The sequence below is a fragment of the Gymnoscopelus braueri genome, assembly GCF_963280865.1.
Source record: "Gymnoscopelus braueri genome assembly, chromosome: 20".
NCBI classification, from domain to species: domain Eukaryota; kingdom Metazoa; phylum Chordata; class Actinopteri; order Myctophiformes; family Myctophidae; genus Gymnoscopelus; species Gymnoscopelus braueri.
Genome location: NC_137622.1, coordinates 10,024,949 through 10,097,037, shown reverse-complemented (window position 1 = coordinate 10,097,037; position 72,089 = coordinate 10,024,949). Strand labels below are relative to the sequence as shown.

The following is a 72,089-nucleotide window of genomic DNA, read 5'->3' as shown; positions in this document are numbered from 1 at the left end:
GATTGTCCTGTGACAATAAGCTCCAGGTCCGTGAATCTTCCGAGTGCAGAAAATGATATTGTGATCACTTAAGCTACACTCTATCACCCCACTCTTGGAAATTCTGGATTTGTCCGTTGTCAACACTAGGTCTATGATTGATTGAGAAGCAATGCCTACCCTTGTAAAATGCTTTATCAGCTGGGTAAAGCTGTGCAGGTCACAGAACTTTCTGAGGGACTTAAAGGTAGCTGAGTCTTTCTTCAGAACACAGGTGTTAAAGTCACCAATTAGTACCGTCTCAGAGTTTCCTAAACCTGCCACATGATCCTCAATCAAGTCATAAAAAGCATTTTGATCTGGGGGTCTGTAGATGGCGCCAATTATCAGTGGTTTTGCATGTGGGTATAAAATTTTGACCCAGACCGATTCAGTGGGGTTGTTATCCATATCTGGGATCACATCGTAAATAATGTCTGATCTCACATAGATGCAAACCCCACCCCTAGAGAGATTTCTGTCTTTTCTGATGACATTGTAGCCCTTTATTTCAATCTCAAAGTCTTTGATGGAATTATCCAACTTAGTTTCTGAGAATGAAATAATGTCTACCTTGCCACTTCCAAACATGGATCTCAGCTCAGACATTTTTTCAGAGTTTTTAAGACTGTTAACATTCAAGTGAACAATGTGAGTACCTTTAGATGAAAAGAGGGCATCCATGTCTTCAGTTGAGTAGTAACCATTGTCCCTTACAGGCTCTGGGGGGTCGGTGGGGGGGGTCGGAGGTGTGGGTGGGGGAGGGGGGGACTTTGTGATGTCCGCGGGGGGGGGGTGTGGAGGTGATTTGAGGCCGCATATCCTTCCTTAGACCTGCCGTGGGGGAGGGGGGGGTGGGGGTGGTGGATGTGGGGGAGGGGTGATGTGGGGAAACCCTTGTGTCGACCTCGGCCAAATTCCCCCAGGCAAAGGACTGTTTGGGAAAATGGGAAACTCTCTGTTTCCACGCCGATCCCACAGGGGAAAACCATGTAGATGTCCAGTGACCGCTTGGAAAACAGGGAAAGGAAATCCGTTTCCCAGCATTCCTCTCGGTGGGATACTATGCGGTTGTCCTGGTATCGACTGGTGGTGGTGGTGGAGGAGGAGGAGGGGGGCTGTGGGAGGGGTGAAGTTGTTGTCCCGCGTCGACGCCAAGCGGTGGTGCCAGGAGATGGTAGAAACAGGGGAAAAAACACAGTTTTCTTGAGCTTCTCTCTGGGAGATACCCTGCGGTTGTCTTGGGCCCGTGTGGCGCATGAGGAAATCCTCTTGATGACGCTGCTGTTGGGGAAGCCCTTGTCTCGTCACCGGCCACATTTCTTCAGACGGTGGTCTGCTTGAGAATGTAGGTCTTGGAGCCAGCACTGACGTTAACCGGGACAAATAATCCATCCTTGTTTCTCCAGCTCTTTGCTGGGGTTCGTTCTTATCAGGTGAGGTGGGCCGTTGCCAAACAAAGTTATTTGTCTGCATGTTGTGGACCGGACCTTGTCGGGCGCTTCCGTCGCGTTTGAAATCAGCTGTGATGTTGCTTAGGCCATTGTAGTTGTGATCATAGCGAGTCTCCGTGCTCTTCACGGTCGGTGGGCCGGGATTAGGATGTATATTTCCCGACAACAATAGACTCAACCAAATAATCTTTCTTACTGTAAGGCCGTCTAGCTGGTTTGGTGTCCTTCTCCGTGTTTGTACCGATTTACTCGCGTCGAACACTTTAAAAAGTAACGTCGCCGCGTCTTGCGGTAAATCTCCGTTTTCACTCGCTCTCCGTTGAAGCTGCACATTGTGGGATTCAATGAAGATTAATCCTTGCAATATAGCAGCGTAGAACAATACCAGATTGTTGCTGGCAGTGATAATCCTTTTGAGGCAAAGGTGTTGTTTTCGCCGTTGAAGAATAGAGCGCGGGGTAGAATCCAGGAGCGGATAAAAGGTGCGACCGTCCTCGTCCTCGGTGAAAGCCATCTCTACAGTTTACACCACTATCTCTGCATTAATGAAATCAATTTGCCATGGACATGGACAAGTCTTGCCACGGACACATTTGTCCGTGTATGGACACTTTGATGACCCCTGCCATCAAGCACCCCAAAGCGTACTATGACTAATCTCTGACCAATGTAGTGTGTTATTCTCTTTCTTAAACTTTTATTACTGTAACACGCAAATTAACTGTTATTTGTTACTATTTATTATTGCTCCCATTCTATTCGTTTTTTTCTTGAGCCAAAACCAAAAAAGGTTACTATTATGCACTTGTATGTGCTGTATATTTCATAACATAATATACAAATCTAAGTCATATGTTTGCTACAGGAGAGAGAGGTGACGGTTGGTCTGAGCTGGGGGTGGAGGATACAATTAACGTTCTCTTTGTTGTTTACCTGGGAGACAGGAGGTCTAGGCCTGTGTCTCCCATCCCCCCTTCCTGCCTCATACAGTTGCAAATCGAATCAGGGATTCAAAGTGTGATCTATTGTTTGTCTAGGTGGGGTCTCACTTTTCAGGGCTGACACACCCACACATGCATCTTCTTTAGATCTCAATATGACCACTGCTATATAGAGGGGATGTATTGGTAACTATTTGTGTGTGTCACTCAGAGGCTGTGAGGCTGCTGAGAGGACCTCAGGGTCCATGGAAAGCTGTTTTGTACTGTTTGGTACTATGAAATAAATTGGAAGCAAGAAACCTCACTGACTGGAGTGATGACTCAATTCATTCTACAACCCTTCATACACACCACTGGAACAACAAACTAACTACAATATGGCGTAGTTGGCAACTACAAAAGTGCAGTAGAACCTTTAAGTCTGTGGTTTTCAGATACCACATATGTAACACAATAAAAATCTTGAATCTTGAAAGGGATAAAAAAATAAATAACTTTAACACAAAACAGAAATGCATAAAAACATTGAACATGTATGATCAGGAAATGTACAGTTTTACCGCAAATGTTATGCTCATCTCTAATTACAGCTACATCAAGGTTTGCGAGAATCCACTGGCAACCCTGATGATGCTATGTTTACATTAAAGGTGGTTCTGTGTGATGAAACATCACCTTTGAGTTGCACTGAAACTAGTTCTCTTCTTGTAGTTTTCCTTCAATGAGCCAACCACTCCAACATAAGTCAAACTAGACACTGACAAATTAATTGGATTCCATTCAACTTGGAATGTGGCCATCTTAAGTGAAGAGACAGAGAGAAGTAGAAAGTGAAACAGAGAGACGGAAAGACACAGACCATGACAACTGGTTGGCAGAGACACTGCGATGTGGTAATTCAGTAACTCATGTATCAAACAACAACGCATGGAATGAGAGCTCACAATGTTCACCTTCTGTAGAAGGTGATGCGTTGCAGTGGCTCAGCAGGTACAGTATAGGACAAACGGTTGGGAATCAGAAAGTTCCTGGTTTGATCCCCGGCTCTCCCTGGCTTTGTGTTGAAGTGTCCTTGAGCAAGACACCCCTAACTGCTCCCGATGAGCAAGTTGTTGTCTTGCACTTTTTCTTCGGCCATGTAATGCACAGTGTGTAAATGTAATGCACATTGTAAAGTGCTATATAAATGCAACATATATCATTTAACACCAGGAGGGTTGCGCATTGCCCAGCATTTTTCAGCTGAACAGTGGAAAAAGTGTCCTCGTTGATTAATCACAAAATATCATATGTCAGCATGAATTAAAAATTGTGAAATACGTGTAAAGGAATCTAAATTGTGCACTTTTTGTGGATATTGGTCAGTGACACATAATCACTGGGCAATCCTGATGTGACTGATTGATATTAAGATTCCAATTAAAATCAGACCTTCATTAGTATTTCCACATAAGGTAGGCGTGTGTGATGACACCACAACTTCCTCTTCTTTGGGCCATAAAAAGGCAGTTTCAGATCGCATTCACCATCACTTCACACACCTGAGACTGCAAAAGCAAACAGAAGAAGAGAGAGAAGAAAAAGTATTTGAATATGAAGTACATGATGATTGTAGTTGTCCTGCTGCATCTCTGCAAGGCTGATGCCAAGGCAGTGGGTGCCACGGAGGCTGGTTACAAGGCAATTCTGGAGGCCAGAACCGCCATCAAAGAGATCATCTCTTTCCTCGAGGAAATAGGAAAAAACAGGACTTTCAGCTCGGCTACTGTAAGTAGTATTGTGGACACAATATTTTTGTGATCTCTCTTGTAATATACCCAAGGGGTCCATTCAGAGGATTCCAGGGAGTCCTCCACCCAAATGAGTGAAATACGTTTCATTTCACTATTCAATTCAGTTGAAATTATAACAATATAATTATGTAGTGAATATTGTAACAATATGGTTCAATATCATCACCTACAATCTATTTCTCATGAAATTTTAATTCAATTTTAGCCAAAACGTATTTTTATACTGGGGTCTCAGAATTTGACTCTGTACTAGGCCTGTCACAATTATTATATAATCGCTTAATCGCAATTATTTCAGATAATCACAATTATTTTGCATAATCGTCATAATCATTTCCATGCATCTATTTCCGCAATTCTTATTTCCCCATTTGTTAGAATTATGTGTAAGACGAGTAATTGTCAAGTAAAATGTTATGAAGATCGTGACAGCCCTACTCTGTACAGTTGCACTGTGACCGGGTCTTGCACTGAAGAGAATCAGTGTTAGTGTAGACTTTTATCTGCATACTGTAACATGTGAATGTGATCATTATAATCTTGTCATCACCATCCAGTGGGTTAATAATAAAATAAATGTTATTATCTCTATTTCTACAGAAAATGCACTTTAAAGTACCAACAAACGATATGAGAGAAGAAGCAGTAAGTAATCTATGAGTTGATTATCGAGACCTCAGAATGATCCATGCAGGCATTTTATGTTCTTCTTGCTCTGTTCAAGACACATTTTATTTGTTCTACTCGGCACAACTGCAGTACCCTGACCTGGCTTTGTCATTTGTTCCATAGTGTCACTGCAGCGGTACCTTTGCCAAGGACCTGGAGCATTTCGTGCAGGAAATGAATAACACGCCTTTAAAGGACAGTGTCGTTTTAGAGAAACTGAAATCTGGAGCTGGAACTCTCTCAACACATCATCGCCTGGTTAGTGACGCATTTTCTTCTTCTGAATTAGTTTGAATCTCTTGAATCTCACACCGTCAACCAGCCACAACTTTGTGGCTGATGTGCAAACTGTATCCAAAAACTCTAAGTTAACCTTTTTTTTCTTTCTTTCTTTAATAGGACAAGAAAGTGTGCAAGTCAAGTCAGAAAGTCAGATCACTGAAGTCTGCAATACATGAGTACAGGGCCTTCCTTCAGGAAATGAATGAGAAAGAATGCGTAAGTAGCCCTGGCGTACACATGCTATGTGTACTCTCACCACTTACACATACAAGACAATATTTGTGTGGTACTATAATTGTGGTCATTTATGACACATTTTCTAGTTAAGTAGCTTTTAGTTTTCATCTATTTGTAGTGTTCAGTGATTATTGTTACTCATTTGAACACTGTGTTTCATGCAGAGAATTGACCCAGGACATGGGGTTCACAAGACAGTTTAAGGAGGGAGGCCAAAAAGAAGAAGTTCTGTCCAGGCACCCGTGAGCCCTGACAGAGATCCTGTTTCCACGTTTTTAATTAACCCATTAAGACCTGAGGCCGATTCTAAAAATGTCTTCTAAATCCTCACAGTTTTCTGAAAACCCTTTGTTGCTATATATTGCCCTACTTGATCATACTACAGTGTAGCACAAATATTAAAAGTAGCAGGACATGCTCATAGCTTGTAGATCTGCTACTTTTGCTCATTTTGAACATGAATCCTGAAAAGTAACAGTTTTGGAGGTTTCCACCTGACAGAGACTATATATAGCTTAAATCTAAAATGTCATGAGATGAAATGGAGGACAAGACACATGAATGTATGTCTATGCTGGATATATGTTATATATTTATCTTTCTATATATTATATCTATATATTTTTTGTTTTTTGTTTTTTGTTTTATCTATTTATTTATTTATTTCAGTTGGATATCTATTTATTTATTTATGATTGTTGAATATTGTAGAGTAAGTAATATCAGTTATATACATTTTATTTCTGTGCAGAAACAACTCAAATAAAACATATTTGTTCATATTTATATTTTGTGTGATTTTGCAAATGCACCATGAAACGTAAACAGCAGTGACTCTTTGGTGTTTAAACACCACAACAAAGACATACACAGTACTCAATGCAATCTCATCACATGACACATAATTAAATAAAAACAAGGTGTTTGAATGCTGTGAATGCTGTCGTACTGAGGAATATCTGTCTGGATGTCGCACTGACACACCAGACCAATACATTCTAAAGTACTCTGATGATACAGTTTTGATTTCTCTCTTAGATAGTTCCAGTGATTCTGGACTGCACCAACTCAGAGTAAATAAGGTAGTGGAGTGGAGTGATACAACGCTCTTATCATTAACACAAAAAAGACAGAAGAGATTGTTTTTGGTGCACCACTGGAGATACACAGATCCCCCATTACTATTCATAGTGAACAGATCAACCAGGTATGTTCGTATACATACCTAGGAGTAGTAATAGACCATCTTTTGTCATGGAAAGACCAGATTGAATCAGTGGGTAAGAAGTCAACGCAAAGAATCTATTTCCTTCGCCGTCTGAGATCTTTTGGTGCTAGTAGACAGATTCTTTTGTTTTTCACTTCTGTTATTATGAGTGTTCTTCAGTACTGTAGTACCACCTGGTATGGATGTCTGTCTGTAGCCTTAAAGTCACAACTGCTGCAGCAACTGAACATTTGTTCAAAGATTGTTGGACAACCACTTCAGAGGCTCTATACATTTACGTATAATAACGGTATGCTAAGGTTGGCAGGAATATCACTTCAAACACTAGCCATGTTTTGTATGGAGAATATAGGTTGCTGCCTTCAGGAAGGAGATACGGTGTTCCAACATACAATAAGGTCAAACTGAAGAGGTCCTTTGTCCATCAGGCGACATTGAGGCTTAACTCATTCAGTGCCAAACTTATTTCTTGTGCCAATGCCAAAAATACATTGAAAAAAAAAGTGCTTAGGAGCCGAGATACAGCCTTTTTCAGTAAGAAGTTAAACGAGAAGTGAATGGAGCAGCAAATCTTCAAATCATGATATCTTGGGTTCTGAACATAAAATAAAAAAAATAAAAATTCATGACGTCGGTGACGTCATTGGCACTCTGGGCTTATAAAAACGTGACGTCGGTGACGTCATTGGCACTGAATGAGTTCAGGAGTTTAGGCCAGGGGCCAAGGGTCAATTCTCAACCTGTTGTTTTGGGGTGCGCTGGTTTCAGCACACCCCTAACCCCAGCGCGTCCTAGCGAGACCTGACAGAAGAATGGGTTTCATTGAGCGCATACTGGTTGCACGCATACTGGTTCTAAAGGGAAAATACAGTTATGCACAGAGCCGATTAAGGCAGGTTTACTGTGAAAACCTGCCTTAATGGTTTAAATGAAAACCTGATTATTTTTAAACTAGGTTTAAAGGCAATGTAATGTAACTTTGCCCGGTGTTTACATAAGAAAACAATATATAATGTTTTACCCATCATTTCCCTATAGCAGCAGTCATCAGCCACTGGAGTATGGTGGTGGTGTTAACCTGCAGAAACACACTGCCCTCTCGCTCTATGTTGGTGTTTTCACTGTTTTGGTAGACAGGGAAGTTTTGGGGCTATCACATTATATTACGTGATAAAAAAAACAAAACAAGTCTACAGTATTTTGAATGGGGGAAACACTTCCGCGGTCTAGGTGCCGGTGTTTTTTACACCAGACTTCGGTACTCTATTTTCGCTGCACGACACCATCGTACGATGAAGTATAAAATAGGGCTTGAGTGATCAGCAACAAAGCTGCTTTCAATGTTGGGAAAGTGACTGTGCATATGTATGTATACATCTGCCTATGTAAACGTGTGCACTGTGCATGTGTAAATGTGATAGAGAGATCTGTTCAACACACCTTGAGCGTCTGCCGTGGGGCAGATGAAGTCCACACAGGAGAGGGGGGCCTGCAGCACGCTGGTGTCGCTGCACACGTTGCTGCTTTCTCCTCTCTGTGGTCTGCTCCTGGAGGTGTGCGATGCCCTCGTGACTGATGGTGCGCCAGGTATGGCGATCAGCAGCCAGGTCTTCCAGTGCAGAGGGTTGGATAGCACAGCGCTTCAGCAGGGTTTTTATGTGGTCCTTGTAGCGTTTCCGCTGTCCCCCGGGAGACCTACAACCTTCTTGGAGTTGGCCGTAGAGTATCTGTCGGGGGAGCCTCTGGGTGGGCATGCAGATTACCATGCCCCACCCAGCGCAGATGTCTTTGTGCAAGGAACACTCGGATGCTGGGTGTTTGGGTCCGGTCATAGATGTCCACATATGGTACCCTGTCCTCCCAGGTCAGACCTGTCCTCCCAGGTCAGACCAGATTCCCAGGATCCAACTCCAGGATTCTGACATGCCTTTGATATGGGGTCCAGGCTTCCGAGCCATATAGTGTGGACAGACAAACTGCTCTGTATACAGCTGCCTTGTTGGAAACCGTCAGGTTTCTACTTAGACCCTGGCAGAGGCTAAACCAACACGGACCTGGATGTCGTTGTCGATGTTACAGGTGGGGGACAGGACGCTTCCGAGGTAGGTGAAGTGTGGAACGATGTTGACCTGCTGGCCATCAATGTTGAAGACAGGCACTTCTGACTGTTGGGTAGAGTGTTGCGCAATGACCTGGGTTTTTGATATATTGACCTCGAGTCCTAAGGCACTGTATATGGATGAGACCACGTTAAGTGCACGTTGCAGAGAATCTGGCGTGGGGGCACAGTCGTCAGCATACTGAAGTTCTAGGATGTGTTGTTTTGTGGTTTTGGTGAAGGCATGGAGGCGCCGGATGTTGAAGAGACTGCCGTACAGCCGGAACTGTATGTGGATGCCGTCTGTGGTCCCCAGAGCTTTTAGCTTTCCCAGAGATTCACACACAGACAGACAGACAGACAGACAGACAGACAGACAGACAGACAGACAGACAGACAGACAGACAGACAGACAGACAGACAGACAGACAGACAGACAGACAGACAGACAGAACAAAGTAGAAAGAAGACTTGGAATCACTTGCAGTGTTGTGTTTTGCAGGTGACTGTTATGCCACATCAAAGGAACTGTTCAAACAGACTTGACACAATTACATGAGGGGGCGGCTATAGCTGAGTGGTTAGTGAGCCCGCCTAGGGAGCCAGAGGCCCTGGTTGCCCCAGGTACGATTCCAGGCCAGGCGAGTAAATGTGTCGATGAAATGAAATTTGTCCCTGAGCAAGACTCTTAACCCCTAATTGCTCACAGGCCCTCATTGGAAACAAGACTGCAAGGACTTTCATGAACGGACCTGTTAAAGGAATTATCCTTATCCTTTACATCATAAGAGTGATATTGTAAAGCCACATGAAAGCCAGTACTTAAGATGAACAGAGGATTATCAATGAATGAAAAGTTCCAAACAAACTGGCGCCACGACTTCCCCTTCTTTGGGCCATAAAAAGGCCAGTTTCAGATCGCATTCACCATCACTTCACACACCTGAGACTGCAAAAGCAAACAGAAGAAGAGAGAGAAGATAAAGTATTTGAAAATGAAGTACATGATGATAGTAGTTGTCCTGTTGCATCTCTGCAAGGCTGATGCCAAGGCAGTGGGTGCCAAGGAGGCTGGTTACAAGGCCATTTTGGAGGCCAGAACCACCATCAAAGAGCTCATCCATTTCCTGAAGACACTACAAAAGGAGAAATTAAACTCAGTAAGTAGAATTGTGGAATTTATTTTATGATCACTCATGTAATGCTCTAGCACAGTGGTTTTCAAAATTGGGGCTCCACCAAATAAGTAGTATAATTTATAGTTCTAAAGTTATTCGATGTACATAGGATTTATACGTAAATACATAATCGCCTAATCACAATTATTTTGCATAATTGTCCTAATCATATCCAAGTTGAAAAAATTCTCATACATTTTCAAATCGCATAGCAACACAGTGTAAGCTTGTAGAGCGGCTATATCGGCTATATTTACATTTGCTTGAAGGTATAAAGTTATTAAAGTAATTTCTTTGTATATTAAAGTTATTTGTCATATCTTGCGTTGTGCAATATTTGTCGACAGCCTGTTCTGTTAATTGACAAGTAAAACGTCATGATCGTGACAGCCCTACTCTACACTAACACTGATTCTCTTCAGTGCAAGACCCGGTCACAGAGAATCAGTGTTAGTGTAGACTTTCATCTGCATACTGTAACATGTGAATATGATCATTATAATCTTGTCATCACCATCCGGTGGATTAATAATAATAAAATAAATGTTATCAACTCTATTTCTACAGGCAATGCACTTTAAAGTGCCAACAAACAAAATGAGAAAAGAAGCAGTAAGTAATCTATGAGTTGATTATCGAGACCTCAGAATGATCCATGCAGGCATTTTATCTTGTTCTGTTCAAGACACATTTTATGTGTTCTACTCAACAAAACTGCAGTACCCTGACCTGGCTTTGTCATGTGTCCCATAGTGTCACTGCAGCGGTACCTTTGCCAAGGACCTGAAGTATTTGGTACATGAACTGAAAAAGACGAGTTTAAAGGACAGTGTCGTTTTAGAGAACCTGGTGTCTGGAGCTGGAACTCTCTCTAAACATCATCGCTTGGTTAGTGATGCATTTTCTTCTTCTTTCTTTTTCCTTTCTTTTTCCTTTTTCCCCAAGAGATTCAAATTCGGAATGAATTTGAATCTCTTGAATCTCACACCGTCAACCAGCCACAACTTTGTGGCTGATGTGCAAACTGTATCCAAAAAACATAACTCTAAGTTAACTCCCTTTTTTTTTTAGGACAAGAAAGTGTGCAAGTCAAGTCAGAAAGTCATATCATTGAAGTCTGCAATACATGAGTACAAGGTCTTCCTTCAGGAAATGAATGAGAAAGAATGCGTAAGTAGCCCTGGCGTACACATGCTGCGCGTACTCTCACCACTTACACATACAAGACAATATTTGTGTGGTACTATAATTGTGGTCATTTATGACACATTTTCTAGTTAAGTAGCTTTTAGTTTTCATCTATTTGTAGTGTTCAGTGGTTATGGTTACTCATTTGAACACTGTGTTTCATTCAGAGCATTGTCCCAGGACATGGGGGTTACCAAGACACTTTAAGGAGGGGGGCCAAAAAGAAGAAGTTCTGGCACCGGTGATCCCTGACGGAGACCCTGTTTCCACATTTTTACTTAATGAGATGAAATGGAGGACAAGACACATGAATGTATGTCTATGCTGGATATATGCTATATATTGCTTTTGTATACCTATAAGTATATATTATATCTGTATATTTTCTAACTAGATTGGGATTTGTTTATTGTTTTATCTATGTATCTATTTATTTCAGCTGGATATCTATTTATTTATTAAATTTATTTATGATTGTTGAATATTGTAGAGTAAGTAATATCAGTTATATACATTTTATTTCTGTGCAGAAACAACTAAAATAAAACGTCTTTGTTCATATTTATATTTTGTGTGATTTTGCAAATGCACCATGAAACTTGTAAACAACAGTGACTGTTTGGTGTTTAAACACCACAACAAAGACATACACAGTACTCAATGCAATCTCATCACATGACACATACAGTAATGAAATAAAAACAAGGTGTTTGAATGCCGTGTGAAATATCTTTTCAAATTAGTGACAGTGTACCACTCATCTTGAAATTCTGAACTGGATGTGAACTGGAAACACACGACACCTTCATGTGTTCCAGTTCAAATCTGCTGCTGAACCAATCAATTAAAGCTATGAGAAACTGACCCGGAAAAGAAAATCGTTACTGTCGGCCAGAAACCTCTTATCTCCATATTCTAACTTTTTGTGTTTTTTTTGTAAATTAACGCCCTACTTGATCATCCTATGCAGCATCACACAAAAGCATGAAAAGTAGCAGATCCCTAAGCTCGGAACAAAGAGACGCGTTTCGAGCTTGTAGATCTGTTACTTTGGCTGTTTTTGAATTTGCATATGTATACATGTGCCTATGTAAACGCGTGCACACTGTGCATGTGTGAATGTGTAAGAGAGAGCTGTTCAACACACCTGGAGAGTTGCGATAATGTTTGCATGCCTGAACAAACAAATGTACGTACATGCAAACACTTGGCACTGGCACAAATATACATGCCTTTACTATTATGACTGACACGCACGCACGCGCGCACACACACACACACACACACACACGAAAGAAGAAGACTTGGAATCCCTTGCAGTGTTGTGTTTTGCGGGTGACTGTCATTCCACATCAGAGGAAAAGTTCAACAGACTTGATACAATTACATGATAAGAGTGAGATTGTAAAGCCACATGAAAGCCAGTTCTTAAGATGAACAGAGCGAAAACGAGTGAAAAGTGTCTGCCGAACAAACTACTCGATCAGATCTGCTGATACGACATCACCATTCTCAGATAGCTCTAATAATAGTTACTATTTCCTTTCTGTGCTTAGACTCATATCTCGCTACACATCAGAAGCTGGAGTCTTACAGTAACTTAACTCTAAAGAGTATAGTGTTAAATTAACTCTGACAGTGTTGAGTGCTATATTCTACAGATGAATATACACATATATACTGCACATAAGAATACATGAATTAATATACATGTTATGTATATGAATGTTCTGTACATATATTTTAGTGCATGTGTGTGTGTGGAATGTAGTATATTGTTGCTGTCGGGCAAAAACCTCTTATCTCCAAATTTAACCTTTTTGTGTTTTTTTTTAGTAGACTGCCCTTGACTCAATAACGCGTCAATAGCTACTTTGTCCAATTGGCCGTCGACGCGTTGGACGCGTTGGACGCGTTGGACGCGCGTTCATTGTTTAATCTCTGATCACGCTGTTCTGCAATGAATCACTCTAAGTTTCAGGTTCCACTTACTTCACCCACCACTGCATCCGGTTTTATGACGCGATTTCCGTTTCCGTTATTTATTTTTTCTCCACAGTCATTTTCGGCTAGAATAGGGTTTTATACCGTTTTTCACACGGTATAAAAAACGATCGGAGACCTCCCCTTTTATAATCTATGGTCTGGGTGACGAACAGTCATCGCCGTCGTGTATCACATCGTAATTTTCGCCGATCAGAGAATCTGAGACCACTTCACATCCGGTTTCATGTAAATGACTGTTGGACTGGCTGAGAGAGCTGTGGGAGACTCAGAGAGCTGATCAAGCTGGCTATGTGCTGCTCTCTAGTGGTGGGTGATCGTATGAGTTCAAAAGTCCAGTTTAGACAAGTCTATATGAAAATAAAATAATAAAATAACAAAACAAAACAAAAAAACACGAAAATCACTGGCACTGGGGGAGTACTTTATGAAAATACTCTGGCAGTCAAAGAGTTAACGCCCTACTTGATCATACAACGGTGTCACACAAAAGTACCGAAAGTAGCAGATCTGCAAGCTCGAAGCGTGGCGTGAAGTGACGCATTTTGAGCATCGAGACGCGTTTCGAGCTTGTAAATCTGCTACTTTTGCAATTTTACATTTTAAATCCTGAAAAGTAACAGTTTTGGACATATAGAGGTTTGGTTTCCACCCAACTTTCACCTTTTTCAATTTCAAAAGATGCAGAGAATTGGGCATGAATAGGCCCAAATGCTGCCTGTCTTTCTTCAATCAACTTTCTTCAATCCCACTCTTTTTAAAGTCTCTCCTATTCTCCTGTCAAGGGGGGGGTGCTGCGTATTTGGAGCACAGGCAGATATATATACGGCACAGGCAGTTTCATGACCCTGCTCCCCTGTGTTATCAGATATTGCATCAAAGCCAGTTCTTGATGAACAGAGGATTGTCAACGTGTGAAAAGTGCCAGCAGATAAAGTTGGTCATATGTGCTCTTTCTCAGAGTGCTCTAATAATAGTTACTTTTATATGTACTTTAACTCACATCTCACTTCACAGCAGAAGCTGGAGTCTTACAGGAATTTAAGACGAGTGTAGATAGAGTGTAAAAAATAACTCTGACAGTGTTGAGTGTTAAATTAACTCTTCTGAGACTGTAGACGTGTACGTCTACAGTACACGTACAGTACGCAGTTAAATTAAGTATTTTATTTTACTGTGAAACTGAATAACAGCTGTCAACTTAGCTGATGAGCCATGGTGTATGAGCTAGTTTCTTATAAACTGTATACAGTCGTGTTTGTGGCACGGCAATCTGGGAACCCATAGCCAACTGAGAAGGAAAAACAGCGCCCTCTGCTGTTTGTACTCTCTCACTTGGCTCTGGGACAATGACGACGGAGCACCCGTGCGCAAGGAAACCGGGGTTTTGGTCTGCCTTCAGCGTTTCACTTCCGGTGGTGCGACTATGTTTTCATTCCCACTAACAATATTTCTACACGGAACACTAACACCACTTCTCCCAGAGAACATGGATCGTTTTGGTTATAAGCCCACTTGTTTCTATGATAAAAGAGCAAGTTAAAATGTGAATATCTTTTCGTGGTTTTGTCTGCTCCGCGGACGCTATTGTTAAATTAGTTTTGGTTGGTTTCTAGTGGGGAAGGATCGGCGGACACGTAAATCCCGCCCACTACATTTGATTGGGTAAAGCGCGGCCTGCTTCCTGATCTGAAGGCACGCCCACTTGTAGCCCAGTGTGTACACGTTATGACGAACCTTCACGACAGATTCCAACGCAGAGCAGAATCTGTTCTTGAGAGATTAGTGGCACGGTGGTTGAATGAAGACGGTCCTGCATTTTAATCTCACTGGGGGCTGATGGGTTTCCTGATCTTTAGGACGCATGGACAGACAGACAGACAGACAGACATTCATTCAATTCAATTTCAACATACTGTAGGGCAGGCGTGTAGACGTAAAAAAGATGTTCAGACTGTTGATCACCTTCATTTCACCCACATAAGACTGCAAAACAGAAAGAGATAGGAGAAAGTGATTGGTGTGATTGCACAACAGAAAGAGATAGAAGAGAAAGTGATTGAATATGACGTACAAAGTCGTTATTGTAGTTTTAATGTTGCATCAATGCAAGCCTGATGCAAGCCTGATGCCAGGAAGGCTGATGACGAGGAGGCCCAGACTGCCAAGAAGGAGATCACCAACTGTAAGAAATAGAAAAGTAGCATTGTGGACAAATATTTTTATAATCACTCTTTTGATGGTAAAGTGGGGCTCCGGTGATAAATATATTATAAGTATGTACTGTATGTAGGCCTATAGTGAATAATGTGAATTATTTTTAAAATATCATCACTATGCCATGACTTTCTCATGTAAAATTATGACCATTTAATTCAATTCAATTTAAATCAAAGTCCAAAGAACAGTCCATAGAACAGAATGAAGTTGAACTTCAGGACAGAATCATTGGAAATGGGGGATCTGTGGAAATTTTATTTAGGGGTTCTAACATCTCTTGTTAATTTGTACCCACAGGATTTTACTGCTACTGTGACAGGGTCTTGTGCTGAAAGAGAATCAGTGTTAATGTAGCGCTTGTATTGTTATACAGTTTATATTATTTTAATTTTATCTGCATACATGTGAATGTAATCATTATAATCTTGTCATGACCATCCAGTGGATTAATAATAATAATAATAAATGTTATCATCTATATTTCTACAGGCACTGACCATTCAAGTGCCAAATAACAAAACGAGAGAAGAAATAGTAAGTAATCTAGTTGATTTTATTTGTTTTACTTCGCAAAACTGCAACGGGCCCTGTCATTTGTCCCATAGTGTCACTGCAGCAGTACCTTTGCCAAGAAGCTGAAGCATTTTTGTCAAAGAACTGTATAAGACAAGTCCGGAGAGAGATCATCGGGACGACAAATGTCAAAACTCTCTCATCAGAACATCTGCATGTTCTGATGTGCACCTAATACCTAGAATCTCTTGAATCTCACACCATCAGCCTGGCTGTCAACCAGCCACAACTTTGTGGCTGATGTGCAAACTGTAAAACTCAGTGCACCGTCTTCCTTTCTGTCTTTTCTTTTTTTTTTCAAAGGAGAAAAACGTCTGCAAATCACGCTATGAAAAAAACAGTACACTTCCTAAATGCAATGAATGAGAAAAACTGTGTAAGTAGCCCTGAGGTACACATGCTGCTCCAATTCTCACCACATACAAGATATTTATGCTGTAATTATGTCTCGATGTGGAAGAGGTCCGCTTCCTCTGATCACCTCCTTGGCCATGGGTGCTCAGCATTCTTTCTTTAAAAAAAGAAAATTATGATTAGCCCAATAACCCCACAGGGGAAATTCAGTTTTGACCTTCACCCAGCTGAGGGCTGCTCAGATGGTTATGATGAGTGCTTGGGGGGAGCAGTTAGGGGCTAAGTGTCTTGCTAAAGGGGTCTTGCTCAGGGACACTATGACACGTAAACCGGCAACCTTCTGGTTACCACGGGCCGCTCTACCCAGTAAGCTATGGCCACCCTCTGTATAGTCAATACAACTTAAAAAAAAAAAAAAAAAAAAAAAAACACCTAGGTGGAATTAGCGGCACTCCAAAAGATGCAACACTGTATTGTTACCGAAGCACATTTTGTATTGCTACCTCAACGTGTTGTGGCAGGAGCCTTCATAAGACACTATGCTCTTATAAGGCTTCTGCCGAAACACGTTAGCCTGTGGTGGAAATAAATAAATGTGCATCTGAGCCAACAGTCTTACATCATTGGTTTTTGGCATGCTGCAGTTTTTGTTTGTTTGTTTCACATTGATGAGGTAGGCTACTTTGTTTAATTTTGGCACATTTTCTAGTTATTTTTAGCGTTCAGTGACTATTGTTACCGATTTGACTGTTTCCATGCAGAACATTGTCCCAGGACATGGGGGCAACAAAACAGTTTAAGGAGAGGGGCCAAAATTTAAAGTTCTATCCCTAACAGAGCCCCTGTTATGTTTTGTACAGAACCCTAATATTCTAAATCGCAATGACTGGCTACTCGATTAGCCTTTATGTTGTGGATGTGGATACAAGACAGACAGACAGACAGACAGACAGACAGACAGACAGACAGACAGACAGACAGACAGACAGACAGACAGACAGACAGACAGACAGACAGACAGACAGACAGACAGGGGTGGTGAGAGAGGTGAGAGAGGTGACAGCTGCTCCTTTGAACATAGAAACACCAGCCTTCTCCTTTTGGTCAGGAGGCAGCTGGAGAGACCTGTACCTGTAGGGCTTACAGTACCTGTACATGTCGGCATCACAGCTTTACCCAGTGTGACCCCTGAACTCCTGACTCCATGCCCGGCTGCTGGGCCTGCCTTTAATGCTCTGGCAGCAAGCCCCACTCAGCGGTTTAGTTTAGTCACATGTTGCAGGGGGAAGCTAGCCAGGTTACATAATGAGCAGTGATGTGAAATAACTAAGTACATTTACTCAAGGGAAAGGAAAGGGGAGACCTGGTTAATCCCACGGGGGGGAATTCAGTTATCAGCTTCACCCAGTTGATGGTTGCTCAGATGGTTCTGATGCTTTATAAACTTAAGATCTTGAATGCAGGAATTTTACTTGTAACAGATTATTTTGTAGAATTGGTACTTTTACCTAAGTCGAAAATCTGAGAACTTCTTACGAGACATACCATCTATTCAGATCAGGATGAAGATGTGTGGGTTGATAGCTATTAAATTGATCATTAGGAACAGCTCTCACATAATGGTAGGCTACTTTTTATTTTACTATTCATCTAATTTCAAACGACCTGATCAATAAATGACTTTGAAACAGATAGTATAAAAACATTTAGAGATTTCTTCTCACATTCTTAGGGAAATTATGCTTTTAAGAAAATACTGAAATGCAGATGTTAAACTTTAAATAATATGTGATTAACCTCATTTCATTTGTATTGGTCTTACACTGACTAATATTTTTCGATTCAATTCAATATTAATGTATAACTGTAATCAACAAAGGCAATTTGATTTGGGGCATAAGTAAAATACAGAGTAAACAGACATACAGCACAGACAGACAGACGGTTACAAGCGAAGTTGGGCAGATAGTGGAACTGCAATTTCTTTAAATAATAAAATAAATAAATAAAGATAAATAAGGAAATAGTCCACAAGGCAGATAAGAATTTAAGTATTTCATGTGCCATGCTCCAGATCACAGAATTTAGTTCTTTATTCAGCAAGCGGATGGCTTCCATAATGAACCATGCTCTGTGCTGGTTAGTACAGTATATAGAGCACCTGGCACTGGAATAAACGATGAACATTGACCGATGAACATTGGTTGGTAGAACACCTGGCATATAGGAATGAATGATGCTCTGCTGGTTAGTAGAGCACCTTGGGGAGTTATAGGCAGGGCATCTGGTATTGGAGGTGAAGGATATGGGTAATATTCCCCATGATGCTGTGGGCCTTTGCCCTGAACAGCTCCTTGCACAACAGGGGTTTTGGAACAGGTATTCACAGGTATTCAGTTTTCAGTTTCGGTTTCAGTTTTTGACAGTGAGGGATGGGAACCGGTAAATGAAGGAGAAACACTTGATGAAGGAGAGAGTGAGTAACCTTGCGTCACCAGTCTTTCCACCTCGGGAGTGAGTGAGTGAGTGAGTGAGTGAGTGAGTGAGTGAGTGAGTGAGTGAGTGAGTCTTCCTCAAATGTAATCTTTGGCCCAGTGTTAAACTAAACTAAACCACACACACACACACACAATCTCAACATGGATATTATTTGAGAGAGAATGCAAAGCTTTAGTGCAGAGGTCGACCCAATGTGCAGTGACTTTGATGTCTGTCAGGGGGAAACACAGCGAACGCTGTTTATTCCCTCTGTCAAAACGAATTCAACTTGCATTTGTCTCAGGCTCTGGTTGTGCCCCACCACCAGTGTCCCTCTGCTCAAACAAACTGGGTCACAGGATCTTACTGTGAATAAAGCCACTTGGGATATGATGACAAATATTGCCATGGACCTTCTAAGGATGCTCTCATGTCAGTCAGATGAGCATTACAGGCTACATATACTGTAGGCTGCCATTAAAAAAAACTATTGTCCTTCTGATGAAAGGAGAGTAGCCTATTAGAAGTCCTAGAGAAATACTAGCTTTAGTGTTGTGCCAGTTTAAGCTTACTCGTCTTCTGATATTGCAGATATTGAGCTTGTAATCCTTTCTCCTGGTGAAATTGTATAACAACTGACAGATGAGCACTGACAGATGAGGTCCTCTGACTGAAGATGATATTAGTCTGTATGAAACTCTGGCCAGAATGTATATAGGCTATAAATGTATATGCCCGTCACACAGAATCTCTTTCTCATTCATTAATTCACGTGAGGCTTATGCTTGTGCAGTGCACCTCAGTTTATCCCTGTGTAAGCAACTGATGTCTTCCTCCATTAGGTGGCCTCAGTAACCCACTTCCCAATACAACCATTATAATCGTAATTCCATAGGAAGCAAGCAATCCCAATTGCAGTCTCCTTTTCTGTCTCTTTTGTGTAGCCTATTGATGTAGTCTATACATTTATTTCTGCCCCTATAATGACACAAGGTTAAGGAAAACCATATATATATTTTCAAACATCTGGAAAATATTTGGAAATGTTCACCTATAATGACCAAAATATGGACACACCACACGCCAGGCTTTAAGTAGTCCGCAGCCTTGGATCAAGAGACTATCATAGATGTATTTTTATCGAGTCTGACTTTTACTTTCGCATCTACGTATCTAGTCTCGACTAGCAACCCCCAGTGCGTCCTGTACTTTCACCAGTAAAGCCTGTACATTTCCGTACATGTACAATAAATATATATAAGGTGTTTACCCGATTTCCCCACATGTTACCTCAGCATTTGGCATCTTTGTGCAATGTATTAGTCCATATTTTTCAATAAAGAAGTGTTTTACTACCGTCTGTGGCCGAACGCGATTTGTATACCCCCTCGTTTACTTCCTGTTTACATTGAGTGTAATTCCGGCTTTCACTGGATGCGCCCGTCACTACCGCCCATTGTGGAATACAGGGAACTTCCGACAGAATCAGACACAGACGGTATTAAAACACTTCTTTATTGGAAAATACGGACTAATACATTGCACAAAGACGCCGAAAGTCGAGTTAACATTTGAGGCAACCGAATAAGCACCTTATATTTTGCATTTGTACATGTTTGTACATGCGAAATACGGGCTTTAGGCTACTGGTGAAAGTGCAGGACGCACTGCGGGGTGCTAGCCAAGGCTGTCGTAGATACGAAAGTAAAAGTCAGACTCGATAAAAAATACATCTATGATAGTCTTGATCCCAGGCTAGGTTATGCCCATTTGGTCATAATACAACATCAGGGAAGAGGGAACAGCTGTAGCCTACCGCAGCCAGGCCCAGGTGTAATGTCAAGTTGAACAGGAGAGAAACGCGCACGGACGCACCGTCACACATCATCACTGACCCACACTCCACCGCTGGCTCTTCAACGGGACAACGACGTCAGAGCAGAGGCAGTGAGTGTGAAACAGGACTCCGCGGTTTGGAGACGAACGGACGCGCAATCAAGCTTTGCGCAAAGGAAAACTATATGGCGTTATAAAACAAAACAACATCTATGATGCTGTGTATTTTTATTTGCAACATTCTGTGCTGCCGTCTTGTCCGCCGAAAGGATTTAGGCTAAAAGGATTATTTTTTGGGTGGCCCAGGGTGGGTGATGGAGAGACTGATGTGTAGGTACTAGGCTACATGGGTGGATGGACTAGCGCCACTATAAGTTATGGGGCTTTTATCCAAAACCAGGAGAGACAGGACTGTCTGAGCAGGACGAAGTGAGTATTGTTTGCAGGGCTGCAGTCACAATTAAGCATTTTAAGTAAACTATTAATTGTCACACAAATAATTGCGATTCATGATTTAAATGTTTTTGGCATGATCGAACATTGGAACATAATGAACACAATTTTAATTTCGGTTTTGGTTTTTAGGCTTCATAATCACAATTTGCACAGGGGAGATTATGATAAATGACTTCAATAAACAAATAAATTAGGCTACTTACATATTTAATCATTTTATACTTTCAAAAATAAATAAATAGCGGAAATAGCTGATCTACAAGCTTACAACACACAAAGTGACTGACGTGTTGTAAGCTTGTAGATCTACTATTTCTGCTATTTTTGGAAAATGTATGAACATTTTTCAACATGGAAAGGATTATGACGATTATGAGATTATGCAAAATAATTGCATAATTGCGATTATCTCAAATAATTGCGATTTAATAGGCGATTATGTAATAATTGTGACAGACCTAATTGTTTGTGAACTAAAAATAGTAAAACACAGGGTGAAAAATGTGATGGTGGAAAAGCTGGGACGTTTCATTATTTATATCTTTAAAATGCAGTCCATAAGGCTTTGCAATGTTACTTTGGGCGCACTTATAAGCAGGGAAACTGGCTTCTAGAGCTTAGAAATTGTGAATCATGTTTTTTAAATCAGATGGTATGGTATAAGGCAATTATAAATGCAAGGATGTATATCATTTTAAAAAACAGAGAAGTCCTGGAATAAGAAAATAATTGAACATTTATAGGCTATTTGTTATGAGAAAGAAATTATGTATACAATATGATCTAACTAAAACACAGTCAGTGTAATATATTTCTTTTTTTCAATCCCCAGTGCTGCTGACGAATTTGGTGGCCAAAAAAAAAAGGGGTTGCTGTACAACAAAAGGGACCTTTGCTGGTAAAAGTAGCAGTAGTCATCATTTCCTATAGGGAGTAAGGACCTCCATCACTGCAGCTCAAAGGATGTCAAGTCTGACTTACAAAGTCAAGGGAGAAAATACCCTGGCCAGAAGCCCAAACGACTCAGGCTTTATCGTTCTACCAAATGAAACACGGACACACGATACCAGCGGCTGTTATAAAGCGTCAAAGACATAATTCTACATAATTCTATGGCTTCGATGTAGCAAATATTCTTGCCGCCGGTATGACTTGAGCAATCCGACCGATGGATCTGATTAACTTTACCACCGTCATTGACAGTGGCCTGTTGGAGGAGGCGCCGTCGAGTCGAGTCCTGACCGGCTGTTTCCTCTCGCTGCTCATCCTCACCACGTTGCTGGGGAACACTCTCGTCTGCGCTGCTGTCACCAAGTTCCGACACCTGCGCTCCAAAGTCACCAACTTCTTTGTGATCTCGCTGGCCGTGTCTGACCTCCTGGTGGCCATCTTGGTGATGCCATGGAAGGCCGTGACGGAGATCGCAGGGTTTTGGCCCTTTGGCTCGTTCTGTGACACGTGGGTGGCCTTTGACATCATGTGTTCCACGGCGTCCATTTTGAACCTGTGTGTGATAAGCGTGGACCGTTACTGGGCCATTTCCAGCCCTTTTCGCTATCAGAGAAAGATGACTCCCAGAGTTGCCTATTCGATGATCAGCATTGCCTGGACCCTGTCCGTCCTAATCTCCTTTATCCCCGTTCAGCTCAACTGGCACAAGGCCCCGACTGAAACATCTGCCTCGTTCACAGGCTCCTCTGGCTCTCCGGGATCCAACGGTACAGCTGCAGAGAACTGTGACTCGAGTCTGAACAGGACCTACGCCATCTCCACCTCCCTCATAAGTTTCTACATCCCAGTGGCCATCATGTTGGCCACCTACACCCAGATCTATCGCATTGCGCACTGGCAGATCAGGAGGATCTCTGCCCTGGAGCGGGCGGCCGAGAACGCCAAGAACAGACACGACAGCATGGGCGACGGCTACAGCACTGCAGAGTCTGAGAGCTCTTTTAAGATGACCTTCAAGAGAGAGACCAAGGTCCTGAAGACGTTGTCAGTGATCATGGGGGTGTTTGTTTGCTGCTGGCTTCCGTTCTTCATCCTCAACTGCATGGTGCCCTTCTGTGAGCGGTCGAGTGGAGGGGAAGCGCTCCCCTGCATCAGCCCCACCACCTTCGACGTGTTCGTGTGGTTCGGCTGGGCCAATTCCTCCCTGAACCCCATCATCTACGCCTTCAACGAGGATTTCCGCAAGGCCTTCTCCATCCTGCTGGGTTGCCACAGACTGTGTCCAGGAGGCCACGGCATTGAGAAGGTTACCCTGAACAAAAAGTGACTTGTGGCTCTCGCAGCACTGACTCATCGTCAGTGCTGAGTCCACCGTTCCCGTCGTGGCTCATTTACGTCTAATGAATACACTGCAGTGTTCTTGCAGGATGCAGTGGCCACCGACCACGGCGTAACAATGTCTGCACAGCAAATGCACGGCCAATGGGCTGCCTGTTTGTGTGCTTGTTGTTACAGTGTGTGTGTGTGTGTGTGTGTGTGTGTGTGTGTGTGTGTGTGTGTGTGTGTGTGTGTGTGTGTGTGTGTGTGTGTGTGTGTGTGTGTGTGTGTGTGTGTGTGTGTGTGTGTGTGTGTGTGTGTGTGTTATTCCCGGGTTGGGTCACTACAATGGATACGTCTGGGAGACACTCAGAGGAAGAGGAGAGGAGAGTGGAGGAGAGGAAAAGTGGAGTGGAGAGGAGGGTGGAGGACAGGCGAGGTGAGGAGAAGGGGGTGGGGGTGGAGAGGAAGAGAGGAAGAGAGGAGTGGAGAGGAGAGGAGAGGAGAGGAGAGGAGTTTTGGGGTCTTAGACATGTCTCCCCTGTCATGCCAGGGTGAGAAGAGCAGCAGTAGTTACGGGCCCCCGGGAGAGATAATCCTGTCACCAGGGCCAGCCAGCACAACACACTAGTCGGACACTGTTCTCAGCAATACCATCTCACACACATGCACGCACACATGCACCCAAATACTGTCAGCTCATGACACCCCCCCCCCTCCATAAAAGTACCTGTAGCGAACAACATGCTCACATATATATATATATGAGTTGTCAGGTTATGTATCTAATTCAGCGATCACATATTCTACAAAGATTATCTATATGGCTAAACATGTAGGAGAAGTAAATCCAAAACATGGTTTAATATTAACCCATTAAGACCCGGGAAAGCATCTGTGTCATTTTAGATTTCTTTGGCTATTAAAAAATTGCAGATATATACGAGCTTGTAGATCTGCAATTTTTTTGAAAGATCTTGAAACATTTGTGCAAATCTTTGAATATATATATTTTTTTTGTAATATTTTACAAATGTTCGCTTTAAAAAAATAGGTATTCAAAGATTTGCACAAAGTTTCACGATTTTTCAAAAATAGCAGATCTACAAGCTAGATCTGCTTTTTTTTAATTGCCAAAGTATATAAAATAATGGTTATAGCTCAAATCTAAAATGACACAGATGCGTTCCCGGATTGAAAAAACTAGAATGGCAATAGATTTGACCGATTTTATATTACTGTACATCCACCCGTATACTCATTGTCGACTGTACATATATTCATTCGTATACTCACTGGTGATAGATGTATAGTGATAGATGTATATTCATTCATGTATTCACTGTACATGTATATTTATTGATGAACTACACATTCAATCATTCATTCCTTCAGAGATCCAGTGCAGATATCTAGGGCTAGCATTATTTTGATCTTTTTTTGTGTTTGAAGTTTTATTCTTATTTATTTTGGTTTGGTTCTTGATTGGTTTGGTTTGTACCTGTACCTGTACCTCTCCTGTGTTTTATAATACCTGCTGTTGCTGCCATGACAACTGAATTGATTATCTTAATCTTAAATCTGTCCGAGTCTTTTAATGTCAATTCAAAAGAGGGCTCTGGATGGAGAACACTCATGAAAATGTGAAAATTTCTTGTGAAAGTAAAGATGACTATACGGGTAGAAGTAAAACGATTGTACTTTGTCCTCTTATTTCAGCTGCTATAGCTAATCCAGTGAGTGTCTTTATTATTTATACCGGTTTATGGTCATCGTTATTTTGTAACATTCAATCCAAATGTTAACGAATCCAGAGCGAAATGTACATGGCAGGTGAATACATCTCTTGAGAAATATCCCTTTATACAGTCAAGTGCATTCAAAATGAATTTTATGAATCAGGATCTCAGCTTACACGGTCTCCTGCGACTGTGCCAAAACATTAACAGATATGGCCTGTCTATGGAAGTGAGACGACCTGCAGAAAAAATTCTCCTTGGTTTTCAGACAGACAAGGACAGACAGAGACACTGTATGGTTGCTATAGGACAGTAAATCTGCATTTGTAACTGGAATTATACGTTTGATATAACACTGTATGCACACATATGATCTGTTCTCTCAAATGTATTAACTTCCAAATCTGATATTTATATAACCACTTAAACCCTATATACTTTGTTGACCGAGTTCAGGGACCGTACTTGGTCACCTCCTTTTTTTCTTCCTATTGTGGCAGAATGTTCGCCTATTTTTGCAGACATGTTTGCTTATTATGACATGGCCAGAATAGGGATGCAAGGGTGCAACTCCTTTCCTAGGAAATAGTCTTGATACAAAGACAATGTGTAGATAAGTCTATTCCTCTAATGTTGCAGTGAATGTCAAGTTTGACAAATGGATACATGTACATGTGTATTTATATAGTATAGCAGCGCACCAATTGATACATTGTTGCTGTGTCTGCTAACTCTGCTTCAGTCCTGTTGAATAAATGTGTGTTTGTTCATTTTCATGATTTTTCCTCATTCTGTGCTGGAGGTTAGCGGAGGCGGGGACAGTCCTCCCTATGGCCAAAGAAAACAGACTTAAAAGGAAAGGACAACTCTCTCTCTCTGTGTGTGTGTGTGTGTGTGTGTGTGTGTGTGTGTGTGTGTGTGTGTGTGTGTGTGTGTGTGTGTGCGTGTGCGTGTGCATGTGCGTGCGTGAGTGAAGGAGAGGGAGCGAGATGGAAACAATCTCAATATTTTGCATTCATAATGAACATAAATTAGATTAAAAGGACTGTCCTCTAAGTGTATTGAAAGAGAGACCTGCTGTGTTTCACACTTTATTTAATTCCATAGTTGTTCATGAAAGTTCATTTTAAAACAGCTCGCAGACTCAAGCCCTCTAATCCACATGAACATCAAGATCTCTTAAGATCATAATATCAGTACAACAAAGCTTAAAAGCTAACTAGACCAGCTGTGCCTCACACCCACAGTGTGTGTGTGTGTGTGTGTGTGTGTGTGTGTGTGTGTGTGTGTGTGTGTGTGTGTGTGTGTGTGTGTGTGTGTGTGTGTGTGTGTGTGTGTGTGTGCGTGCGACAAAGTATAAATCAGGCTTAAGTGAGACAGGGACATGTAGACTGGGCCAGTGGTTCCCAAATGGCGTGCCAAGAAAGATACACTGCTGTGAGTCAATTCCAGTTGTGCCTTGGGATTTCACACATTATTATTGCGATATACAACTACACAAAACATATTAATTATTTTTAATTTACTATGTCAATACTTTGTGCGCACTTATTTCCCAATGCATAGGCACTTTTACCCTGGCGTCCCTATTTTGAGCATGTCATTGTAGGCAAAGTTTTGAAATAAAATGTTTGTCCCGACAAATTTTCAAAATAGACGATTTACAACCTCACGACTCGTTGCTATTCCCTATATTGGAGAGAGATTAATTCACAACGTGTTTTTGTAAGTTTGGGTCCCAGGCAGACACCAAATTCCTCTTTTGGGGAACTCCAAGAGTGGAATGCCGACAGAATCAAGTGTGATGGAATGCTCGGTGAGATTCAGTGGGATTCATGACATATTCCAATTTTAGAAAGGCAGAGGCAAGTGTTTTATGGGAATTGTAGTCAGAATCAAAAAGCACAAACAGACACATTGTAATGGGGTTAGATTACTATTACTATTACTATTACTATTATTATCTCACAGCACTGGAAAGATTGCTCCAATACAATACTGTAGCTTCATTTCCTGTTTAAAAAAAAGATTAGGGTTAGGGTAACCCTAAAAAGAAACGTTTTAGTCTGTCTTGGAAACTAGAAATTGTATTGATTTGATTGAATTAAATCTAAGCCCAGCTTAGATTTATGCGGCGCACACGCACACACACACACACACACACACACACACACACACACACACACACACACACAGAGAGTTATGTGTGTATACTGTATTTTCCGCTGTCATTTATATCTTTTTACATTTTATTGTGTTTTTTTATGTGTTTTATCCTTTTATGTTTTTACTCTTTTTCAGTTTTTAGTCTTATTTGAGTATTTTACTGAGTATACAGCACTTTGGTTGCAACGCTGTTGTTTTAAATGTGCTCTATAAGTAAAGTGGACTGGATTGGATTGGATTTTTTAGTCCATGGGCCCAGGCCAGAATTTTCACTAATCAGGGACACTCAAGGTGGCAAACTCTAGTTTGGTATTTTGAAAAGGTCTATATATCTAGATAATATTTCAACATGATAGCCCTTCCCAAGTAGTAGCTTAGTCCCAGTTATCAGTCTTCAATGACACCAACCATAGTTCCAAAGAAAGAAAAAAAAAAAAAAAAAAAAAATTCAATCTCTTTCATTCACTTATTTAACCACATGAACCCTAGCATGCCTATTCTGGGGCGAACATTCAGCAAATGTCATGTCTACAATCTCACAACACCTCAGGCCAAGGAAACACCTTTGCCCTGCATTTTTCACATATGCCTTTTAGAGCGCCGCCAGGAGGCTGAGTTTTGTAAAACAATTCATATATATATATATATATATATATATCAGATAATCAGAGGTCGCGCTAGGAGTTTTGGTGGCCGGCCCCAACGTCCGGCATGATTCAAATGTATCGGACATCTGATAAAAATAATGGATAAATAATAATGTGTAAATGCAGCCTAACACTTACAGCATGATATTTTGGATTGAACATAATTAGTAATATACACATTTTACAGCTGGGTCATCTTGCACAAATACATGAATTACCTATTACCATTTGAGCATTGAGCACATGCAGCGTGCGTAATGGTTTCTCAATAATCTGTTGCGTTTGAACACATTTCCTTCAGAATAACAAACAATCAAAGGGTAGCCTACTGTACAGGAATGCCGATCTACAAGCTCACAATGCGTCACGAAGCGACGCATTGTGTTCAAAACGAACCAATCCTGCAAACTTTGGCAGGTGTGTGTTTATGACGAGGAGCACCCACGGGATCGGTGTAAAAAGTATTAAAGCTACTCATTTGATAAGGCTATCATGTTTCAAAGTACTTATATGGACCCTACAAACAAAATGGTGCCAAAGAGATTTTGACACCTTTCGTGTCCCTGACTTCTGGTCTGGCCCATGGAATATTTGTTGTTTTCTAGTTTTTCATGGAGAATAGGACTGTCTTTGACTCCTCTAACCTCCTCAAGTATGCTGGCAGGATAGGAAGAGGAAAGCAATTAACACGACAGACATCATTCAGAGTGATGGCTGGGGTGACTGTGTGTGTGTGAGTGTGTGTGTGTGTGTGTGTGTGTGTGTGTGTGTGTGTGTGTGTGTGTGTGTGTGTGTGTGTGTGTGTGTGTGTGTGTGTGTGTGTGTGTGTGTGTGTGTGTGTGTGTGTGTGTGTGTGTGTGTGCGCGTGCGTGCGTGCGTGCGTGCGTGCGTGCGTGCGTGCGTGCGTGCGTGCGTGCGTGCGTGCGTGCGTGCGTGCGTGCGTGCGTGCGTGCGTGCGTGCGTGCGTGCGTGCGTGCGTGCGTGCGTGCGTGAGAGAGAGAGAAAGAAAGAGAGAGAGAGCGGGAGAGACAGATCCGCCACGACCACCTGTTCCACCACAACCACCTGCTCTATCTACCACAATCATCTGCTTCCACCAAGATCACCTACTCCAGTGGTTCTCAACCTTTTCAGGCTGTGACCCCCCAAAATAATCATATTTGAACTGGCGACCCCCCACCCTGACAAGCACATGGAATGTAGGAGTTGAGGCTTTCAATTTAGTTCCACAGATAAATGTTTATCTGTGGATGTTTATCTTGTATAGCCGATCTACAAGCTCACAACAACGCCTCGCTTATTTAAATGTTTTTTGCCTCTTTCTTATATTATTTGACATTTTGGCCATCATGAACACCTGCTCCACAACCTGCCCCATCATGAACACCTGCTCCACAACCTGCCCCATCATGAACACCTGCTCCACCACGACCACCTGCTCCACCTCCTAAACCAGAAACCTTTTACCAAGTGAATTCTGAAATCATCTCCCTCTCTCTCTCTCTCTCTCTCTCTCTCTCTCTCTCTCTCATACAGGCAAAATCAATATTTAGATGTTCTGTAACAACAGAGCTTTTAGATAATGTGAAGTCAAAGTTTTGCAGTTATGTCAGCCATTCATATGTGTGAGGAGTCTGTCAAATCAAAGAATTCTGGATAAACAGGTAAATGTGTCCACATTATGTGGTAAAGAGCCTCGTTTATGCAGTTAATTATTTCCCTTTCACCCTCTCTCCTTAATCAAGATTCTGAGTAATTAAAATGCACTTAAAACATTTGCAATAACCGGTGTTACTCTCCATTAAGTATGTATTATGCACAACTGGTAGAGCCATCATAATTGCATTGGAGCCCTAATGCATTTTTAATACCTCGCATGACAGGAAGATCAGGATAACTGAGAGACTTGAAGTGTGTTCACACAGCTGCATGCTGACAGACACGTGAGTGCAATCTGCTCTCTGAGAAATGCTGCTATTCTGTTTAAACGCGCCTCGTGTCCATAATGAGAAGAAGAGCCTCTTCATATTCATCTTCAATCAACTTCCAGGCCAGAGACAACGGACAAATCGAGGGGGGAAGGCACACAACACACTACTGAATTAATCTGCGGTGGTGCAATTTCACCCATGGTCTTTAGATATGGGATCCCTGTTGAAATGGCCCACATGTGGAATTGATTAAATAACTGAAGGAACTACTGTAACGGCTCTAGATATTATGATCTCTAACAGAATATTTGTAGGAAAACCCCACCGATACTGGATGTTTGGGGCCGAAGCAGATACGAATATTAGGGAGTAAAAATATTCATATATATACAGATTTTTGTGTAATGATCCCTCAAATGTGGTTATGAAAATAAATTGTGACAAAGATGTGTAAAAGAGGGACTATATCAGGGATATTCAACTAGATTAGGCATCGGGCCACAATTGTAAAATGACTTCGGGGGCCACAAGACCGTGACAACAAAACCTTTGTGTCCGATAGGACACAATAATGGACACATTATGTCCATTATGGTAACTTATTAGGGCCTGCTTCATACTGCATCCATGCATTTTGATGTTTGTCCTTTGTGAACAGGCTTAGATTTTGATTTTAAGAAAATAGGAAGTAGATTTCAGTGTGTTCTGTGCATGGAAGCGTCTTTGTGTGAAGAGTATTGGAGGCAGGCTGGCAAGGTGAAGTGTTTAAATGTTCGTATGAATGTAAGGTTTTTTCATTTAGTTTTGAGCACCCGGGAGATAAGAGCACAAGCTCTGATGGTGTGTTTGAAGTAGATGAAGATGGAGAAGCAGGAAGATGGACAAAATCCACACAAAACTAACACATACAAGCTAATGGATGCATAAGGAGAATAATTTCTTTGGTGTAATTAACAACATCCACTCAAAACTCTTTGTTGTGCTCTTACATGTTGATGTGCCACTGATGTAGCTTTTGCCAAGCTAGATCTGCTACCCGGCTACATGGTGAAAATAAATAATTGCTGAACTACAGTACTTAAGCTACATTATTCTGAAAGTAGTTAGAAGTAGGGAATTAGATGTAGACAACATTTCTGGCTGTTTTGTTTCTTTATACTATGAAAAGGTCTTTATACTTTTACTTAATACTTAATACATATTTTAACACCAGATGCTTTTCTTAAGCACATATTATGAGGTGAGCTACTTTAACACTTTGACCCAAGTGATTTTCTTTTGGGTGACTTACGCACCAAAGATTACATTTACCGCATTTGGGTTCCTGAAGAAGTGTCTTGACTGCAAATGCAGTACTGGTACTGTATGTGTTAATTTGGGACCCTGAGTGAGTCACTAACATTTCTCCATTCTACATAGTTCCTACATTTTATTCTTATCTGCAGTGTTGCATTGGTGAATTGGAAAGTGGTTGCACTCTATTTTAATGTCATAACGCACACATCGCTTAACACCTACACTGCAGGTCAGACAATGAACAATTGATATGCATCTAGGCTCATTCCTATGTTAATCCTATGTTAATTCATGCTGATGTGACAACCGGCGGTCGGCAGCCTTTGTTAAAGGGATATTTCACTTTAAAAAAAACTTTGGGTCATTGTATCGTCTACTCAGGCTTATGTGAGCCCCCAGACAGTTTTTAAGTTGCTTGATTCAGTATTTAGATATTTGATATTCATTTTATCAGACACGCCCCCTTCCTATACAAACCCATTGTAACTTCAAACTCCATTTTAACCATGTTAGATTCATCAGAAACACACGTCCTTGGTTCTGGTGACTGATATTGTCTTTCTAATACGTGAGGAGACCGTGTTTTTTCAATTACTTTTTTCATTTCTTTTTAATATTTGTTTTGGAAAATGAAAAAAATGTAATACAATAAAATAAAATAAATTAATAAATGAAAAAAGTCATCGAAAAAACACGGCCCCCTCACGTATTAGGAGGGCAGGATGAGTCACCAGAACCAAGGACGGGTGTTTTTGATGAATCTAACATGTTAAAAATGGAGTTTGAAGTTATAATGGGTTTGTATAGGAAGGGGGCGTGTCTGATAAAATGAATATCAAATATCTAAATACCGAATCAAGCAACTTAAAAACTGTCTGGGGGGCTCACAAAAGCCTGAGTAGACGATAAAATGACCCAACAAGTGAAATATCCCTTTAACTTTGTTGAGGTGTGAATTTAAAGTTGTTTTAAATCTTTGCATGTGCGTGCGCGTGCTCCTGTTCAAAAAGGTTGTTGCACGGCGTGTTAGGCCGTCCCATGGGCAATGCAACCCTGCTTATCCGTTAATGGTTGGTTAACCATTAACAAGCTTCGGTTAACAGTTATGAATAACATTCAAAATGGTCATCCTGTACAACCAACAATCTAGTAACTTTTTTTTTACATTGGAACATGGAATATGTTCCAAGGGCCACAAGAAAGCTCCGCTGGGGCCGGATTTGTCCCACGGGCCGCCAGTTGAATATCACTGGACTATACTTTACAGTTTAACAACAAACTTTATTGTTCAACGACAATAGGGAGAAGTTCTTTAAAGATCTTTGAAGTTGTTTGAGCTAATTTTGTGCTCATCTCCTTCAGCGTTTAAAGCAGACAGACAGATTGTAGTGTTCAGTCGACCTGGGTGTGAAAATAGGTTGTTTCAGTAGGCCTAATAAATCAGCTAATATTGCACTTATATACAGATAACAGGTAAACCCTACTGGAAACGATATTGGTATCGGTATCGACCATGCAATCCATCGGTTATCGGCCAAAATGTCAATATCCAGCATTTTTTAGAAATTAGAGAAAGTTAGAGGAACAAGCACAATTATGTGCCTTCGCTGCATAGCACCGCCAATAGGCTCTATGCACAGCAGCCATATTATCATTTCCTTCACAGGTTTTACCAATGACACTAATGAAGGCTCTGTTCCATTTAGTGTAGCACAGTGGTTCTCAGACTTTTTAATTTCCACGACCCCCATTTCCACGACGCCCATAACTCTGACCCTTACAGGTCCATTTGGTTCCATTTGTACACTCTCAGAGTTACACACCCGTAAGGGGCCATTTGGAACCCCCTCAAGGAACCGGGTCCCTGGACCCCAATTTTAGACCCACTGGTGTAGCAGAGTGTTTCCAGTGAGCCAACATGCACACTGACTGACACTATCAGCACCATGACTCTGTTTGTCCAGAATGGAACACAGCCTTCATTAGTATCATTGGCAACACCTGTGAATGTCTTCACAATATGGCTGCTGTGCCTAGAGCCTATTTGTGGAGGCGCTATGGCAAATGTCCATATTTGTCATGGATTTGGCACTGTATGGCCACTGCTACAGTAGCTGGCCCGGCGTTGTGGGAAAGAGAGACAGACAGTTCCGGGGAGAGCAACCCTCAAGCAGACATCATTAATCCACTCATCTCAACTCCCTATTCACAGGCTCTGCACTCAGTCGCATGATGTTTCCCTTTCTAAATATCTTCTGTTATCCACTTCCAGTCTCTGTACTTGCCAACTGTAAGTGCCTGTGCAGACCAATATCGTTAGTGAATACTTATAAGGCAGTATGACATTCAGACACAAATATTTGGAATCCTCTAGGACTTTAATAATAATAATAATAATAATAATAATAATAATAATAATAATAATAGTAATAATAAAATAATAATACACATGCTATATAAACAAAACAAATAACTATTTAAAGCACAAGAAATAAATGATGAAAAAAGTGACTAAAAACGGTTATATAGAATACAGAAAAAATAATATTTTAGATGAGGAAGGCAAGTCTGAAGAGGTGGGTTTTGAGGGTGGTTTTAAACGAAGAGAGGGTGGGGGCTGCTTGGCTGTGGGCTGGGAGTGAGTTCCACAGAAAGGGGGTGGTAACTGAGAAAGCCCTGTCACCCAAGATAAGAAAGTGGTGCTTGCTTGGTAACCTGGGGGTTTCTCAGGAGGTTGACATCACCAGACCTGAGGGAGTGGGAGGTGACATAGGAGGTCAGAGAGGTGGAGGGGAGCAGCTAGATCGTTGAGGGCGTTGTACGTGGCGAGGGGTATTTTAAAACATATTATGTGTTTGACTGGGAGCCAGTGAAAGTCTTGGAGGTCTTGGTGTGATGTGGTCTCTGACTCTCTGGAGCAGGTACTGGCGAGCAGGTGGGCAGCGGTCGGGGTTTTGTACATACTATTGAGGACTTTGGTGGTATTGGTACTTAGTGTCAAAACATGTGACCTCTGCTGGAAAGTGGTCTAAAATGGAAATTAATTTGATCTGGGTCAAACACAATAACCATGGGTATAAATACTGTAGAAAACAGATTTGATGTATTGATCATGACATACGTAATTGCTAATACAGGCTCCTCTCGCTATCAAAGCATGTCATTAAAGCGGTGTTGATAGCAACCATTGAAGCCTGTTAAACTAATACCATGCCAAGTCAGTGAATATGAATGATATCATCCAATGAATAACAAGGCGGTGCAAATGAGTTGAGCAGATGAGAAGAGTCTCTTCAGCAGGGGCTACGTCAACTCCAGACCTGCTCAGCACGACCGCTGTACAGAAAACCAGTCTGGCAGAGACAGCTCTGAGTGGATATCATGCTAATGTAAACGTTATTGCTGACAGGACGCCCCACAGGTGGATTGTGAGAATGCAAATGATATTCAGCGAGCCCAAGGGGCAGTGACAAATGGGTCCCCTCTACTTAAGCCCCATCACATCAGCATCAGGCGCTGACAGAGGGACATTTAGCGTTTCGTCCGCACACCTGGCCCCTCAGCAGTTGTCTGTTCAGAGTGCGAGGGAACAAAGTAGGAGGGAGTGAGTTAGAGTGATGGGCGATAAGGTGACCCTGGGGTGTCAAACCATCTGCTGAGAGATGCATCGTTCTGACCCGCTGCCAAAATCTCAAAGTTGTCAGGCGGTACAAAACCTCTGAACTTAGAAATCTTTTATGGACTGAATAGAGCCTCGCAGTGAAACTACGACATAATGATGATATACACTTAGATACAGATAAAAAACATCATTGTGATGGAGGACCGTCGAAGGGACATTCAGTATGATTGCTAGGGAGTCTAGGGACAATTCTATGCGGACAAGAAAGCCAATTTCTGCCTCTGAATCTTCCTCACAATTCTGACATTATATCTCAATTTACAAATACAATTTAGGCATTTAGCAGATGCTCTTAATCCAGAGCGACTTACAGTAAGCAAGGACAACACAAGGTAATACATCAAACGCATAGAAATAGTAATCTACTAATAAACTAATACGTAAACCAAGAACCTATCATCAGTCTAACCGTAGAATATTTAAAAAAATCTGTTTATTGAAACTATACACACTATAGGATGCCAGGTAAACAATGACCTGGCATCTGTCTACATAACATGCTATCTAAGTTACATTTTAGCCTTCCGTAGGGCAGGTGCTACGGCAAGTGCTACGGGCTAAGGTGGAGTCTGAAGAGGTGAGTCTTCAGATTACAGCGGAAGATTGGGAATGAGTCTGCAGTTCTAATTGCAATGGGGAGTTAGTTTGGGAGCCAGAAGGGAGAAGAGTCTGGGACGTGTGGAGCGTTGTCCCGGATGTTTTAGCGAAGGTTCTGACAGCATCCCTGTGTTCTCAGCAGTGTGAGTTTTATTCTTGCAACTGTGACAAACAATATCTCAGCATTTTGAGTTGATTTCTCACAAATGTGAGATTTGCAAGAACAAAAATGATATTCTCAGATTCTCAGACATAAAGTTGCAATTGTGTGGGAAAAACTCCTCTGAATTCCAGGATGTTAAGTCCCTCTTTAGTCAGAAAGAAAAACTCACAGTTAGGTCTTTTTATTTTCACAGAGAAAAAGCTGTAAAAAGAGCTTATGCGAGCAGATGATTCATGCAACAAGGCCCTTTGTTGCATGAATCTTCATTGCAATGTGCTTACTGCAATATTGTACAGAGTGAAACAGACACAGAAACAAAAACTAGTTAAGTATGGCCTTCTGACCTACTTTATGTTGAAGCAGGTCAGGGTGTGCGTTATGTTACTCTTTTGGCCAGGCGGCTTATTTTACAAAACTGAAAGTTGAGTAGGCCTATCCTTCTTACTTACAGACACAGGGTTGGGGTCTTGTTTAGTGTGAGTCGGAAACCTGATGAATTGGTATTATTGTCCGTCCTATTTTGAGCAGTCCACCCTTTGTGGGAATGTGGGATAATTAGCAGTATGTATTGCACTGGTTGTATTTCTTCCTATACGTGTTGCTGTCTTATTGTTGTGCATTAGCAGTAGCAGCGTGACGTGTGATGGTGATACATAATGGATGGAATTTGTATTTTATTTTTCATTTATTTGATAGTGTTTACTTGTTTTAGTTTTGTCCTTGTTCCCTGTCTTGTTCTTCATTATGAAATTAGATTTCATGATTTGTCTATAATTTATTTATTTTTTATTTTTTTAAAGAAAGACAGCAGGTCACGGTGGAATTTCTACTTCCTATGGCAGCTTGCATTATACCGACAACATCTATCACTGTAAATCAAATCATTAGAATGATCAATGACCTCTGCCGGTCATGTTTTTAATACTGATTCTAATCAGTTGTTCAGCATCTGAAAAAGTAGAACAAGTGAAGTACTGAAGACCACTCCACCGCACGCACGCACACACACACACACACACACACACACACACACACACACACACACACACACACACACACACACACACACACACACACACACACACACACAAGTATAGTGACCGCACAATGACAAGCTGAAAAAACATATCCTGCAGAGAGACAGAAAGTGAGGAAGCTACAGAGACAGACAGACAGACAGACAGACAGACAGACAGACAGACAGACAGAGATCTGAGGGGTGAATTCAAGTTGAAACCAAATTAAAATCACCAACGTGAAAGTTACCAGGTTTTTGAACGATGTACAGTACAGCATGCGCACTATATGTGAAGCACACTGAGCAGAACGAGAGGACATGAGAAGAGGGTGGGCGTGTGTGGGGGTGCCAGGAGTCAGGACGCGGAGAGACACGGCTTCACTCAAACCGGGCCAGGAATAGAAACAACCTCAAACATTCATTATTATTGCCGGTGGTAATATAATAATAATAATAATAAACTTTATTTGTATAGCACCTTTCATGACATGAAATGCAGCTCAAAGTGCTTTACAGAGCAAGGATACAATTACAGTTAGAACCAATTTAACAATAAAGCAAACAAAAATAAAATAAAATAAAATAAAAGCAGTAAAATGCAGTAAAATGCAGTGGCCCTCGCCACTACACAACTACAACACAAATGGATATAACTTAAATGTAGTGACCACTGTCCTCTACAACACAGCTAAAGAAATATCCACACTTCACACAATTGCCAATATTACATGTGTACCTTGTGTACCTTAGTAATATATCTTCACACAATTGTCAATATTACACCTTAGTAATATATTTTCACTTAGTAATATTACACCTTAGTAATATATTTTCACCATGTTTACCACGTGTGGACTAGCCCAGGGGATCTGCTAACTTATCACATCCAAACCACACACCGTACACCCCTGAGAATGATATCGGGGTTATACAAGATATATAGAATAAACATAGACAAAAGGATCTGCCCTGGAGGGTCCACAACGTGTCAACGTGCCCCAGAGGATAATTCACTAAATCCTCCGGATGGAGTTATCAGACTAAAAATAAAATAAAATAAAATAAAATAAAAGCAGTAAAATGCAGTAAAATGCAGTGGCCCTCGCCACAACACAACTACAACACACACAATTGCCAATATTACATGTGTACCTTGTGTACCTTAGTAATATATCTTCACACAATTGTCAATATTACACCTTAGTAATATATTTTCACTTAGTAATATTACACCTTAGTAATATATTTTCACCATGTTTACCACGTGTGGACTAGCCCAGGGGATCTGCTAACTTATCACATCCAAACCATACACCGTACACCCCTGAGAATGATATCGGGGTTATACAAGATATATAGAATAAACATAGACAAAAGGATCTGCCCTGGAGGGTCCACCACGTGTCGACATGCCCCAGAGGATAATTCACTAAATCCTCCGGATGGAGTTATCAGACTCTTGTCTTTTAACTACCGTGACTTTCTCTTCCACTCACACAAAACAAAAGCAAAGGCATAAAACAACATTAAAATAGGGAATACAGTGAGGAATTAAAAATCAACCAAAGAATCAGCTAAAAGCAAGAGTGAAGTAATAGGTCTTGAGCTGTGCTTTAAAGCTATCGACAGAGGCTGCCTGTCTTAAGTGTAGTGGGAGTTTATTCCACACTGTCGGTCCGTAAAAGCAGAATGCTGCTTCACCGTATTTTTTATATGTCATTGTAGGCACCTCGAGCAGGTCAGCACTTGAAGACCTGAGGGCCCGGTTTGGAACATATCTCTCTAGGCAGTCGGAGAGGTAGGAAGGTGCCAGACCATTTAGAGCTTTATAAACTATTAAAAGAATTTTAAAATCAATCCTAAAAACAACCGGGAGCCAGTGTAGTGAAGCTAGAACTGGAGTGATATGTTCTCTCATCCTGGTTTTAGTTAAAATTCTGGCTGCCGCATTTTGAACAAGTTGTAATCTGTCAGTTGTTTTCTTTGGCAGGCCAGAGTAGAGTGCGTTGCAGTAATCAAGCCGAGAGAAAACAAAAGCGTGGATCAGCGTTTTTGCATCGTCTAACGACAGATAATCTCTAATACGTGCAATATTTCTAAGATGAAAGAAAGCAATCTTGGTGACATGATTAATGTGTGTATTGAAATTCAATTCAGAATCGATAATCACCCCCAGGTTCTTTACTGTGGTGTTACTTTCTACAGCCAGGTTACCAAGTCTACTTGTTATTGATTCTCTCTGCTCACTGGAGCCAATTATGAGAACTTCTGTTTTATCCTCATTTAGCTTAAGAAAGTTCTCACTCATCCAGCATTTTATACTGGACAGACAGGTCAACAATGGGTCTAAAGCGCAGGGGTCGTCTGGAGCTACTGAAAGATACAGCTGGGTATCATCAGCATAGAAATGGAAGTTCACTCCGTGATCGGCGATGAGTTCTCCCAGCGGTAGTATATACAGGGAAAACAATAAGGGACCCAGAATTGAGCCCTGTGGAATACCAGAACAGATGTTGTGTTTGTCTGAGTCAAAGTTAGCTAGACGGTTAGATGGTTGTGTGGCCCTGGATTCCATAGGAGAGAAGCAGACAGCGGACGTGATTCAGGGTCTATTCTAGGAAAGGCTCTTGTCAAACCTTTTGGGCTCAACAGGAGTCCGGAACCCTCCGGAGGACTGTTGGGTTCAGATGCGACCCACGGGGACACACGTGGGCACGCCACGGGCAGACGCGTGCGCGCAGAGAACGCCCCGCGCGCACACAGAAAAGATCTAGGCACAGAACTCACAGAGACACAGCTGTGAGAGTGTGGGAACTCGGTGCTCGGTTCTGAGTCATTATAGAGGAAATACAACTAAACTAAACAAACAGTGGACCACATCTATCTCTCCCACGCACGCAACCAACTGAATCATCTGATTCCTTCACCTCCTCCAGGGATCTCATTAAGGGGGGGGAGGGGGGTCATACAGCTGATGTCTGTATTTGCGTTGTTTTGTTGTTGTTATTCTTTGGCCGGCAATCTGAATCTTTAAGCATTTTTGCTGTTGTTTGCTGTTTGTAAAATAGCTCGAGACCGTCACACCAGGCCTGTGTATCGACACCACTGGCAAAATAATCGTTTGACCACATGAACCCTAACCTCCCTACTCTGGGGGGGGGGCTAAAATTCTTTGCGAGAACAGCAGATCTACAAGCACACAATGGATCGCAATGTGACGTATTTGGTGTTGAGGGGAAAAAGGGAGGGGCCAAGTATGGAACCCCGGGAGACCCCGGTCAAACCGACCTCACAGGAGAGAGAGCAGTGTCACTAATGAGTGGACAGGGATAAGCTCTCCAGTTACAATGTCCATTTAACCCATAGAGGAGCATGGCGTGTCCTGGTGGGTCTACCTACAGTATATGTACGTGTGCTGCACTACACTGGCAGAGATGTATGATTTATTTTTATATACAGTATATACAGGATTTGTCATGACGATAACACAAGGAGGTGAGTTTAAGCTATGGTTACTTTTCTGAAGACGGTTGTTTTGTTTTAATCCACATTGGCAATGCGTGAGGATCTTTAGACTACCAGTTGATAATCATGCTCTGTAATGTAGTGGATAAACCGCTTTAAAGAACAATTAGTGCTTCCGATACGAACTTAAGAGTGTTCACAAAGCAATTTGAATCCCAGGATGTAAGCGTGCACATACACAATCCATCTTAAGTCCCAACCCTATAAGCATGCGCTGGTATGTAGGCTACAAGGGTTCATGGGAAGTTCTGCTTCATGGCACTCAGTTTGAGAGAGAGAGAGAGAGATAGATAGAGAGAGAGTGTGCATGTGCATGTGCATGTGCGTGTGCGTGTGCACGCGCACCCTCGCTCGCAAATGCATGCGTGTGTGTGTGTGTGTGTAGGGGGGGATTTGAGGTTACGTTTATCTTCTATATTTACTTCATCTGTGAGCTTATTCTCCTGCTTTTAGCCTGCTTTCCATTATTCAGCAGGTCATTGAGAAATTGAACAGGAGGCGTGGCCTGGTTTGTTCAACCCTATGCCTGACAGGACCATCCACAGCAGCAGCTGCATACACTACATGGAATTACTGAAAAGGTCATGCCTATTCCTCTTGTGACAGCCGTCTGAGACACACTCACCTTACAGTAGCTCAGTGACCAGCCTTTGTTATAGATGCCGTGCGTGCGCGCGAGAGAGAGAGAGAGATGTGATTAAATAGCGTTGGACTTCAATTTGCATTTTTCTTTTTGAATTTCTAGTTTGCCAGACAGACCAGAACAGAGAAATTTCTTTCTTTTGTTGTTTGTTCTACGTTTTTTTTTTAAGCCAATTTTCAGAAAAACATATAGGTCTATATGTTTGGGTTATTTCACACTTCTTTTAAATTGAAGCTATTATATTGGAGAATTGTCCACAGTAACGGTTTGCTGTGAAATATATGAAAATGGATTCATCTCAGGATCCAAATGGGAACGGGGTGGTGGGTTCAATGTGGACGCAGTGATGATCATGACTTTTTATGGTGTGGCTCTGCAGGAGGCTAACCATCTAGGACAGTGGTTCTCAAACGTTTTCAAGTCAAGGACCCCCAAATTGATTTGTATGTATTTGACCCTCTGAAAATGTTTTCTGCCAGGGACCCCCAGAAGAGTGCAAAGAATTATAATAATTCTCAATATAAAAAATCTAAATTATATATATTTTACCAGGGTACCAGGGGGTCCCCAGCAAAATTAGTTAATATAGCGTCACAATCATTTTAACCACTTTATCCATATTTCGTTCTTTGGCTATATTAAAAAATAGCAGCTCTACAAGCTCATAGCGCGGCACCGAGTGCTGTGCTATGAGCTTGTAGATGTGCTATTTTTGAAAAATCCCTAGCACAAAATATTTTTGAAATGGGGGGGTCCACAGCCAAATATTTTGGGGGTCCTTGACATGAAAAAGTTTGAGAACCACTGTCTTAGATGGTTAGCCTCCTGCAGAGCCACACCATAAAAAGTGAGGATCATCACTGCGTATTGCACGCCACATGCATATTATCTTTATGTGCAGCATGACGTGTGTGTGTGTGATTCTCCTACATAACGAGAAGGACGTGTCAGGGAGTTGGGTCACCCTCCGTATGGGCCATGGAGGCCACCGATGGTGACGCTCACAGGGTCTTATGGGAGACGCAGCGTGTGTGCTGCATGTCTTTGAGGAGCTCGCTGGGAAACAGAAAGAGCTACAGATGGCGCTGACAGTGGCGCACCGAGCCCTCCTACAGGGCAATGTATGGATGTCACCGCTTGACACTAATTCAGTTGGCATCGGTGCTTCCTTCCCTCCCGGGCAGAATCACTTCAGAGAGAGACAGTGAGAGAGAAAAAGAAAAGAGGGGTTCCTTGCAGTAATTAAGCCCGCACAAATCCCTATGGAAAAACAAAACACAGCGGGGTTGTAAGGATGAGGTTAGAGGTCAACAGTGTGTCTGAAAGCAGGCCTTATTACTCCCCATCCTGCATCACAGCTTGATTTATGCTCCGCTGTACGTCGGTGTCTTCCACCGACAATAGCAGATCTGCAAGCTTGCAACGCATCGCATCGCGACACGTTGCGAGCTTGTAGATCGGCTATTTTCCACACAGCTATGCGACAAAGTACAAACTACGCTTTAAGGGCTCTGTAGGGGTAGATACACAATCAGTGCTGTGCACACAGAGCTGGACTGCTGCCTCACAGGAGGGGAGAACGGTTTCCTATTGTTGATTCTCTGAAACATGAACAATCCACATGAAGCAAGCAAGAGAGAGCCGGAGGGTGGCGAGAGAGAGATGTGCTTTCAAGCTATGGAGAATTGGAACAGATGGGGAAGATTGTAAGCTATATGATGCCTCCTCCTATGTTACACTGCAAAATCCTGTGTGTTGAGGGGGGTGTAAATGATATTTCCTTTGTTAAAACAAGAGTTACAAAAAAAACTGATCTGAGCAATCATTGTTATGGAGTATTTGTTCAGTAATAGGGGACTCCCCGTCTCTCCAGCACTCAAGTAAACTGTAAATGTTCAGGTCGGGATACCAATATTATCCAATCACGAGAACTCATACAGTATACAGGATAAACAAGTGAAATTGGACGTGATTAAACAAACACAAACATTAGCAGACACATTTGGAACTGGAACGCAATAGAATTTAAGCTGATAAATTATCTTTGAGGGGTTCTCTCCTGATTGGATAAAATTGGCATCCCAACCTGAAAAGGTATTTTCTGTTAACTAAAGAGCAGGAGAGATCGGTGAGACCCCTGTTACGGAACAAAATCACTATAGCAATGATTACTATCAAAATATTGAGCTTTAACTTAAAAAAATATATACCACTTACACCTCCTTTAACCCTGAGTGTTCAAATGGACTGCGTTTATCAGTGAGCTACATCTTCAACCTAACCTTTTCACCCATCGTGTCTCCAGAGACGACCCCTTTCAGTCTGACCTAACCCCGATAGCAGAACGAGGCCATCAGGGCGTGTCTCACCGAACAAACGGGTCAGGTTGTTTGGAGAGGAAAAACGCTACATCAAAAACAACTATTACCCACTACGGTGAGAGACGGAAACACAGTGGGGTGTCCGTGAGTGCATTAACCATAGTGCTCGCTGTGAGCTGCGAGGTCCCTAGTTCGAATCCGATTTCCGGGTCTTGTCTCGTGTGTCTCGCCCATCTCTGGATACTCTCCTTTTGAAGAAATAAAGCATAAAAATACTGTGGGAAAACAACTGAAAAATGTACAGCAACACAGGTTCTGACAGCCCCGATGATGATGATGATGATGACAGAAAACCAACTCTGAAAGGTTTCATAACATCAGTTGGAATGATTTACATTATAGTATGAGCACGGAAGGCCCGGTTTGTGTGTGCAAGTCAATAGGCTCTATGCACAGCAGCCGTTTTATCATTTCCGTCACAGGTTTTACCAATGATACTAATGAAGGCTCTGTTCCATTTAGTGTAGCACAGTGGTTCTCAGACTTTTTAATTTCCACGATCCCCATAACTCTGAGAGTGTACAAATGGAACCCCATTTGTACACTCTCAGAGTTACACACCCGTAAGGGGCCATTTGGAACCCCCTCAAGAAACCATGAGGGTCCCTGGACCCCAATTTTAGACCCACTGGTGTAGCAGAGTGTTTCCAGTGAGCCAACATGCACACTGACACTATTAGCCCTGGTTCAGAGCGTTAGAGTTCCCTCTAACGCCCTGGAAGACCCAGGGCTCTGCGCTTGTACAAGGAATTCCACTGCCCTGCGAGAGCTCCAACAGTAGTGAAAATAAACAAAACCATTTTGCTCGGAGGTGGGAAGCCTCTCAGCACCCCACCTACTCTGTAAAATACACTTTTTGGGCAGAAAATAAAATATGTCAGCGAGACGGAAATTATTTTTATTTACTCCACAGTGCCCTCTACAGATCTGGAGGATTTGAACTTACCATTAACCAAAATCTGTAGAGGGCACTGTGGAGAAAATAAAAATAATTTCCGTCTCGCTGACATATTTTATTTTCTGCCCAAAAAGTGTATTTTACAGAGTAGGTGGGGTGCTGAGAGGCTTCCCACCTCCGAGAATAGACTTTCAACAACACAAAAAAGCCTTTGCTTCGGTGAGTAGCGAAATGGTTTGGTTTATTTTCACTACTGTTGGAGCACTCGCAGGGCAGTGGAATTCCTTGTACAAGCGCAGAGCCCTGGGTCTTCCAGGGCGTTAGAGGGAACTCACTAACGCTCTGAACCAAGGGCTATGACACTATCAGCATCATGACTCTGTTTGTCCAGAATGGAACAGAGCCTTCATTATTATCATTGGCAACACCTGTGAATGTCTTCACAATATGCATAGAGCCTATTAAAAATAAGACTCTCTCAGTGAGGACCTACTAAGTGGCCAGTGCAGTTTTCACGGCAGGTGAAATGCTAATTGGCGATCAGGTCACGTACATGACATTGAAACAACAGCACATGAGAGTATAGATCAATAACATAATAGGCATCATGGGGTGGGGGGGGGGGGTTAAGAAAGAGAGAGAAAGGGCAGAGGGAGATGCTTAGATACAAAGAACCTCCAGTAAATCATGAAGAGCTCAGATGAAGGACGTACAGAACAGGGATTGGGACACACCTGTTCCACGGCTTTGAAGGTGAGATGAAAGCAGCTCCCCTAATTATAGCACTTGGAACAACACAATCCTCAGGCCTACAAGGGAAAAGTACTCTCACCGCCATTTCCTTTAATGTCATGTTTCTCATTACACGATGGGATGTACAATGGCGTTGTGTGTGTGCTGCCATTGTGAGCCGTGATCTTTGTTGGTGTGGGGGGGGGGGGGTGTATTTTTTCTCTTGTCCAATGAAGTGTGCATTTCCCGCTTTGCCCTTGAGTGCTGCTGAGGTCATGACCAGCTCCTCTGAATTCCTCAGAGTCTATATAGCCTGGCATTGCCAGACTGATGACGTGGATTCACTCACATGTTGTTCCTCCACGGTATCAAGGAACATGTGAGTGTGGTCGAAGGGGGGAGGTAAATCACACTTTTCTCATAGAAAGGTGATGGCGTTTAATTGCCTTCACCCCCCCCCTCTTTTTTACCCCCCTTTTTCTACTCTGTATACATAATAGTGTTTTATATTTGTTGATGATGTTGTATTTTGGTGTTCTTTTTGTATGCTATGTTGATTAATTGAATACATAGGACCACAATGGAAACAAGTTCTCTGGACTTTAAAAATAAAATCCTTTTAGCCCAAATGTATGACTGTACCCGTGCTGTTTGCATTTCTGTCTAATAAAGTATTCACTATGAATTGAGTACAAAAGACCCCAATTGAAACAAGCCTTATTATTTAATGCTATTTAGTTGACCTTGTATTTGAACTGTACTTTCATGTGCTTTTTTCTGCAAACTTCTAAATAAATATTCAATCAATCAATGAATCAATCAATCAAATGCCAGGCTAGTGTCTATAGTATAGGCAGGCCTAAAAGCAGGAGAGGAGAGGAGAGGAGAGGAGAGGAGGTTTGGGATTTTTCTACAGGAGTGTTTGGAGATTTTTCTACAGGAGAGGACATGAACTACTGCATTTGATTGAATCGGTTCTGAACAAGAGTTAAGGAGAGAAGTCACTTCTCTCCTTGACTAATGTGTGCCATTTAGCATGGACACAATGGAACCATTATACCATACATAATACAGTCTCATCTTTTAATCACTACAACACTCATGGCAAATTAACAAAGATATCATCTAAGAGCCACTCATGTAAATCATTTAAATCCATATAAAATATATATATACAGTGTGTATATATATATACACACACACACACACACATATATATATATAGCGCAGTTACCCAAAGCATTTTACAATGTGGGTGACATTCATCCATTCAGACACCAACGGTGGACACTGAGTTAGTGTAGAAGGACATTTCTACATGTCCAGAGGTCATGTAGAAATGTGTGTGTGTGTGTGTGTGTGTGTGTGTGTGTGTGTGTGTGTGTGTGTGTGTGTGTGTGTGTGTGTGTGTGTGTGTGTGTGTGTGTGTGTGTGGGGGGGTGTGGGGGGGCGGGGGGGGGGGGGGATGGCGGTAGAGCAGATGTGGCCGCTCTACCTCCTGAGCCACTGCCACCCCATATCTAAGACCTTAGACGGTATTCGGTTACCTATAGGTGCCCCACATTGTACCATAAAATGTCAGGGACACACCCATCCATTTGATACAACCAGCTGTGTATTGATACTTTTACTTAAGTAAAAAATGTGAGTACTTTTTCCACCACTGAAAAACATACTGTAGGTATAATAGTGCATCTGTATCAACTGTAAAGCCGGACTGTACTTTTATGGGAAGCTGCTACATCTAGTGGATTTTGTGTAGTACTGCAAGGTGCATAACTAAAATAATCATGACAGCTGACGCTCAAATCAATCATGTTATGCATGTATTTTGTTTTCGTTCCAGTTTTATATTGTCTCTGTTTTGTTCTGTTATTCTTTTTATTTATAAAAAAAATAAACAAACAAAAAAAGAGACTTAAATCTCTCTTTAGAACATGGTAATCAGAGCATCAATTCAACATGTACATGTGAGGTTTCCCAGTTAGCCAGGATGGAAAGAATAATAATCTGTACTTTGTCAGCTTTTGCAACAGAGTCGAAATTAATACAAAGGCCAGATGTTTTTAATTATATGAGACCAAACAAAGCCAAGGACCTGGAGACAGTTTGTTTCACTATATTGCAGAGAGACTCAAATATAAAGGTGGCCAGCCTTTGTCCTCCAGACCAGTGGTTCTCAAACTTTTTCGTGTGAAGGACCCCCAAATTGATAAGTATTTGGCCGCCGAGCCCCATCTGAAAATGTTTCGTGACAGGGACCCCCAGAAGAGAAGATTTGTGCAAAAAACTAAATCAGATGTACACGCTCGCAGCACGGCACTCGCTGTGAGCTTGTAGATCTGCTATTTTTGAATAGCCAACATATAAATGGATACGGTGGTTAAAATGATTGTGATGCTATATTAACTAATTTTGCTAGGGACCCCCTAGTATCCCCCCCAAGGACCCCTGGGGGTCGCCGGACCCCACTTTGAGAACCACTGCTCCAGGCCCCTTAATTACGAAATGGCTTGTCTGAGCTCTGAGGAACTCAGTTAGTAATGTTTGTATCTAAAAACATATTAAACACCGTCTTATGAAATGATTTTTCAAAACTGTGTGGTTTGTCATTTGTAATACATTCCTTTTAACATGGTTACTGTGTGTAGTAGTATCAATATTCCTTGTTTAGACAGGTGTCATATGGCAAACCCTCTTCTAAAAAGTATTTATTATGTCATATAAATAACTTTTCCTTGATTTCTCCTTGATTTGGTGAAATTACATCTACTATGTTAAAAAGATTATGGGGAGGACCCCCACACAGTGCATTCAATCATACAGAGATATTTACTTTTAAGTAATGAATGGTTATTATTAAAGATGGGTCTTACATAGCTTCAGTCATCAAATCTGTAGGGCTACTTTTTTCTAATGCTAGCAAAGCAAGCCTGATAAAAGTATCAAACTCACACACACACACACACACACACACACACACACACACACACACACACACACACACACACACACACACACACACACACACACACACACACACACACACACACACACACACACACACACACACACACACACACACACACACAAAACTCCTCGATTCTCACAGTCGGATGTTGCCAGGCCAAATTATTTTATGGTATATGTTTATTTTATTTTCTATTTTTACTGTACAGCGCTGTATTTTATTTTTGACTATTTTCTTTTCTGGTTAGCCTGGAATAAGAGCCAACTTAAGCCAGATTTATACACACTAAAATAAACTGCTGGAGCTTGTAGAGACACCATTGTACGATGGACTATAAATTAAGAACAAGCCTGTGAGAATGTATTTGTCTCCACAGGAGGCTGGGGTTCATGGGCAATCTAAGCCATCAAAAGACCTCAGTATCAGCCTAATGCTGGTTTAATTTCAAAATGGAGGAGTGCAAATGGACTGTGAAATATGTGCTAATGGTAACAAGGCTCCCTCAAGGTTAGAGATAGGAGAGCGAGCGAGCGAGCGAGCGAGCGAGAGAGAGAGAGAGCGAGCTCATATAATGCCTCAATTTTGTTAGCACTAAGTACACACACATAATTTCACAGTTTTGGAGTCAGAATCTATGGACAAGCACAATTAAGCTGGGGACTGTTTGACGTTGGGCCCGACATTCTGCTGTATCACAGAGTTCAAAGAGAGTGAAAGAGTTCATTTAGAGTCTACAGTTTGCACAGCCCAGCAGGGAATAAAGCTCAGCCTCTCTGATACACAATATAGAAACACATGCTTGCAATTAAGTCAATATGAGGTGTGTTGTAAGCAAAAATTACACTTTTTCCCCCTCCTATGTTTTTTCTAGGGTAAATTTGGCTTGGTAAATATCCGTTAAATGGCACAACACCTCCTCACTTGACCACCCAGAAGATCCCATGCATACATATACATACACATACACCCCTGCTTCCATTCGTCCTGCAGTAAAATGCTGCCAGTCCTAAAGTATGACCCCATACTTTCAGACATTCTTCAGAGTAAAGCTCTAAAGCGGATTAGGAAGCTAAATAGCTCAGCAGTTTGACTAATATGTTACGGATCGTCGTGTAATGCATCATTTAATTAATTTCTGCCTGGACCACCAGTCTGGATGGAGAAACCATGGCCTCCATTCTTCAAAGCCTCCAGAGATTAACGAACGCCAACGCCAACTTAACACATTAAAGCATGAGGGCTGAGTAAAGTTATGATATGGCCTAATAATGCGTATGCATGCTGGGCAACATGTTCGTAACTTGTACATGAGTGACTGAAAGAAGGTGAAATGGTTTTGAAAATGATAAAAGACGACAAATGTTCAGTAGTATAGTGTAATTTCTGCATGTATTTTCAAGCCTCAAATCAGAAGATAACAAAACATACTGGGCAAGGTTAACCAAGAGCTTTAATTGCAGGTCAAAACGAATGGCATATATACAAATATAAATGTTCCATTATATATACAGTATGTATATACTACTATTATATAAAATATTACATTTCAAAAATAAATACGTCTCACCTATGAATGATACACCTTCCACACGCAAGCATTCACTAATTTAGAGGTCAAAAATTAATTCCTGTTGTTTGATTCATAGCTCTTACTGGTGTGAGCAGAATACCTCACACCATTTTTCTTCTTATTCAAGGTTCCCAGGGGAAAAAACTAGAAATGAAAAGCATGGCACATTTGGCATTCTATGAGGAACTCCCTAAGAGGAAGCCAATCAATAGGCCTACGGCCCTTCGCCTGTCATGAATGTGATCTGGCATTCATGAAGGTAATCAAATTCAATATATTCCACTTAACCTCTGTTGAGAGATCCTGGGACACCTGAATGTACATCATGCGTGCCGTGGAGTTGTGTCGCGCGTATGTACTGCACAGTAGTACAATACACAATGTAAAAAAAAAAGATTTACACATTTTCCTCAAAGCTAAAAGCCACTTTAGGTCCTTTCCAGATAAGGAATTATTACACAAGTCATAAGGTGCATTAGTTTATGATATCGCTAATGTCCTCCCTACTTACAAATACAGTGCATTCCCCAAGGCTCTGGCATTCTGCCTGTTAGGCTTTGTTCAGACTGCAGACAAATCCGATTAGTTTCTCAAAATCTGATCTTTAGGACTGACTGTCCACACTGTTATTAATCAGATCAGATCAGATCTGTGAATTCAGACATCGACCTATCTGCATTGGTTGCGGTGGTGATGGCATAACACCACAGGTGTGAGTAATCAGTAATGTTTGACTTAAACTCTGTCGTACGGCGGTGTCGGTCGCTGACAATAGTAGATCTATAGTCAATTCATTGTGAGCTTGTAGATCTGCTATTTTCAGCAGGCAACAGGCTTCAGTGTCCGAGTGTCCAGACAGAGTCAAATCTTTAGAAATCAGATTTGAATCGCATTTTTCAAACCACCTAGGAATGTGGTTCATTTCTGATTAGCCAGAAATCTGTTTCCAATGTGTGTTTTTTTTGGCTGTTCAGACTCGACTAATCTGATTCCAATCTGGATAGGTGAACACAATCTGATTTGGGGCTGCCAGTCTGAAGCCTATGAGGTCCTTTCAGGAGAGGTGGAACAGGCTGTAGGCGGCCGGGGAGGCGTACATGGCCAGATGTGCGGCGGGCAGCATGGGGCTGCGGCCGTACGGGTAGACGTGTCCGTAGAGCGCCGACGAGCCGGCCTGCAGGTTAACGCCGAGGGGGAACGGCAGCGACGAGAAGCCCGGGTGGAACACGGGCTTGGCTCCCACGACGCTGGCGGCCATTTTCAGTTTGTCCACCTCCGCCTCCTGGAGCCTCTTGGCCTTCGCCCGCCGGTTCTGGAACCAGATCTTCACCTGGGTCTCGGACAGCGACAGCGAGGAGGAGAACTCGGCGCGCTCGGCGATGGACAGGTACTGCTTCTGGTGGAACTTCCTCTCCAGGGCCAGCAGCTGGGAGGTGGTGAAGGGCGTGCGAGGCTTCCGGTTGGTCTTGTGCTTCCTCAGAGGGCAGACGACCGTCGGACTCAGCTGCTCTGCACAGGAGAGACGGGAGAGAAAACCAAACGTTAAAACCATTAAGACCTGAGGCCGATTCTTACAAAGGCCTTCTAAATCAGTAGTTCTCACACTTTCAAGATTTTTTTTTAAAAAGTAAAATATAGCACATGTGCAAGCTCGCAGTGCTGACTGTGAGCTTGTAGATTTGCTATTTTTTAATAGCAAACGCAAAAATCTAATATGACACATGATGCTTTCCCTAAAAAACTATAAGGCTGAGGCTTTTATGCCCTTTAAACCAGGGGTTCTCAAACTTTTTTGTGTCAAGGACCCCCACATTGATATGCATTAGGCCATATGGACTCCCATTTCATAAGATTTTGTCTCTAGGGACCCCAATACAATAATATATTTATTTTTAGATATGATTTGATCCAGAGGCATAATTGTATAATGTCTAATGTTAGTAGACATTATAAATGTTTATAAAAAAATAGCCATTATTATATAGTAACTAATTGTATTTACTTTAAAATAATAATTGTTAAGTTTAACCATCAATAAGTTTACTGGTGACCCCCCTGGAAGGTGCAGGGAAGCTCCCATGGCTTTAAACAATAAATAAATAAAAACTGTCTCTTGGCTGTATTTAGTAAGGCCATGTGGTTCCAAAGGCAACAAGTGTCTATTTATCATCCTAGAACATTTTTGTAGTGCCTTATACAAAGCAATAACTATGACATATTGTAGCCTATTAGCTATATTATGCAATAGGCCTATATATAGCATGCAATATATTATAAATTATACATTTAAAAAAGTTCTTAAAAAAAGGTTACAAACGTAAAAAAGGGGGGAGGGTTATAATTTATAATAGCACTTTTGTACTTTTCCACTGTTAACTTACGGGGCGGTGTGGACAGCTGGACTCTTGACATCCAGGACGCACAGTCTCCTGCTCGGTCCGAGGACTCTGACTTCACTGGTGCGCCAGGTAGACCGACGATGCGTTGCGACAGCGCATCATCTGGACTCATGTGCGTCCGTCCGTTACCATTCAACGGATCATTTCCCTTGTCTCCAGCGGCCGGTGGCCTCTTCGTCTGGTCAGACACGAGGATCGTTCCAACGGCCGGTGGCCTCTTCTTCTTCTGGTCAGACATGAGCGCCTCGACGCTGAAAGGTAAGAAGCACACCTGCGTCTTCTTCAGCTGCGGCGAGTGAACCTGAACCTCCTCGTCCGTTGAAAAGCCGTCTCTCGAGTCTACAGGCGAAGTCATGGCTTTGGAAATGGGTTACAACGGGAACCAACAATAACATCTGATCTGTCCACGCGGAGACCAAATAACACGCAACGTCCACGGAGAGTACTTGAAGGGGCAACAACTTGTTGTCACAGGAGTGCAAAACTTCATGATGAGAAAACTTTGGGAGGTTCTGGTCTGGGACTTTCAGCCAATGACTAGCCATGGATCACACGACGCTCGTCTGTCACTACCGCCATGGATAAACTTCAACCTGGTGTTTGCACTTTCTCCCTTTTTGGCCCGCACATCTACATAAACGTTCATATTTTTTATATAAAGTGTTTACCCCATGGCCACGGATGTTACAATTATGTACGGGCCCTCAAACGTACCCGTATGTTCCGTATTGTTCAATAAAAAGCATTTTAATTCTATTAGTGGTCATTTTTTCATAGAGTTATAATGTATCAGAGTGCAATACACCTCCCAACCGATAGGGTCGCGCAGTTGAAAGCGTAGAGAACATACGGAGAAAATGGCCACTGATCGGATTAAAATGCTTTGTATTGAACAATACGGAATATACAGGTACTTTTGAGGGCCCGTACATAATTGTAACATCCGTGGCCATGGGGTAAGCACTTTATATTTGAAATTTGAACTTGTATGTAGATGTACGGCCGTAAATGGAGAAAGTGCAAACACTAGGTTGAAGTTCATCCATGACTGTCATGATATGACAGTCATCAGGGCTAGCCAATGACGTGCCCTGACTACGGGATCGTGAGGAGACTTGTGATAGGCTAGACCAGACAGTGTGTGTTTAGTTTGGGGGCGCCTGGGATGGGCTCCTGAGGTTAAAGAGGCCCCCGGGGGCCAAACAACACCCCCACATAAACACCATGTCAGGTATAAACATCAGCCTCATTTACCGCTAATTAACCAAGGAGTGCGGAAAGAAGTGTTTCTTAAAAATCGCTTACAACTTTTTAATCAGCATGATGCTTATTGTCAGCACAAAAAAAAAACTCTCTCTTTCTATTGGTCACAATTATGAAATAACCCAAACCAAGAGTGAAAGGGATGTTTTGTCTACACTGTCTTGATTCTAAAATTGTCTGTGTTAACTTACATGTTCATTTTACTTTTATATTCAAAATATATTCAATCTGTTATTCAATAAAAAATGTGGCACAATCTATGCGGTTGGAACGATCATGGCTGTGTGAGGAGGACATCATCAGCTCACCGTGACATCTGTCTCTCCGGCGGGTTACACACCATTAGGAGTCAACGGCAAACACACAAGCTGACAATGCTCCTAACTCATGCCCTAACTCGCAGGGACCTGACACACCACTTAGGAGTTATCACAATGGTAATCAATAAGAATTATGGTGCTTTTTAAAGTTGTGCATCAACCACGCACTCCCCAACGTGAGAGGCAGTTGGGAGATGGATTATGGTTTTGGGCAGGCTTTAAAATGACTGTCATTACATTGTTATTATTAACACCTTGTAATTAGGTCTGTGGAATCCGGTTCTTTTAAGCAGGATTTAACGGTAATGACGGTAAATTGCTACCTTCCTGAGGTGTGTGGCGCCCGCTATGATTAGCCCCAGTCTATGCTCTCTCTCAGTGGAGACGGAGCCGTCTCGTGCCTGTTTGAAGCTCATACCTGTAGGGCTTCGCAGTATTAGGAGACATTATTGTGAGAGAAATACAACAGGGGTTGCTATATACACCGTATCTGCCCAAACACTGACTGCCCCTTCTCACAACCGCCTCATTCACTCACTCACCAGAGAGGCAGGCAATGTATGAAGAGTGTGCATTGGATGCCATGATGTTCCCACACTTTCAAGATTTTTTTAAAATGTTCAAAAATAGCAGATGTACAAGCCTACTGGTTGATTGTAGATCTGCGATTTTTGAATAGCCAACGCAAAAATCTAAAATGACACAGATGCTTTCCCGGTTTTAATGGGTAAAAAAACAACAACAAAAAAACTTCAGCAGTGTTAAAGCTGCAATCCTTAAGTTTCATATCCTACCCGCCCTGGGATTCGAACCTGGTTCTCCCACGTGGAAGACTGCTCATCCAAGAAGACATCCCCACTTGTCCAGGGGAGGTGTTGCGCTTATGCGCTTCAGGCAGTACTGTAAGTGCATGTCAACCAGTAGGCTTGAGGCAGTACTTTAAATACATGTCAACCAGTAGGCTTGAGGCAGTACTATAAGTACATGTCAACCAGTAGGCTTCAGGCAGCACTATAAGTACATGTCAACCAGTAGGCTTCAGGCAGTACTATAAGTACATGTCAACCAGTATAGGTGACCTACCTGACACCAGTGTCTACATTTCTCAGTGGAATATAAGGGAGACACTTTCAACCACTGCAGATGTACTAGTATATTAACATTTTCTACCATACAGATGAGTGGACATAACATTATTATTCACTCAAATAAGTTCCGGATTGCAGCTTTGATGTATAGTTTGAATCTGGGTTCTCAGTGATCCTGCAGGAGGAGAGGAAAAGACAGACAATTTTTCTCCCAGCTACTCACTGCTACTCTGACTCTGCCTGAACCCTCTCCCCGCTCTGTCTTTCACTCACACACACACACACACACACACTCTCACACACACACACACACACACACACACACGGATCCCCCGTGAAGTGACTGCTGATTGTGTTGGCCAGAGCTCTGTGATCATGGCCCCAGAGAGACAGTCTGTGCTCTGTAATCAGCAGGATTACAGTACAGTGGTGTCAGGCCCCTGGCCCCCCGGCCCCCCCCCTGGGCCCCCCCAGCATCATTAGGCTCCTCATGAAGCAATGTGTTCGCAGCATGATCCCATTCTGCTGTAAATTCACGCAAATCAATTAAGGGGCCTCTCTGTTGTCCCACTCTGTTCACCCGCAGTTACAGTGCAGTAGGTTTATGGAGTGTGTGTGTGTGTGTGTGTGTGTGTGTGTGTGTGTGTGTGTGTGTGTGTGTGTGTGTGTGTGTGTGTGTGTGTGTGTGTGGGGGGGGGGGGGGGGGGGGGGTATGGGATCAAGCTGCAGTGGAAACATATACACCACCTGGGGGTAATAACAGCCAATTGTCGTTTTCTTTTTTCTACAAAAGAAGCCAATTAGCCAAAAATATAACTCAGGCAATTAAACACAATGAAGAGGTTCAAGGTGGGTCGTACGGCTAATAGCAGGGAAACAGTATCGTATTGCAATATCAGTGTGGTTAAAATATAATATACCATCAATTTGTGTCAAATATAATTACTTAGTAATTCAAGGCGATTTGAGTGATGTAGTCATGTTTTACTGAGTGTTCTTGAAAATGGAGAAACTTTGATCCAAATAGTAATAGTAATTTTAATGACCAATTCATATCACTTACTACAGCAGCATTCTGATCCAGAAAACCAACATCATCATCATCATCTTTGAGCATTCGTGCTCAGCATACCTAGCCTTGGTAAAAAAAAAAGGTTTAAAAAACAAAACAAAAAAATCTGTGATCCTTCCAAATGTTTCTTCCTTTCGTTTCCCGTCGAGTTTTCTTTGTTCTTGCCTGACTGAGGGTGTACAAACGGGGGGGGGTGGGGGGGGGGGGTTTCTTTGCTTCCTTTGTTGATCTCTTCTTAAAACTAGCCTTTTCCATTATTTAAGTTTAAATTCAAACAACACATTCACTGTTATGATGAGGCCTATACTGGCATTTATCTGCTTGACCCAGTACATGTGTTGAATCACTCTCATCTGCGTAAGCAAGCACATACTGATACACTTGATACCATGACCATCAACTACTTAAACTCATTCAATCCGGGAACGCATACCGTGATTTTTACAGCTATAACCATTATTTTATACTTTGGGCTATTCAAAAATAGCAGATATACAAGCTCGTAGCGCAGCACTCAGATCTGCAAATTGTTTTTGGAACAATCGTGAACAGTGCAAATCTTTGAATATAATATATGTTTTTTTTACTTTGTGAACTCAAATCTTTGCTTCTGGGGATTCTTCTAAACCCTAACTACCGGTATCCTCCTATGTTGCTATAATATCAGCGGTTCTAAAACCTTTTTCATGTCAAGGACCCCCAAAATTATATGTGTCCACGGACCCCCCCATCTCAACATATTTTGTTCCAGGGACCCACCCAGAATCAAATATTTGAGTTAAAATGTATATATATATATTTAAAGATTCAAGATTTTTCAAAAATAGCAGATCTACAAGCTTGTATGAGCTTGTATATCTGCTATTTTTGAATAGCCAAAGAAATCTGAAGTGACACAGATTTCCCGATTGAATGGGTTATTATATAGACTGACGTCTGTTCACAATGACAGCAGATGCATGTTCTATTCCTACTCATTCTGTTCTTTATACCATCTCTCATATCTTCCGGTCACGTCATGTGTCCAACACTGTACATATTATCTATTGTGTGTGTACTAAACGTCATGTGAAACTGCCTGGTGTCATCTTGTTCTCCTACAGCTCGTCACTCAACCGAACCATCACTCGCCACCCTTAGTTAGAGGGAGACTCCACAAGGGTTAGGACCACATGGAGGGTCAACTAAATTCACAACAGTCACCCAAATGGTACAGTAAATGACAGCATTATAATATACTGCAGCACTTCCAGTCTTCTGAGAGCTCGAAGTGCTTTACAAAGTATATGCCTCACATTCACACATTGACATCAGAGGCAGCTTTGGAAACTGTGACGCTATGCCAGGAGGAGCCGGGATCGAACCGTTTCGATTTCCAGATGGCCGCTCTACCTCTTGAGCCACAGATTGAAATAATCTCAGTAAAGTGGGCAATAAGAGCACAGTGGACCACTGCAATCTATCTGTCTGGCTTACCTCTCTGCCCAATTAGCTCTGGGTTTGTCCTGTCCTCTGGTCTGAAAGCAGAGAGTTGTTCTAGCCTGGTGGTCCCAAGCGGCGTGCCGTGAGACATGCCCAGGTGTGACAACCACACAATGTTATTGCAATACTGTATACAACTATACAAAAAGTTATTTATTATGTTTTTAATGTACAATATCAGTACTTTGTGCACATTCATTTCACATACAGAGGCAAATTCTATACCCTAAAAACATATTTTAAACACTTTCAACCAGGCGTTCCTATTTTGGGCATGTTGTTATTGGCAAAAATGTTAAGTTCAGTTATTTATGTAGGCCATTTAGTTTTTGTTTGATTAACCACAATTGTTTTTTTTTATAAAATATAGAAAATAGACCATCTACAAGCCCACGACCTGTCACATCGCGACGTGTAGTGAGTTTGTAGATTAGATTTTATTTTCCATGAATGTGGCGTCTGCTGCCTCTCCTCTCCTCTCCTCTCCTCTCCTCTCCTCTCCCCTCCCCTCCGCCCCACGCTGGGATCCTGACACATGGAACCGTTGGTCGGAAGCTCAGGGCACCCCCAGAGCTGTCAACCATGTCCCCTCTGACTGTCAACATATACTGACAGACAGACAGTGTGCCTTGAGATTTTGACTTTTGATATTTTGACCACAAAACGTTTGAAAACCACTGCTGTAGCCCTGCTGGAATGGTCTGTCTGTGCACCTGTCTCTGTCTGTCTTAGGGCTGTCTCGATCAAGACATTTTATTTTATGATTAATTGTAATAATTTTTCATTGGACATTGGAACATGAAAAAAATATTTATGTTTGCCTTTTAGGACCTTGTAAACAAGAATTGCACAAGGTAAATATGACAAATAACTTAAATAGAGTATAAAGACATGACTGACAATGACTGGTACCAATAATCAAATCAAAAATCATATTTAATTATTGTTGAATACAAAAATTATGACGATCGCAAGGATTCTGCAAAAAATAGCTGAGATTATCCCAAATAATTGTGAGCAGGCAACTATGTTGTGCTGACAGGCCTAGTCTGTCTGTCTGTCTGTCAGTATGTTGACAGTCACAGGGGACATGGATAACAGCTCTGGGGGTGCCCTGAGCTTCCGACCAACGGTTTCAGTGTCAGGATCCCAGCGTGGGGCGGAGGGGAGAGGAGAGGAGAGGCAGCAGACGCCACAGACCTGAGAGCACAGATCCTCAGCCCACGTTGATTACCCTAAACACCAATTAGCACTGCTCTGGTTTCCGCCTCGCTTCAGTTGCAGTAGTTCTGCTGGCAACACGGGTGGGCATTATGCATAAACACACGCGCGCATGCACACACAAGTACACATGCAGACGGACGTCACGCACACGCGCACACACGCACACACTTGCACATGAGACAACTTTTTCAATGTGGTTATAATGGACCAATCAACAACACAGAGCTGCTTCAACTCGATATATTTAAATTGGAGGAAGTCAAAATAAACGAACCAAAAAAAGGCACAGCAGACGACAGCGTCAAGATAACCGATGTTTAATGCTGTTCTAAGTATAGGCTAGCATCGATTAGAGCTAAAAGTGAGACAAGTTCTGAAAAGAGCTCTTTCTTTAAAGCCAAGCTCGCTGGGGAAACAAGACGTCTAAATGTGGGGCTCGGCAACATGTGTGTTCTTCTCAGATGATGTCTCTGTTAGAAGATTCCCAACAGACAATATGCTTGCTGGACCACAATCATTAAACACATAATATGTGGTGAAAGCACTTTCTTCACAAAAGTACTACTCATACATATTAACATGCTCTGTATTCTCAGAGATAATTAGACCCTCATCTGCATCAAAGAACATGGTCATTGGCCACAGTTCCTCATGTCCCCTGAAGCTGATTCAAAGTTTAGTACTGTAAATGTCCCATTCAGAGTTTTGGGAACAGATCACGCTTTTGCATTTTCCAGCCTTTCCCATACTGGAAATGGAACCGCAGGGCTGGGAGGAGGGTATAACCATAGCCATGCATAAGCACTTGCAACCAAATCAGACCAAAACTCAAATAAAGGACTTGAAAGTAAGAAAACCAGAGAGTGATCCAAGTGGCTTCATGACTGTGTCGGGTTAAAGCTTTGCACGATGAGGAACGCTCACCAAAAATAACTGACATTCAACAGAAACGCTGAATCTAGGTAATGGCCATGCAACACAAATAAAATCAACATACCCTGTCCGTATGTTAGGTCCACAAAATGCTTTGAATGCAACTTGAGAGGAAGTCGAGCTTTAATGTGAGAGGGTAATTATCTCATGGAAGACGGGAGGTATAATTCAGATTTGTTTTCTCTTTATTGGGCCTTCAGGCCCTTTGGTCGCAGCATTCATGGTTAGTTAATGGATCTTCCCGCTGCTCTGACTTATTTTCACATGCTGTTATTTGCCGCGCCGAGTCAATTCATAATGTTAAAAACCCAAACAAAACAAATCCCTTGATTGATGAAAGCATTACAGTTAAATCCCCATCTCACCGCACCAAATTGCAGTTTTGTGGCTGTGCAGTGTGCATGTGATGTGTCTGGCTGTGGTGGCATGTCAGATCTTTCACTCAGAGAGCCATAGAGACTAAGTTTCCACCAATGAGCTCTTCACTAACTGAAAAGGGTTTGTGATTCAACAACGGGACAAATCCGCCCACCACGCAGATAAAAATAAACGACCATACAGTCAAACTTTGTTATTAGTATTATTACAATTAGTATTTCACTTTAGCTTATTATCTATTTATTGTCTATCAGTTTACACACACATTTGCACTCAAAGGACCACAAAATAAATAAGCTCTAGAGCTTTTTTGTGTTTTATCCTGTTGTCAGATATGTTCATAGTATGCATTTTTGTCAATAAAAAAGTCAACCAATCAATATAAAAGCATATAGAGGAGACACACAAATGCAGGCTAGTTTGTCTACAGATATACGTCTCTCATTTAACTTGAGGGTTAGCCCTATTGAAGACTTTTCAAAAATGTCTGATCTACAAGTCACACGGTGTGTTGTGAGCTTGTAGATTGGCTATTTTTGACACATTTTGCCTATAACAACATGCCCAAAATAGGAATGCCAGGGTGAAAGCGGTTTAAAGACTAGACTATTGTCGCTTATTGCTCAGGGAATGAGCGTGCTATAACGTGTGGTCCGTTAAAGCAACAGAAACTAAGTAAACTATAACCTTACTGCCTACTTCAAATTCAGATAATCCCACTAGGCAATTACTGTAGTTTCGAGCAGCTTGTACACAGAAACAGAGTAACATACAACACACAAACAAACAAATATTCCAATATGCTAAACGTGGAATAAGATGATCTTAAACATTGCCAACAGTAACATTCACCCTTACAGTAGATTGCTTCTCCCAAAGAAAAATAAGCCTCTCTCTCTTTTACATTCTCTCTCTGTCTCACTCTCTCCCTCTTTCACCCACGCAGCCACACAAACACGAGCACCATCTGCATCGGAGTGAGACCGGCGCCTTCCGCACGGCTGTGCCGGCTCCTCCAGGCAGGGTGATTATACTGTAGCGTAGCTGCATCCAGGTGAACCATTATGTGTCATGTGAGATGAGTTGACAAATGACAGAAAGCCCGGGGACTTCCTAGTCAAAATTGTTACCCACCCAGTAGGGTCATACAGTAATTAACATTGGCACAGGTGAGAGACGTGTTGTGTTTATCAGGATGACTGACTTTCTTACTTGTTTTTATTTAGGTCTAAAGCCACACACTGGAGTGACACTCGCTTCTCCTAGCTCCACTCATCAAAGCAAATAAGAAAAAGATTAATGTAAGAAGTTGAAATAGGCATAATAAAATTGAGGTTCATTTTATGGCATGTTAAATGAATAAGGATACACAATTTTAAAATGATTTACAGAAATGTATAATTTGTGCTCAGGGGCATTTCAGCTACAAAACTGTAATTATGCTAAATTATAATTACCTGTCTTATTAAGCTGAAGTTTGAATTAAAACAAATGTATGTGAATGACATGTAGAATGGTGATGGAGCCCATCTGTAATGAAAATAAAATACAAAAATATGTGGTGCCTATATGAAGAAATCACGTTTACTTAAAGGTTATTGCAACACACACACACACACACACACACACACACACACACACACACACACACACACACACACACACACACACACACACACACACACACACACACACACACACACACACACACACACACACACACACACACACACACACACACACACACACACACACACACACACACACACACACACACACACACACACACATCCCACATATATTGATGAACATAATCAAGTTCACGTCTCACTGAAGTGAAACCGTTTAGGGGCGTCTATAATTGAGTAACTAGTCCAGAGCGTGACATACCATCACATTGTATTTCCTGTGTTTTTGTGCACTTGACACCATTTGTAAAGAGAGAGGCCGATTAGCCGAACACTTCGGAGCAGTTTGCTTGTGGTTTGAGAAAGGATTGCTGCCTATATTGACTCAATTAGGGCCAATGAAGGTGTGAGACAGCATTTGTTTTCCTGCAAGTCTCAACACCCCGGAGACCCTGAACTCTGCCAGGCCGTGAGAATAATTACAGGCTCATTTGGAGTTGGCACCGTTATCAAACACGCACTAGGCGTCATTACTGTGCTGCGGTTAAGAGATCCAGAGTGTGCTTGTCTATTTCTCATATCTCTCTCTAATTCTCTAATGGAAAAAAATAAATGTAGGGGTAAAAGGTTGCTCTGTCAAACCACATTATTTTAATGAGATCTAAAAGAAACGTAGTACCGTGCTTGTTCCAGCAAGGACACAAGACAATGCCACAACTATGTATAGCCTACTTAATGTCACTTTATGTAATGACACTGGTTCAGAGGGTGGGGAAACAAATACAGATGTGTTTGGATAAGCAATAATGAGGAAGGGGGCTGCACAGTATTATTGTGTGTAAGCAGCTGGTGGAATCATGACTACTATTAGTCAGTCTGGTGATTAAAAAATTCCTTCCATTTGAAATGTGTCTTAAGCACTTAAGCCCTTTTTTATACTTCCTTGTAGGACAGTGTTGTGTGGTGAGAATATACGATCTACTAGCTCACAACGTGTCGCATCGGAATATTTTCACTATATTGGAATTTTGGGAAATTATTTTCAAATATTTCTTTTTTTTTTTATTAAAAAAAACCCACTATAACTATAATTTTGAACAATTCCACCTATATGACCAAAATGGGGACTCCAGGTTGGCGGTGGTTTTGTTCATGACATTTTGAAGATAGACTTTTATGAAGTGCTTCGTTTTTAATAGACATGCTTGTGGCTTCACTAAATACTAGACACTTTATTAACACATTGAATGCCAAAAACGGTCCGGACCGTTTTTGAGGGTCCAAACGAGAAGTGCCGAAAACGGTCCGGACCGTTTTTGACCCAATTCTATTTTTATACATGTGGGCCACGTGGGGCGCTAAAACGAAACTTTGACATCACCCAAGGAGTTTCTGAGAAGAAGAGGCTGGATCTGGCTCCATGTAAAAAAATCCTTCCGGTCGGCGTTTTCAATGTTATCTCCTTGATTAAAAGCTTAATATCTCCATTTCTTTTTAATGTGGTGGAAACGAGCCGTTTTCGATCGGCGATCACGCTGCAATGGAGGGTCGCGTTGGAAATATTATTGTTCCAGGCGTTAGTCGGGACCCTCCGCCGTCTCGCACGCACGCTTTGTTTACATGCACTTCCTCGTCGGGGCTTCTCACAGCACGAAATGTATAACGCAAGTGGATGGAAGAAATGCTGGCACTCAACGTATAATATTTTAATAAACCTCTGGCACCCAATGTGTTAAACAGACATTATGAAACTTGGATCATTTATACTGGTTAAGTACTGATAATTAGTGGTACTTAAAAAGAACACTATTAGTCACCGTAACCAACAGAGAAGTAGCATGTGTTTCCAGATCACTTCAGAACATCAATGGTTCAACAAATGAAAACTACTGTATGTAATGTATCTGAGGATGATGTACATCTAATCTACATGTAATGAAAGTTGTAGCAATACCACCATGAATACATGTCATTGTCTATTCATAGCCTCTGCTAAATATCATAAACAGTTCTTATTATATTAATATTTTAAAAATATTACTTAACATAACTACCGAATAGTAATACTTAAATAATTTGGTCAATTTGGGCTGTCCAGGGTGACCATATTTTCAAACACCCAAACCAGGGCCCTTAAACGAATGTGAACGTTAATGCAGGCGCACGATCATGCATGCACATTCATGCACACACACATTCATGCACTTGCACTTACTGGGCACCATACTGTAGGCATTTTCAACAGGATGGGGGACTATTATTTTCACTTTATACACACCTGTGACAGCATGTTTCAACAGAACAGAACAGGATAAACGTCAACTGTATGTAAGAGCTGAAAGCAAGTATTTTAATTGTGTTGAAAAGCGGGACAATTTGGTAGTGAATGTTGAAAACTGGGATATTTTAGTGCTTAACAGATATGTGTCGGTACAAGGGACACCCAACTTGAAACCGGGATTGTCCTGTACAAACCGATAAGTCTGCACTTTAAAATGTATTAAAATACAAGGATAACATAACTGACCAAAATAATAAAGGCACAGGGTGCCAGGTACCTCAAACAGTTAGTATGCTCCTTGTGAGTTGCGAGGACCCAGGTTCAAATACAACTCTCAGCATCATGTCTTGCGTGTCTCCCCTCTCTGTCTGCCTTCAGGAGGCACTTAGGGATGGCAGTGGACTCAGGAGGTCTAACAGCCATCTTGGAATCGGAAGGTTCCCGGTTCGAGTGTCAGTGTCCTCGAGGAAGACACTGAGCCCCACACTGCTCCTGTGTGGTGTCTTGCATGGTTTCCTCCGGCATCAGTGTGTGAATGGGTGTATGTGAAATACATTGTAATTAGCTTTGGATAAAGACACTATATAAATGCAGTCCATTTACCATGTCCTGTCTCTCTACATTCTACTATCTGAATAAAATTTAAATATATAAAAGGCCATTGTGTTACATTAAACAAGATAGTGAAGACTCTGATACTTAAGCCACTGAATCCATTGATTTCTTCAAAAATCTAAACACACAGGTTTTCAAAATGGGGGCCAACAGGGGATCGATTGGAAAGGAGAGGAACATAAAAGATAAAAGAAAAATCCTATTAAAAACTAAATTAATACAAACTAAATTCATAAGACTATTGTGCCAGCTTAACCAGTTTCAACCTGGCATGCCTATTTTACGGACGTCATAATTGTAAAAAGGGGGAAAAAGGGGAAAAAAGAGGAGTGTCAGCTTGTAGATCGGCTATTTTCTTTTATTTATTTATTTCTTTTATTTTTTGCCATTTCACAATAGGGGGCATGGAAAAGTTTGGTAACCCCTGATCTAACAAACCCCTGGAAAATAGTCAGCAGTAATGTCCCGTTTTTAGCCCAATGAGTCATAGTCAATGGACTACACACACCAGAGCCGGTACGGACCTTCAATTCTTACTGTGTCCTTCGCATTTTAACGTTTCTCAGCTAAATGAACCCCCTGTCAATCAGTGATATGAAATGGAACAGTGTACTCCAATAAGCAGATTAGTATCAAATGGGTTAAGCTTATTAGACGTAAAACGACCCTGGCCCTTTAAACTTTACCTCACCTTCATCTGAATCCATGACACATTCCAAACACAGCTTGCTATAATAGACCATGGGTCTTCAACAGGGGGTCCGGGACCCCTAGGGGGTCCTCAGAGGTACTACAGAGGGGCCGCAAAATCTCTGTGTGAGAGGAACCCCACGTTTTTTCCTTTTTTTACATTAACCACTTGAACCCTATAGCATCCCTATTCTGGGGGGAACATTTGCCAAAAATAGCAGATCTACAAGCTCACAATGCGTCACACTGCGATGCGTTGCTATTTTTGGCGAAGAGGTTTGGCGTAGTGGGAAAAAAGAGCAGGCCAATTACGGAGCCAAAGGTCAAGTTTACTAAGTATTGAGGGTTTGAGTTGACATATTGATAGAAAAGATAATGTGTAAACAAACCCGTGTAAACAACAGTGCTGTAAAACAAGTCTATGAAGCTGTATGCGATAGAAAAAAATCTGCCACACAATTTCATACAATATGTAGCGGGAGTCCCTGCTTCATCTCTCAACCCCAGCTGTAGACAGACACAATCAAAGAACCTCTAGGGCAGTGGTTCTCAAACTTTTTCATGTCAAGGACCCCAAACGTTTATGTATTTGGCTGAGACCCCCCATCTAGAAAATATTGTGTGCCAGGGATTTTTCAAAAATAGCATATCTACAAGCTCATAGGCTATGAGCTTGTATATCTGCTATTTTTTAACAGCCAAAGTATAAAATATGGTTAAAGTCTTTAAAATGATTGTGACGCTATATTAACTAATTTTGATGGACCCCACTTTGAGAACCTGGTTCTCAACCTAGGGTCCGTGGACCCCCCAGGGGTCCTTGAGGGGGTTCCATGGGGTCCCCAGCTAAACGATTGATAGTTAGGAAATAGGAACAAAGATGACCCTTATGGGCACCCATTTGGTTCCATTTGTAAACTCTCACAAGTTACATTTTACAACATAGATTGGAGAATTAAAAAAATAGGGGTCCCTGGCCCACTGCATATCAAACTTGAAACTAAAAAGTTGTACTGTAGAGCAATGCTCAGGAGCCCCTTTTCAAGTACCTGGACACAATGCAGTAGAAAGTGATAGCCATGGTCATGGATGGTCAAGCACCTGACCACACTGATCTTCTTTGTTTAAAAATAACTAGGCCTACTCGGGAACCATGCAAATAGGGAATGCAGGCCCCACCCTGTTATGCAATACCTGTTATACAGTGGTGTAAAGTAACTAAGTACATTTATTCAAGTACTGTACTAATTCAAGTACTGTACTAAAGTACAATTTTGAGGTATTTTTTGGGCGGCCCTTATATGTGAGGTTTGGACATCGACATTCGCTGCACTGTGATTGGCCACCATTGTACCCCCCCCCACCTATCGTACCCCCCCAACCCTGCGCTGTGATTGGCCACCATTGTACCCCCTAACCCTGCACCGTGATTGGCCACCATTGTACACCATGGTGGCCAATTCAGGACTATTCAGGACTGTGATTGGCTAGTGAACACATGACACATGTGCATAGCCCTATAAATAGGACTATGCACTTAAAAAAAACACATTTATGTTTTTTTTAAAGTTAGGGGTGTACAATGGTTGGTCCACAATATTACTTTTCTTTAAGTGAACTTCCATCACTGTGATGACCACTGTGACCACACCGCCCACTTCACACTGGGTGTGATTTTTGGGCGGTGAAACCGCCCCTATATGTGAGGTTTGGAAATTGCACCCACCCAACCCTGCGCTGTGATTGGCCACCAGTGTACCCCCCTAACCCTGCACCGTGATTGGCCAATCACAGTCTATTCAGGACTGTGATTGGCTAGTGAAACATGACACATGTGCATAGCCCTATAAATAGGACTATGCACTTAAAAAAAACACATTTACCGTCTTTAAAAAAAAAAACACATTTATGTTTTTTTTTTTGTTGGGGGTGTACAATGGTTGGTCCACAATATCACTTTTCTTTAAGTGAACTTCCATCACTGTGATGACCACTGTGACCACACCGCCCACTTCACACTTTAGTGGAGTATTTCCAATTTCCAAAAATACACTTTTTGGCCAAAATGTAAAATAATCCACCGGACGAAGACACACTTCCTGGTTCAGAGATGTTTTGACGGAACAGTGCCTCTAACGTTGCAGAGACGAATAACATCCAATGATACGTTATCTCAAGGTGTAATGTGGTCCTCTGACCTGTGTGGCAGTAGTGAGTTGGCACCGTGATGGCGCTGCCAAAGATTAAAAAGACAAAGAAGTAGTGTCTCCGTTCGGTGGATTATTTTACATTTTGGCCAAAAAGTGTATTTTAGACGTGAGGGGGGTCGCTTAGAGTGTTCCCACTTAGTAGAGTTGGCTTTCAACTCCATAAAACCGTCTTTGTTTTGGTGAGTAGCGAATGTGTATTTCTTATTAGTAGCATAGCCTTAAAGGGATAGTTCACCCAAAAAAAAATAATTTTTCTATCGATCAGTCACCCCATGGAGACTTGAATTCATGGATAGTTTTTAGTTTTTATTGCATTCCTAAGCCAATAATTTGATGACCAGCAGATCGGGAGGCAGCGGTTCCGGTAGGAGACACAAAGGAGACTATTTGTGTCTCCTACCGGAACCAATGCCGGTCATCAAATTATTGGTTTAGGAATGAGACAAAAACAAAAAAATATCCATGAATTCAAGTCTCCATGGGATGACTAATCGATAGAGAAAAAGTTATTTTGGGGGTGAACTATACCTTTAAGGGGAGGAGCTATGTAACAGAGCTACACTGGATCATAGTTTCTTTCTGCAACTGAAAACTGGAGGAAAAAAGGCCTGTATGCTCATTGCTCATGATGAATGTGGACCCTCAGAGCCGTCTGTTCTCTATGGAGGTGTGCGAGTGCATGTGCACGCGTGTTGCATAAAATGAAATATCACTTCCCATGATGACTGACTAGGAATGACTCAAGTCAGTTGAAGAGTTGAAAAGTCACTCATTCCTGCTCTGACCAAACAGGTGGTTGTTGTTGTGCTCAATTAAAAATTGGTTTACTGTAGTATTCATGAGTGCACACTAAACAGCCCACAAATCTTCATCAAATTGTCCCACAGAGATCACAAGACGCTAAGCAGGCCCTGTTTTTCACACCACTCCAACAACAATACACAGGCATTTAAGCTTAATGAGCCATCAATCATAATTCATCAGCATTCTACTGCCAGAGATGTCAGCATTTTAATCACAACTTGGGCAATTTTAACCTAGCAATCAATTCCAGTTAGGAGTAGGACCAAGGTATAGCATTTTAGGGTTGTAATTGTAGTACCTGACTGTATGTAAACATATATGCTGTATACTGTACACAGCCCAACCCAGCTCAGTCCAGTAATCAACACACAAACACACACAACATACACATGCATTCGAGTTGGCCTACCTATAGGTTCATTTAAGGGTATACTGATAGTTAGAAACAAAAAATGAAAAAAAGTATCAAGAATTCCTCAGGCTATAACAGCCAATTTTTGGGATGCAGATTTGTGTTCATTATTACTAAAGAATATTGCGTTCTTTAACATGTTGACATCATGATTCATAAAATCAAATGCAATTTGGAGTGGCATATATTAACCACAAGCGCCATTTCATACTTTTAGTTTTTCTGTTTTTGAAAATGTGTGAAAATCTAGAAAAACAGAGAGGATTTCAACCTGGCGTTTCAAGCTGATCTATAATATTAATAAAAATAATACATCAAATTGATATAGTGCTTTTCATAGTACCCAAAGTCGCTTTACAACAAAACAAAACAAAATAAACAACTTGATCTACAAGCTCTCAACGCGTCACATCGCATTGTAATGATTGGATTTGAGTAGTGTGTGAGACTGTGACTGGGGCATTTTCTGTATGCTTTGATTCACATCCTGTTTGCACTGATTGAAATGGAGTGCAAAACCAGTGTTAATATACTTGATGAAGCCTGAGTATTTATCATTCAAGGGCACTTTGTAGCCCACAATAGACCATGACTCGTCAGTAATTCTGCATGCCATTTCGTTGCAACAACAAAATAACCATACTACTTAATCATGTCTTCTTTCCCCTACATAGAAGTGGTCAAAAGCGAGCATGTTGTACAGTGTGCCTACACAGAAGCGCCATGTTTCTTAATCTTACAGTAATTTACATCAGATCTGTGCCGGTTTTGGGTTCTTTCCAGAGTCTCTTAAGTGCCGTATACCTCTTTCATTTTTTTTGCTGACAACAGCGTTTTCAGAACAAGCCCTATAAAGCAAAACCGACTTGTTTCAGAAAGTGTCGCCATGCACAATATCCTGGGGCCCCTCCGTGTAAACAATGCATTGAACCGCAGGTCAACAGGCTTGGCAGTGTGGTTCGGGAGGTAGAGAGCTGCCACAGTCTGCCAGGCTCCCTCTCAGACCACAGCTCTGATTAAAAGGCCTGTTTAGCTGCTAATCACCTCCTGAAGAGCCATTCATCTACAACACTGTAAAAACAACTCTCATTAAACCGCCTGTTTACTGGTTAAAAAAAACCATGGCAGTGGGATTTCACAATATTATATACTGTGTACTATATATACTGGGGCGTCATGGCGACTGAGCCAGATAGTACTGTTCTGTGCGTACTTCGACGCACGTACAGATCTAAATACCTAACGGGACTGGTGACCTGCGTTGTACCGCATCCTCTGCCTCTCCTCCTGTAATATTTGTAGTAATGCTGAAATTGTAACGCTAATAATATATATATCGTTGCTGTCAGGCGGAAACCTTGAATGTCCAGAACCGTTCCTTATTTATTCGTACTTTTAAAACATTTTTAAATGGTGAGAATAGCCAATCTACAAGTTCACAACGTGTCACATTGTGAACTTGTAGATCTGCTATTTTCACTCCTTTTGAGTGACACTCTTGTTGTACGGCAAAGCAGGGCATTAATCTGCTTTGCGGGGAAAAAAAGGGAAATATGGAGATACAAGGTTTCTACCCGACAGCGACGATATATATATGTTTGTGTATACAAGACCAATTTAAGTGATAATAACTGATAATAAAGTAATATTGTATCATATATAATACATATTACTTTGTTGATGCAACTGCATCACATGATAGCATTACTTTGTTGTAACAGCAAAGTGCTCAAAATAAAGTGCATTGAGTCATATTTAATCCAAGGTATCAATTTATATACAATGAAACAGAGCCTTGAATTACCTTGCTAAAATAATGTCTTTCACTTAAACATATCTGTAAAGGGAGACCTTTGCGGGGGAAATTCAGTTTCAGCTTCATCCACCTGATGGCTGCTCAATAGGTCATCATGAACGCTCAGGTGAGAGCTGTTGAGGGATATTTCACTTTCAAAAAAACTTTTGGTCATTTTATCATCTACTCAGGCTTTTGTGAGCCCCCCAGACCGTTTTTAAGTTGCTTGATTTAGTATTTAGATATTTGATAATCATTTTATCAGACACGCCCCCTTCCTATACAAACCCATTATTATTTCCTATTATCAAACTCCATTTTTAACCTGTTAGATTCATCAAAAACACCCGTCCTTGGTTCTGCTGACTCACCCTGCCCTCCTAATACGTGAGGGGGCCGTATTTTTTCCATTACTTTTTCAATTTATTTAATTTTAATTTTAATGTATTTAATTCTTTTCATTTTCCAAAAAAAATATTTAAAAAAAATGAAAAAAGTAATCGAAAAAACACGGCCCCCTCGCATATTAGGAGGGCAGGGTGAGTCACCAGAACCAAGGACGGGTGTTTTTTTTTACATGTTCAAAATGGAGTTTGAAGTTATAATGGGTTTGTATAGGAAGGGGGCGTGTCTGATAAAATGAATATCAAATATCTAAATACTGAATCAAGCAACTTAAAAACGGTCTGGGGGGCTCACAAAAGCCTGAGTAGACGATAAAATGACAGGGTCGGGATGACAGGGTCGGGAAGCAAACCGGTGACATTCTGATTACCAGAAGGTCGATGAATTGAGATGAAACTTAGATGAATTGAGTACAAAGGACCCCAATGGAAACAAGCCATTGTGCTTTCTTGGGTTTGAAATCCTCTTAACAGACCTTGTATTGAATTGTACTTCCCTGTGCTCGTCTTTGCAAACCGTTAATAAAGTATTATGTATTATAATATATTATAATAATATTAAGTATTATGTTACGGGTGGCCGTATGCTACGGCCACCCGTAACTTATTTGACAACAACAATCTGAATCTAGTAAGCAGTAGTAGTAATGTGACCGACTATGATTTCATTACTATCAGGCCTACTATGATACTACGATATTGTACATCATAGATACAATTTCTTACATAAAAGAAACTGGGAAAGGTGAACTTTTTTTTTTAAACAACAGGCTGGGAAAACCCAGCTGTGCAGTTTCTGTTGTTCATGAACCTTAAGAAAGCAATTAGTTTGAGAGCGCACCTTGTCATCAAACTTGTCCAAAATGACAGGCTGCAGGTACAGGTGAAACAGGTATGATTATAGGTATGTTAGTATGTGCTAGGTGAGGCGGCTCACACCTAATCAGGAAAATAATCACCTAGTTGACCGAGGCTAGGGCAAGGCAAAAACATCACCGCTTTCAACATACTGTATAGAGCTGACCTGTTAGAACACTCAATACCCATAAGGATATGGCAAGTCATATTTTGTGGTTAAATAAATATCTTCTATTCTTGTATGGGGTCTAGTGTGGCTTTCTACTAGACTAGCCTTAACACTGCAAGCACGTTCTCAGCTTGTGTTGTGTCAGGGTTTAGACAGAACTCTGATTAAGCAACAGTTGTGTTGTGTTCAGTGAGACACAGGGTATCAAGGGTAACGCAACTGGCCTCCAAAACCAGAGGCAATGAGGCCAATCAATCAAAACAGCATGAAACTGCACAATAATTAACAAACTAAATTGTCCATGGTATAACAGCAATTATTTTACAGTTACATTAACTATAGCCACATGTTGTACCCAAGTTAATTTACTAATACAAAAAAACCTTAATAAGAGCAGGAAGCTTCAAACCTCTGGAGAACCTTAGTGAACCTTTAGGCCACCAAACATTATATTATGTTTATATATATTAACTTTAATATGTCTTCAGTATCTTAATATTTTATCTTTAGCACAATGCCCAAAGGCAATAACTTAATTACTCTTAACTTGGTTTTGATCCAGTTTTTTATTGTTACTATGAAATCTAAATGTGAAAATAACTGCAATATACTGTAGATTAAGGAGACCTCGACACATCATGGATTATCTGTGGGCAACACATAATGTATTTCACATTGGAACTGAGTTTTGGCTAAATGAAGTTACTTCCATTATATGGCAATATTGTGTTATTTACACTATGGTACTACCCTGAGCACACTTCTAATGTGTGCAGTAATGAATATATAAATATGTATCTACCTATATATACAGCTATACCAGACTCTAC

At 41.6% G+C, this 72,089-nt stretch overlaps 3 protein-coding genes across 3 annotated transcripts; 2 read left to right on the top strand and 1 right to left on the bottom strand.

The window, feature by feature from the left end:
- Positions 1-4,018: 4,018 nt before the first annotated feature.
- On the top strand, positions 4,019-5,892 carry LOC308076325 (uncharacterized protein; the record flags this gene model as incomplete). Its single annotated transcript, XM_080416562.1, has 5 exons — positions 4,019-4,180; positions 4,807-4,851; positions 4,999-5,133; positions 5,275-5,373; positions 5,559-5,892. The coding sequence occupies 5 exons, from the start codon at positions 4,019-4,021 to the stop codon at positions 5,595-5,597; spliced, it is 480 nt and encodes a 159-aa protein (XP_080272688.1). The 3' UTR covers positions 5,598-5,892.
- A 14,750-nt stretch (positions 5,893-20,642) lies between these two features.
- drd1a (dopamine receptor D1a) lies at positions 20,643-23,439 on the top strand. Its single transcript, XM_080416136.1, has 2 exons — positions 20,643-20,980; positions 21,840-23,439. The coding sequence occupies exon 2, from the start codon at positions 22,176-22,178 to the stop codon at positions 23,283-23,285; it is 1,110 nt and encodes a 369-aa protein (XP_080272262.1). The 5' UTR covers positions 20,643-20,980; positions 21,840-22,175; the 3' UTR covers positions 23,286-23,439.
- Positions 23,440-49,106: 25,667 nt separating this feature from the next.
- On the bottom strand, positions 49,107-52,077 carry LOC308076142 (homeobox protein MSX-2-like). Its single transcript, XM_080416264.1, has 2 exons — positions 51,616-52,077; positions 49,107-50,743 (listed from the first exon to the last, which is right to left on the bottom strand). Exons 1-2 carry the CDS (start codon positions 51,986-51,988, stop codon positions 50,289-50,291), a joined length of 828 nt encoding a protein of 275 aa, XP_080272390.1. The 5' UTR covers positions 51,989-52,077; the 3' UTR covers positions 49,107-50,288.
- Positions 52,078-72,089: the final 20,012 nt, after the last annotated feature.

What these genes read in the sequence shown, in the direction of transcription:
- drd1a (XM_080416136.1), top strand. Translation starts at nt 22,176, where the DNA reads ATGGATCTGATTAACTTTACCACCGTCATTGACAGTGGCCTGTTGGAG.
- LOC308076142 (XM_080416264.1), bottom strand. Translation starts at nt 51,988, where the DNA reads ATGACTTCGCCTGTAGACTCGAGAGACGGCTTTTCAACGGACGAGGAG. An exon ending in CCAGCTGTCCACACCGCCCC is followed by an intron (nt 50,744 to 51,615) that starts GTAAGTTAACAG and finishes TCTCCTGTGCAG; the next exon opens with AGCAGCTGAGTCCGACGGTC.